General features: G+C 36.5%; 2 protein-coding genes across 3 annotated transcripts; both read left to right on the top strand.

The window, feature by feature from the left end:
- The first annotated feature begins 6,008 nt into the window (after positions 1–6,008).
- On the top strand, positions 6,009–9,348 carry LOC129872904 (delta(24)-sterol reductase). The gene is made up of 3 exons (XM_055947854.1): positions 6,009–6,074; positions 7,259–8,530; positions 8,726–9,348. Exons 2-3 carry the CDS (start codon positions 7,283–7,285, stop codon positions 9,179–9,181), a joined length of 1,704 nt encoding a protein of 567 aa, XP_055803829.1. The 5' UTR covers positions 6,009–6,074; positions 7,259–7,282; the 3' UTR covers positions 9,182–9,348.
- Positions 9,349–17,684: 8,336 nt separating this feature from the next.
- LOC129872197 (subtilisin-like protease SBT2.2) lies at positions 17,685–48,158 on the top strand. Of its 2 annotated transcripts, none has more exons than XM_055947089.1 (10): positions 17,685–18,062; positions 18,627–18,780; positions 18,897–19,294; positions 32,671–32,766; positions 33,418–33,490; positions 34,254–34,536; positions 40,227–40,546; positions 40,750–41,020; positions 41,234–41,515; positions 47,613–48,158. In XM_055947089.1, exons 1-10 carry the CDS (start codon positions 17,845–17,847, stop codon positions 48,032–48,034), a joined length of 2,517 nt encoding a protein of 838 aa, XP_055803064.1. In that variant the 5' UTR covers positions 17,685–17,844; the 3' UTR covers positions 48,035–48,158. The 2 variants fall into 2 exon arrangements, with proteins under 2 accessions (XP_055803064.1, XP_055803063.1); XM_055947088.1 differs by having other exon boundaries at positions 18,876–19,294.
- Positions 48,159–72,089: the final 23,931 nt, after the last annotated feature.

Raw genomic sequence — 72,089 nt, 5'->3', positions numbered from 1 at the left:
GCGAGAAAGGAGGCGAAGTCAGCAGTTGCAACGGCAAAAATGGCAGCTTTTGAACGTCTTTATGCTGAACTGGAAGAAAAAGATGGGGACAGAAAATTATTCAGGCTAGCCAGGGCCCAGGAGAGAAGGGCAAGCGATGTGGATCAAGTGAAGTGCATTAAAGAAGAAGACGGAAAAGTATTGGTAGAGGAGACCCTTATCAAACAAAGATGGCAGTCATACTTCCATAAACTTTTGAATGACAAAGGGGACATAGAAATTGTGTTGGGAGATTTGGAACATACAGGAAGGAGTCACGATTTTGGGGGTTGTAGGAGTATTACGGTCGATGAGGTTAAGGATGCTGTTCGTAGGATGCGCTGGGGAAGAACGACCGGACCTGACGAGATCCCTGGAGAATTTTGGAAGAGTGCGGGCTCGGTAGGTTTGGAATGGCTGACTAGGTTATTTAATGTCATCTTTACGATGGCAATGATGCCCGTAGAATGGAGATCGAGCATCATGATCCCGCTTTACAAAAACAAAGGGGATAGCCAGAGCTGTGACAACTATAGAGGTATTAAGCTTCTAAGCCATACTATGAAAGTGTGGGAAAGAGTGGTAGAGATGAGGGTGAGGAGAGGCGTGTCTATTTCAGAGAACCAGTTCAGATTTATGCCGGGACGCTCAACTACAGACGCCATCCACCTAATGAGGAGACTAATGGAGCAATATAGGGAGAGGAAGAGAGACTTGCATATGGTATTCATCGACTTGGAAAAGGCTTACGATAAAGTCCCATGAGAGATACTATGGAGATGTTTGGAGGCTAAAGGTGTACCTATAGCGTACATAAGGGTGATCAAGGACATGTACGAGGGTGCCAAAACCAGGGTAAGGATAGTAGGAGGGGACTCAGAACACTTTCCAGTTATGATGGGGTTGCATCAAGGATCAGCTCTTAGCCCATTCCTATTTGCCTTGGTGATGGATGGATTGACGCGACAAATTCAAGGTGAGGTGCCATGGTGTATGTTTTTTGCGGATGACATAGTCCTCATCGATGAGACTCGTAGCGGAGTTAACGCTAAGCTAGAAGATTAGAGACGCACCTTGGAGTCTAAGGGGTTTAAGCTGAGTAGGACCAAGACAGAGTACCTAGAGTGCAAGTTCAGTGAGACACCTCAAGAGGTTGGCGCGGAAGTTAGGCTCGGGGACCAAGCCATCCAAAAGAGAAGTAGTTTTAAGTACCTTGGTTCTATCATGCAAGACAGCGGAGAGATCGACGAGGATGTCACACACCGTATTGGGGCAGGATGGATGAAATGGAGGCTCGCTTCCGGTATGTTATGTGACAAGAAGGTGCCACCACAACTTAAGGGCAAGTTCTACAAAGTGGTCGTTAGACCAGCTATGTTGTATGGGGCGGAGTGTTGGCCAGTTAAGGTCTCTCACGTGCAAAAGATGAAGGTTGCCGAGATGAGAATGTTGAGATGGATGTGTGGGCATACTAGGAGTGACAAGATTAGAAATGAGGCTATTCGAGAAAAGGTAGGAGTGGCCTCGGTGGAAGACAAGATACGGGAAACGCGACTGAGATGGTTTGGACATGTGAAGAGGAGAGTCCTAGATGCACCAGTACGGAGATGTGAGAGGTTGTCCATGGATGGTTTCAGAAGAGGTAGGGGTAGGCCGAAGAAATATTGGGGAGAGGTGATCAGACAGGACATGGCACATTTACGGCTTACCGAGGACATGACCCTAGATAGGAGGGTGTGGAGGACACACATTAGGATAGAAGGCTAGTTCATACTGGTTTTATTCTCCCTTATTCGTAGGCGTATTAACGCACTATGATTTCTTATACTCTGATGTATGTTATTTATGGTATTTATGTTATTATCTAATAATAATATCTACTGTTTTTTTGTGCTTTGATTATACTATTGTTTGGACCGTTTTCGTCATCTACTTATTTACTCTAATATTCTTGTCTGACCTTTTTCTATGCTTTTATTGAGCCGAGGGTCTTTCGGAAATAGCCGTCCTACATTAGTAGGAGTCAGGTATGTGTACACTCTACCCTCCCCAGACCCCACGATGTGGGATTTCACTGGGTTGTTGTTGTTGAATTATATTTTGAACTTCCAATTCACATTTATTTGTACGAGGATCTAAATAAGATAGTGATAATGGGCTTAAATGGTGCATTCAACAGGGCTTTCAGCACGTTATCCTAGAAGTCGACTCGGAGTTGATCACTAAATGGATCAATCATCAGACAAAACCTCCGTGGAGCCTTCACCGGGTAACTCATGACCTTGTTGTTATTTCCGAATTATTTCTTTTCTTTTCTTGCAGGCATGTATACAGGGAGGCAAACTTCATTGCGGATGCTCTCTCCAAGCACAGTCACACCTTACCACTCCAGGCCACTACACCACCCTCTAGCAGCTACCTCGGGGTACATGAGGATACTACATGCTAGATAGAGCCGGCCTACCTAGCTTTAGACGGAGGAAGACCAAAAGGATTAAGAAGCCTCCATGATCTACTACTTGTGTTGCAGCATTGGATTGAGCGCCCAATTGCAGTGTTTGTCTCCATGTTATATTTTTAGCCATGTTATTTGATGATCCTCGTTGACGCTAAAATTTTGTTGTATATAGCTTTTATGAGGATTCACCCCCAGTTTTATTTAGATTTTTCCTTTATTTTATGTAAAGGGTGAGTCTCCCTTATTTATGCTTTCCTAGTTTCTTTGTATCGAGAGGAGTCCTCTTCTTTAGATGCATAGTTTCTAGGTTTTCTTTTCGTGTGCTTGTATCGGGGATGAGTTGGCTGACCTTAGTAGGATGGCCGACTTATGAACCACCATAGGATTGGAGGTTAGGTTTATGTCCCCCTCCGTGTATTTTTCTGTTTTATGTATAATAAGGCTTGGGGGTGTGCGGCTCAACCCCTGGCTGTGCACGAGAGGTGGGAGCCTCGTGTAGGGTCTGTTCCCGAAAAAACAATGCTAGGTATACTGATTCATCAAAATGACAATCAATAAATCTTGCAGTAAATAAATTTCGAGTCATAGGTTCTAAATATTTTATGATAAAAGGAGATTCATACCCAACAAATATCTCCAATCTTCTTTAGGGTCCCATCTTTGTGCATTGTGGTGGAGCAATTGGAACATATATTGCACATCCAAATATTCTAAGATGAGAAATGTTCGACTCCTGACCAAAAGTCAATTGTAATGGAAAGACTTTATGATAACTTGTGGGTTTGATCCGCACAAGACTTGTTGCATGCAATATAGCATGACCCCAAAATGAAATGAGAAGTTTTTTTCTCATAAGTATTGGTCTAGCAATTAATTGTAAATATTTAATTAATAATTCCGCTCGACTATTTTGAGTATGAACATAAGCAACCGGATGCTCAACTATTATCCCAGTGGATAAAACAATAATCATTAAATGCCTGAGATATGAACTCATCAACATTATCAAGACAAATTGTCTTTATTGCATAGTCTAGAAACTGTACTCTTAACTTAATTATTTGAGCAAGTAATCTCGCAAATACCATATTACGAGTTCATAATAAGAACACATGTGATCATCTTGTAGATACATCTATTAAAACTATATAATATTTAAATGGTCCATATGATGGTTGAATGAGCCCACATATATCACTCTATATACGTTCTAAAAATGTTGGGGATTCAATTCTCACTTTGATTACTGATGGTCTAGTAATCAACTTGCCTTGAGAACATGCAACACAAGAAAATTCTTTAAATTGAAGAATCTTTTGGTTCTTCAAAGAGCGTCCATGTGAACTCTCAATTATTTTGCGCATCTTATTAGAACTGGGATGGCCCAACCGATCATGCCAAAAGATTTACTATGACATGTGTTTCAATCATGCTAATACTTGTGAAGTATAAGTCGAATGAAAGAGCGGGTAACTTTTCAAGTATAAATTTCTTATCCGACATCATTGTAATAATATAAAGATATTCATTATTTTCATCATTTGTAGTTTCAATATAATAACCATTTTGACGAATGTCTTTGAAACTTAATAAATTTCTTTGAGACTTACTATAATATAATACTTCATTAATTGTTAAATTTGTTCCTCCGATAAGTACAACTTTAACTTTTTTGGATCCTTCAATTAATCTTGTGCTACCAGATATTGTATTAACATTAGCTTCTTTCATAATCAAACAAGAGAAATATTTCTTATCTTTTAAAATAGTGTGTGTTATGGCGCTATCAATAAGACACATATCATCATAATTGATTTTGGATCCAACTGATGACTGGAGAATTTTCATTTTCTTCATAAACAAAAAGATACATTATAAGAACGTGAAAAACTAACATAAAAAACTTTAAGAAATTGCACTGCCTTAAGAAATATTTTTACGAAGGAGAACGTAATAGCAAACATAATAAGAAAATAATAACTATTTTTATAATATTTATCCCCTAGTTAGATGATCAATTCTTCAGTCAATATTCATAAAGTCTTCAATTTTTAAATGGGTAATATTTGAAAGATCTTCAAAATCATCATCTTTATAAGCAAGATTTGACTCAATATCTTCATATTTATTTGAGGGAGTTGCTTCATTATCATCATTCAAAAAATTCAAGTGCGCCTCCATATTATTATTTCTTTTTTTGAGAGAGGCTTGATAAAGTTCCACAAGATGATCGGGCGTACGACATTCACGTGCCCAATGACCCTTCATACCACACCGGTGGTAAATATTGAATTTACCTCTAGAGGGATTATTTTGAGGAACTTTATTGTTCTCATGTTTATTTTCATCATGATGACGATAATTGTTTTGTCCTTTACCACATCCTCACCCACGTCCACGTCCACGACCACGGTCAGGCCGAGGCCGCGATAATTATTTTATTTTGATTCAGACTGATAATGTGCTACTACAACATTCACTTCAGAGAATGGAGTAGACCCAGTGAGAGGACTTCATGATTTTTCATCAGTAAAGTATTATTTTGTTCGGCCACAAGTATGCATGTAATTAATTCAGAATATTTCTTAAACCCATTTTCACGATATTGTTGTTGTAGTAACACATTTGAAGCATGAAAAATGGAAAAAAAAATCTCAAGTAAGTCATCATCAAGGATAGTATCCATATAATTTTAACATGGAACTTACCTTGTGAATAGTAGAATTATACCCTGTCACAGTTTTAAAATCTTGAAATCGAAGGTGTATCCAGTCATATCAAGCTTTTGGTAACACCGTAAGTTTTAGGTAGTGATATTGATCATTCAAATTAGTCCATAATTCAATAGGGTCTTTCACAGTTAAATATTCAGTTTTTAATCCTTCATGAATATGATGACGAAGAAAAATCATGATCTTTGCTTTATTTTGGTTTGATGCTTTATTTTCTTGTTTAATTGTATCACCAAGACCTTTAGCATCTAGGTGAATTTCAGCATCAAGGATCCATGACAAATAATTTTTTTCGGTAATGTCAACTGCCACAAACTCAAATTTTGATAAATTTGACATGATAAAAACTGAGATAGAAATTAATTTAAAAATAATATCTAGAAAAAACTAGAGTTTCGTGCTGATAACGTATTATAAAAGTAATGATATTATAAGAAAAGTAAGCAAAAACAAAAAAAAAAGACAGAAAGAGAAATGGAGAATTATTCTTTTGATTTATGTGCCGAACTCTGCACATATTCATTGGCTATTTATAATCAAAATTAAGTATACCAAATTTAACTAAAAGAAATTTTTTAAAAAATGGGATAGGAGAAAAAAAAAGTAAAGAAACGAACATCCATTTTAGTAACAAAAAAATATTTTGAACTTGTCAATAATAGTTGTTCCTGCGATATAAGTCCGATTGAGCAAAAATGGTAAAAAAAAACAAAGAAAGATATTTTGGGCGTGATAGTCGAAAGCTTTTCCCTAAAATGCCCCTAGCAATAGGCAGGCTCTTATATAAAGCACACCACACTGTCACTCCAATTACATACAATAATTATTCTTGCATCCTGGGTTCGTCATATACTCCACTTATCAAGGTATTTTCTCCTTCACCACGCTCCACTCTCTTCAACTTTTTTTTACTTTTAACTTTTCTTTGCTGAATGAATGTAAGCAATCGATTGTTGAGTTCTTTTGGGAGTTGAAATGATAGTCTGATTCTTGAACGGAAACACTTTTTCTTTTTTGGGTAGAAAATAAAATTTATGTTGGAAAGCTGTAGGAGTTTGTGCGACATGCATGTCGTTTTTTATTTTGGTTTCTCTGGCTTTCTTTCTCTTCTTTTGCTGTGTATGTAGATCTACAAAAAGTCATCGCTGAATGTGTTTGCCTTTTTTTCCCCTGTAGTATGACATAGATCTGCCTAATGTACTTTTTAATACAAGCTTTATGGTGTTAAAAAATAATTTTAAGCTATTTCGTTTCTTAATTCTGTTCATTTGGGTTTTTTCTTTTATGTTTTGTGATTCGGCTTAGAATTTTGTAAACAAGCTGCTTTTTGTTACATTTTTTTGTGCTATGCTGTTCATCTATACTACTGAGTAATGCTTGCTTGTTGAAGATGACGTTTACCTACTACCTGAAGCACGTGGACCTAAAATTTGAGAATACAAGATGGGGGAGGTTAGTTGAGTTTGGACCACAATGTCTAAAGATCTAAATGATTCGGACAAACTTTTGTTTAGTTGAAAAAGGCTGGAATAGATCTAATTACAAAAGCACATTTTAATGATTACCTCATGCCTGGTCCCTCATAAAAAGGTGCACATCTTAAGTAGTAATGTCAAGTGGGCGTGAGTTTTTTCTTTTGTGGAGTATCATTTGAATTGTGGGTAATTGGATTCCATCTAAGTGTTTCCTTTTTGTGTCCCTGCCTGCAATTTTGCTCTGTTCTACAACTGTCTGGGGTCTATAGAGCAGAGATGAGACTATTTGTTTAGTGCAAGTTTTCTTCTGATTCAGATTTACGTCAAATCATTTCTGGTTAAAAGACATATTTCCTTTTCACAAGATATTCATAATCACTTTTTATGGACAAATCCTAATGCAAAACAGTGCTTGATGTGATTTATTACAAGATTCTTGAATATGGAATAATGGCAGATGTGATTAATGATTTGCTATCCTTTTGTTCTCCAGTGTCATACTTAAAAGCTTTAATCTTTATAAGTGGACTTGCATTCTTGTATATAGTCCATAACATGTTTCATCCTTGTGGCAGCTCTGTTTGGCCTCTAGTTTCAAAATGTCAGATCTTGAGGCTCCCCTTCGCCCTAAGAGGAAGAAAAACATTATGGACCTTCTTGTCCAGTTCAGATGGATCATCGTTATCTTCATCGTCCTTCCTCTGTCGTTCCTGTATTATTTCTCCATATACATTGGGGATGTTAGATCTGAGTGCAAATCATTCAAGCAGCGCCAGAAGGAGCATGATGAAAATGTTAAAAAGGTTGTGAAGCGTCTTAAGGATAGGAATGCATCTAAGGATGGTCTTGTCTGCACAGCTAGAAAGCCCTGGGTTGCTGTTGGAATGAGAAATGTGGACTACAAGCGTGCTCGTCATTTTGAAGTTGATCTTTCTCCATTTAGAAATGTTCTTGAAATTGACAAGGAGCGAATGATTGCTAGAGTCGAGCCTCTAGTCAATATGGGTCAAATCTCTAGAGTTACCGTCCCTATGAATCTTTCCCTCGCAGTTGTTGCTGAGCTTGATGATCTAACCGTTGGTGGTCTGATCAACGGCTATGGGATTGAAGGAAGTTCTCACATTTATGGACTGTTCTCAGACACTGTTGTGTCATATGAAGTTATTCTAGCAGACGGGCAGGTAGTTAGAGCTACAAAGGACAATGAATATTCCGATCTTTTCTATGCTATACCATGGTCTCAAGGGACTCTGGGGCTTCTGGTTTCAGCTGAGATCAAGCTCATTCCGATCCAGGAATACATGAAACTTACTTACAAACCTGTAGTTGGTAATCTGAAAGAGATTGCTCAGGCTTATATTGATTCTTTTTCACCTAGAGATGGGGATCAGGATAACCCTGATAAAGTTCCAGACTTTGTAGAAACCATGGTGTACACTCCCACAGAAGCTGTTTGCATGACTGGTAGATACGCTTCAAAAGAAGAGGCCAAGCAGAAGGGCAATGTGATCAACAATGTTGGTTGGTGGTTCAAAACCTGGTTTTACCAGCACGCTCAAACTGCACTCAAGAGGGGGGAATTCGTAGAGTACATTCCAACTAGGGAATACTACCACAGGCACACAAGATGCTTGTATTGGGAAGGGAAACTTATCCTTCCATTTGGTGATCAGTGGTGGTTTAGGTTTTTCTTTGGATGGGCCATGCCACCCAAGGTTTCTCTACTTAAAGCCACTCAAGGTGAGTACATTAGGAACTATTACCATGAAAACCATGTCATTCAGGATTTGCTTGTTCCACTTTACAAGGTTGGAGATGCACTTGAGTGGGTCCACCGTGAGATGGAGGTAAGGTTTACATTGTTTTCCATCCAGAATATGGCGAATTGGCCTTATTCTCCTTACTCTACTTTTTTCCTTAAAGAAGAGAAATGAACTATGAGAAGAAATACTTTTCTGTACCCTCTGTGTTCCATCTTTCAGTGCTTCTGCGATATTTTCTCATTGTACAAGTGCCTCTTTAACAATTTTATTTTTGTTTAGGTGTATCCCATCTGGCTCTGCCCTCACCGACTCTACAGGCTGCCTCTTAAAACTATGGTGTATCCTGAGCCAGGGTTTGAGCTGCACCGCAGGCAGGGCGACACACCATATGCTCAAATGTACACCGATGTTGGTGTCTACTATGCTCCTGGACCTATTTTGAGGGGTGAGGTCTTTGATGGTATAGAAGCAGTCCGTAAGTTGGAGAATTGGCTGATTGAAAATCATGGATTCCAGCCGCAATATGCCGTCTCTGAGCTGACGGAGAAGAACTTCTGGAGGATGTTTGACGGAGGGCTGTACGAGCACTGCAGAAGAAAGTACAGAGCCATCGGAACCTTCATGAGTGTGTACTATAAGTCTAAGAAAGGAAAGAAGACTGAGAAGGAGGTGCAGGACGCTGAGCAGGAGACAGCTGAACTTGAAACCCCAGAAGTTGATGAGCCTGCAGATTGATCATAGATTGGTGTTCATGGCTTTTCTGTCTTTCTCATTTATGTAGTTGTGATTGTCTGAATTCTGTTAGTTTCCTTGGTCTGTTTGTCATTGCACCTTTGAACATTTTCCGGCCTTGAGCTAGTTTATTTCCTTTTGACCAGCTGGACTAGACTGGATTAGTTCAATATTTTTCTGCTTCACCCCCCACCTTTCCAAAATCATATCAAACGTCAGCCTGGTAGACTTGAATTTGTACTTCAAAATCTTGTTACTTTGGGAAAAGGAAGTCCTCTTCACTTTGGTGTATTCGGAGGGAAACTATAAGGGGGGGGGGGGGGTGTTGTACTAATTAAGAAGAGTGAAGCTAGAGTTTTGAGTTGAAACTTCATGGATAGCAACCGTTTGTATATGCAATTTTTCCTGTAGGGTCCATCTTAAAATGTGGTAAACAGCTTGATCTTGATGCTTCATTTTCCATTCTTGGTTAGGTCAGCTGCATTCAATTGAAGTCAAATTTTTGTTTACAAAATTTTAAAAATTAATAAGAAGCTTCCTTTTCCTCCTAACTAGGTTAAAGAAAATAAAATCAATGATAAATCTCTTTTTTTGCAATTTTATAGTCCTCAAGTTTTTGGTGTATCAACTCCAACTCCTTGCACCAACTTGTTCTGCTTCTCCTCCTCCTACCCATTTCAAGAGCGACAAATCTTCCAATGCTTATGCCATTATCTTCTTGAATCAGCTTGAAGGACTTTCTTCCTTTATTTGTTTCTGATGGAGTTATTGTGCTGAGGTGAAATATAATGATCATCTGTGTATTTTATCTCTGATATGACGGGTGTAATAACAAATTTCGTGCTTGAAAATATTATAACAAGTGCAGTATTTTATTTCCATTTGTGAATGTTATAATATAATTTTCTTCTTCATATAAAATTTAATGACCTACGAGTTTGATCTTAAGTTTGATAGATTTAAGTGAAAATAATAGTTTTAATCCTTGAGTTATTGGCTTATTCCAATTTTTATTCTTATTTTAATGGACTAAGGGTATCGAACCCTCAGCTAAATAAATTGTGCTCTTTTGGCCATTCAACCTAATTGAAGCTAACAGTGTTAATTTTTTGTTCTTATTTTTTCTATTTTCTTTCACGTATAAGAATCACATTGTAATTAAGATCAACAACTTTCTTTATCAGAATCACATTCATGAATCTGCAAATAATGGACTCTTCAACAGTTCTTCTTTTGGATCCTTCTTTAATTTGTTGGCTTTGCATCCACATAGGAAGTATTGTTGGTAGAGACAAAGCTAGCATAATATATATGGATTCAGATGAATTCAATAATATTATTGTATATTACCTTAAAATTTATGTAGAAATTCATGAACTTTAAATTTTAAATTCGTTTACAAATTTGTTGGACAAGATCTCTTTGTTGGTAGTCCACCCATGTAACCATCCTCAGAGGCGCTTCGGCTCCTTCTACTCTCGATCCATGATATTTTGTGGAAATTCATGTCAAAGTTTGAAGCATTAAGAGAGTTGGGAGAATTTTCCCTCGTTTTTGGTGGGTAGGGGATTCCTTTTTGCAATACAAAAAGATGCGACTCTAATGCAATTAGTTTCTATTTTGGTTTAGGGGCTAAAATTACACAAGTCCTCTTTAAAGACATAATATTGAGAATGCTCTTGAAATTGAAATAAATTTCGCAATGGATTGCGAAATCTTGGTGATATTTTCTATTTAATGAATGGAGAGTCTGCTTTAAAATCGTCCGCCTTGCACCCACCCCTGAATATATGCTTCAACAAGAATCACACAAGAGTAGATTAGAAATTTCTGATATTATACTCTCCGTAACCCAACAAATAAAGTATACTACATAGTCTAGGGATTGATGATGTAGTCACTGGACATTCCCAAAATGGGAACTATCGGATAAATTCAATATAATAAACACTTGTTGACATTCCAACCTTCATTCTCCTTTGAGGACCTATCTGAAAGAGAATCTAGTATTTCTTGATCGTAAATATATGAACTAGTTGTTTGATGTCCAAGAATTCTTGTTTAATGTGCTTGGTCTAATAACACACGGATCAAAGCCAATATAAGCCAATAATGTAAGGACTAAAACTACTATTTCCATTGGATTAAATCTTCATAGATTTAACTTCAAGGGCTCGAAATTTGCTCTTAAATCTTCATCTTGATCTTTTAAACTTATAAAGAAATGTTAGAGTGTTTGCAGTTTGTAGAGAAATCTAGAGTATTTGATGTAACACCCCAAAATATTCTAACTTAGATAAGTCAGAAAAGCCCAAAGAAAAATTTGAGTTTTGAATCAGGTGACTTCCTACGGATCCTACCTACTGCCTGTAGAAGCTTCTACAGACTGTAGGAGGGCTCGTAGGATTGAACCTTGGCTGCTGTTTCAGAGGTTGAAGTCTACGGTTCGTAAGGACCCCTACAGACTATATACCTGACCCATAAACCAAGTCCTAAGACTTGGTAAATCAAGTGTGCATGACGAGGGACTTCTATGATCCATAGAAGGGTCTACGGACTGTAGAAGTCCCGTAGACCCAAAGTCCATAAACCCTCTCTAGAACTCTTTTCAAGAGTAGAGTTTACGACCCATAGGAGGGTCTGTAGACCTAAACCTCGGGGACCTAGGTACCTTCCTATGATCAGGGTCTACTACTCTTAAAAGGGTTTGTAGACCCAATACTTCAGTCAGTTTCCACAACTAATCTTCTACAGCCCATAGAAGGTTCTACGGTCCGTAGGATGACCCATAGACAGTCCAGAAGCTTTTAATAAAAGGTATTTTTGTCTTTTTTCATCATTTTCAAGTCCAAGCATTGCCGTTGTGGGACCAAAATAAGTCTCTTATCAGTATCATTCAACCCTTTCCTCCTCATAATTACTTTCAAGACTTAGAGCGAGGTTTCAAGAGGAGAAAAACTAGGGTGTCATATGCGTTCATCGAGTTCTTCAAGTTTCGCCAAGAATATTGTACTTCCAAGTGTGTAAGGGTACTCAGAGTGTTGGACTAAGTCCGTCCACATGCCCTACATCCAAATTAAGTGAATAGAAGATTAACTTAGGGTTCTAACCCAAGCTTCCTTAAATTCTTGAATCAAAATTTTATTCGTTCTATTGAATTTCGAGTATTCTTATTGAGTATAAGTTTCTTTATGTGGAAATTCTGACTTTTCCTTGGATTTTAGTTCTTGATTATTGTCACATGAACCCTACATATTTGAGAAGTTAAAGTTGTTGCATTATTATTCATTGTGCACTGTTTTCAGAATTTGAGTAAGTAAAGTAATTTATATTACTAATTCATAATGCACGAATTCAGAACTTCAGTAAAGTCTAGTATTTCACATATTTTTCAGTAAGAAGTTTTAAGGAAACTAAAGGGGTTCCAAATGCATTATTAGTACTGAGGAAAGCACATGTATTTTTAAGAAGATCATAAAATAGTTTCAAAACCAGCTCCAGTCAATTAAAAGAAAAGTTTAGTATAGATTCAAGAAGCATTTTGAGCATTTGCTCATCACAAACTGTATTTCTAATGGAGCATAATGTATATTTTGGGAGTAGCATTGACCACCAATTTGGGTACGGGCTTAGATAATCCAATCCAATAACCTGCACCTTCGGTGTAGATAGGATCGTACTGTTAATTCGGGCTACTCCTCACTCATTACCAAAAGAGAACTTTTTAGATGGATCCATAAGTTAAGTTATTGTCCTATACTCTAGCAAGGTATAGGATAACTCTCACAATGTGACAGAACATTGTATCATCATGAGGATCATGGTGATGATTGTTGGTTATGAAAACTCTCAAAAAAACTCTACTTTTATTTGAGTTGCATTTATTACAATAGTTATCTATTCAACCATTTTACATACCGTACTTTTTATGTATTGACGTCTTGTGATGCTGCATTATTTTATAATGTAGATACATGTGTTATAGATCACAACAGGTACTTCGTTGGAGATTACACTTCTCTAGCTTTTGGTGAGAACTTGTGATGGATGTTAAGGTAAAGCAGAATGATGATCCAAACTTAGTTGAGTTGAAGAAAGTTTTTCTCGAAAAGGCTGTTGAGGATTTCTCCCTAGGAGGAGATGACGTGCTTTGTTACTAACAGTTGTGTGTGTTAATGTTGATGGTTTGAGGTAGTAGATTTTATCGAAAGTTCACAGTTCTAGGTATTATATTTACCTGGGAGCCATCAAGATGTATTATGTTTTTCCAGAGGTCTATTGGTGAATGGAAGGAAGAATAATATAGAGAAATTTGTGGCTAAGTGTCCAAACTGTCAACAAGTTAAGGTTGAGCATAAAAAATCAGGAAGTATGACTCAGTCAATATTCCTACTTGAAAGTGGAAAGATTTGAATATGGACTTTATCAAAGATTTGCCTTGCACACTTTGATAGTGTGATTCTAAATGGGTGGTTCTAGACTTAATGACTAAGGCATCACATTTCCCCCAGTTAAGATGTCCTATTCGCTTGAGGATTATGCTAGACTTTACATTCATGAGTTGGTTAGATTGCATGGAGTTCCATTGTCTATTATCTTAAATAGGGGTACCCAGTTCACCTCTCAGGTTTGGAGATCATTTCAAAAAGGTCTTGGTACTCAAGTTAAGCTTAACACAGCTTGTCATCCGCAGACAGATGACCAAGCCAAACGGACTATTCAGACTTTGAAAGATATGTTGAGAGTTTGTGTGATTGAATTTAGAGGTAACTGGGAAGAGCATTTGCCTTTGATTGAGTTTGCTTATAATGACAGTTACCACTCTAGTATTCATATGGCTCCATTGACGCTCTATGGTAGGAGGTGTAGGTCTCCTATGGGGTGGTTTGAGGTTAGAGAAGTTGCTTTGATGGGGTCCGAGTCAGTTTTTGAGGCTATAAAGAAGGTTAGACTTATTAGAGCTAGGTTGAAGACGACTCAAAGTAGGCAAAAATCTTATGTATATGTGAGAAGAAGAGAGATCGAGTTTAATATTGATAATTGGATTTACCTAATAATCTCACTTATAAAGGGGCTGATGAGATTTGATAAGAAAGGAAAGCCCAGTCCCCGTTATTTTGATCCTTACAAGATTCTGAGGCATTTTGGTAAAGTGACCTATGAATTAGATTTACCCGCGGAGTTAGAATTAGTGTACCCAATGTTTCATGTGTCCTTGTTGAAGAAGTGCATTGGTGATCCGACTTTAGTTGTGCCTTTAGAGACCGTTGGTGTAAAGAAAAGTCTCTTTTACGAAGAGGTCCTAGTTGAAAGTCTTGACAATCAAATTTGTAAGTTAAGGAACAAGAAAGTCACATGAGTGAAAGTCCTTTGGAGGAATCAACTAGTTGAAGGAGCTCATTCGGAAGCCGAAGAAGATATGATGACCAAGTACCCCCACCTCTTTCCTTCCAGTTCAGTTCCAGCATGAGGTAATAGTTCCCATAGTATTCTTTTAGATTCATGTCTCTCAGTTTTCTCATATCTAAGTATGCATGCATGTTCATGAAATCAATTCAGTCTTCATGTTTTAGTTCAGAGTCAGTCACTCTATTAGTTTCAGTGCTTAACTTTCATTTCTAGGATTGCAGATCTTTTTCTACTCTTTTCATTCTTATTAGACTCTTTTAGAGGACTAATATTCCCAAGAGAGAGATATTGTAGCACCCTACAAATTCCAAGCTCAAATCATATCAGAAGAAATTTAAAAATCTAAAGTGTGCAAATTTTTGGAAATTAAGGGCAGAGATTATGGGTCGAAAATGGACGGCTCATGGAATGGGTCCCTAGATGAGACTTCAAAAATTAGGAAAATGAGTCCAAAGTTTATGACTCAAGTTTACCGTCCGTATAAAGTATTATGAGAGATGGACTTGGTCATAGATCGAGGTTCAGAAACTTGAAAAACTGGACTTGAACATGACGAGTGGAAAGTAGAATCATGGATGATTTTACGATTGTAGAATGGGTTCGTAAATCAAAGGCCTGACCTCAGAAATGTTCAGGCCCGACATTGTCTTTTAGACATTAGCTTAGTGGATCCACATTAGCTCAGATTCATGTCCTTTATCTTGGCAAGTATTGGAGACCCTCTTTTTGGTGTGGGGATAGTACACTGAAATCCATGTAGTAGCTCACTTGATTTATGTCAATTTTAGTATTTTCCAGAGTCAGACTTTTCAGTATTGCATGATCAATTACTCAGTTATTTCAGTTCAGTTTATCAGTCATCATGTTATTTATTTGAGATTCAATATATTTAGATATCATGTTTATTATGCATATTCCTCATACTCAGTACATTCAAAATATCAACCACATACTTTCTGCCTATGTTTTTTGATATTATAGGATCGGACATTTAACATTCAAGTCGTGGTTAGTACTACTTCCGATCAACATTATAGCTAGTTTAGTGAGTCCTTATTCTCTGAGGACGATTTTATTTCTTTTCAATATTTCTATTTTAGTTTAAGATATTTGAAGTTAGCTAGGGTTTGTCCTAGCAACCCATTTAGTAGAGGATTTTTTGATAGTCATACTAGATTTTCGCTTATGTTGTTCAGATATTTTCTATAGATCTCAAATAGAATATTCAGTTTTAGTTTCCGCATTGTGTTATCAAATTTTTCTTCAAATATTGCTTGATATGTTGAATCTTAGTGTCATGCCATATCATGAAGTTAGCTTAGAGTTGTGGCTCTAAGCACCATATCGCGATTAAGGGGTAGTCTCGAGATGGTGACACGTAGTTTGGATTATGACCTGTCCCGATAATCCATAAAATAGGCTGAATAGAGGGTCTCTGAAGATTGATCTAGACCCATCTATGGTTCGAAGATCAATCCACGCTCCGTAAAAAATAGCTCCTAGAGATCAGGAAAATTTTGAGGTTTGGTTTATGAGTCCAAATTATGGTCCGTTGAACCATTCACGATTTGTAAATTCCACTCGTCCTATTCAAGGCAAATTTCAAATTTCTGAAGTTGAATCCACGACTTGTAAAAGGATTTACGAGCCGTAGACCTAGCTCGTAGATCTCACACTTAAATTTCTATTGCACAAGTCTCATCTACGGATTCATATCTACGATTCATAGTTCCATTTACGATCCGTAGATGAAGTTCGTAAAAACTCAAATTTTGCAGACTTTAATTTTCTGAACTGTTTGAGGCCTAATTTGTACTTGGAGACTTTTGAGGTGTTACATAGTATAATTAAGTTAACTCCACACACAAAATTAGCGAGGACAAAAATATTTACAATAACATTCTTGACAAACGTTTTTTGGTCAAACATACTAGTCTTTTTTTTTTTTGAAGTGCCAGCAATTTATAGTAACAATGAGAAATCGAAATAATTTATTCATAAATACTTAGCTTATGTTTGGACATGTGATACGAAGGCATAATTTTAAATTAATATTTGGACATGTGATTTGGAATCATGATTTAAATTTCAAATTTTTCATAAAGCATGATTTGAGATTTCAAATCGTGATTTTTTTTTCTAAATGTAAAACTTGACCAATAAATTTATATTTTGTAAAAAAAAAAGACTCATCATTTTAAAATTTAATTAAAAAAAGACTCATACTCGACGTGAAGAGATTGTTTGTATCACGTGAAAGACTTATAATAGAAAATAGCTAGTTATTACTATTGTTGATTAGTTGATTTTTATAAAATTATGTATTTTTAAAAAATTATAATCGTAAAATTTATTTATAAAAAGAACATGAAATATGCGGTTTATTAATGCGGCGTTAAGACTATTTCAATAAACTATGATTTACTCATTTGGTAATATTGTATCACGAAAATTTTGATAGTTTTTATAAATTATGGAATTTTCCTATTTATGAGAGAAAGTAGAACTTAAAAAATCTAAATTACACGTCAAAATAATTAATGAATTGTTTAAAGTTCAAGAAAGTTGCTGGTAATTTCTTTCATTTTTGTCCTTCATTTATATTTTCTAGATAATGATTTCAAGAAGAGTTAATTGTTTATATTTATGATTTTACTTTAAATTATTTATATTTTCAAGATCAGTTTAAATATAACTAAAAGAACAAAAATAAAAAGTGGTGTTTAATTTATATCCTATTTTTTTTAATATATGTATATTATCTCATAAATTTAATTAATATGGAATAGTGAAAGTATTTTATTACATACAGGCCACAGAGGCCAAAATTAATGTTGTTCATTTAATTTGAAAAATCCCCAAACTTCCATCATAAGGTAGTGTGTTCAGCATGAGAAAGGAGACAGAAAATTATTGATGGATAAATATAACCGTTATAACAAATGAAGACCTGTGAGTAAATCCGACAGCAAAAAAACGAAAAAAAATAAAATACAAAAAGAAAAAGTTTGATTTTTCGACAATGCACTCTTTTGTTCAAAAAGTATAGGAAATTTTACTTATGAATAATAAAACAAAACGTTCATATGCACACAAACCAAGAAAGTTGCTTATTAAATGCAGGTCTCTCTCTTCAGCGCAAAGAAGCTCACAAACGCTCATTTGCTTTGTACCCTTTAGCTTAGCTTACACAATTCTTGTTTATTTATTATTGGGTACTTGAAGAAGCAAATGAGTGAACTTTTGGCCTGCTGAAAATGGAGGGGTCTGTCAGGTTCAGATTCTTGGTGGGGGCAATTTGTTTCGGGATTTTTGTGGGTTGCGGCTGCTCTCTGGAGAATGCTGCTGGTTCACCTACTGCGGTGTATATTGTGACCCTGAAAAAATCACATTTTTATGAAGAACTCTACTTGAAGAATCAATACAACTCCAGAAATGGTGGTTCAGAGAGAGTTAATAGATTTGACAAACCAAGGTATTATTTCTTAACTGGCAGGCATATTCAGAAAGAGAGGGTGAGAGAGCGAGAGAGCGAGAGAGATGAATGGAGTAAGCTTTTTTTTGTGGTTAGCGCACTTTCGTTGGTTTAATTAGCGCATTTTAGTTGTAACTTGGGCATTTTGTAATTGAAGTCTTTTAGTGGCTTTGACGTAACGCCACTTGTCTTCTAGCATAATTATTCAATTGTTTGGAGTTCTAGATTGTAGTATGTTAAAAGGAGGGAAATTATCTGATTGTCTTCGTGTATTTTAGTGAGGACTCTCATGGAATGAAGCTTATTGATTACATGAGAACTTCACCCTTTTAGTGGCTAGATTCTTAGAGCTGTGTATCCCACTATCTTAGAGCTGTGTAATAAGAAAGTTTCAGATTAATCTAATTATCACACTCTGGTCTATTCCTATTGCATTCTCATATCAGATTCTTGCATTAGATTATTAGAGTTTATGTTCCTCTTTGTCTTGCTTTTAGTGTTTCTCTTTGAAAGTTAGAAGCTAACTTCTTCAGCCATATTACTAATAACTGTTTGCTGAATCAGCAATATTTCACATTTAGATCGCATGAATGGTTCCTACGTTTCTCAAATGCATGATTCCTTATTGAGGAGGGTGTTAAGAGGAGAAAAGTATCTAAAAGTATATAGCTACCACTACTTGATCAATGGATTTTCTGTGCTTGTAACACCCCAGCAGGTATGTGAAATTTGAATTTTCTTTAACGTGCCATACATAGTTAAGTCATTACATAGTATTTTGTGATTTTTGATCATGGTCGTACCTTATGTAAGCATGTATTGATCAATTCGAAGGCATTCAAGCTTGCAAGGAGGAGAGAGGTGTCGAATATTGTTTTGGATTTCTCAGTTAGGACTGCTACCACACATACACCACAGTTCCTAGGTCTACCTCGTGGGGCATGGGCTCAAGAAGGTGGATATGAAACTGCTGGGGTAGGCATTGTAATTGGTTTCATTGACACTGGAATTGATCCTACACACCCCAGCTTCAATGATAATTCACCTGAGGAAACATATCCTGTTCCTGAGCACTTTTCTGGCATTTGTGAGGTCACTCTGGATTTTCCATCCGGATCTTGCAACAGGAAACTTGTTGGTGCCCGTCATTTTGCAGCATCTGCTATAACCAGGGGGATATTTAATGCAACTAAGGACTATGCTTCTCCTTTTGATGGTGATGGTCATGGAACGTAAGTGTTCTCTATTATATGTGCATTTCCACTGCAGCTTTTTTGTAGGCTTATTTGGTATTTTTGTATTCACAATGTGCACACTGAATGTAACAACTCTTGATCATAATGGAGAAACATTTCTTCTGAAGCTTAATGCTTGGCAATCCACCTCCTTTATAGATGAATTTCGTTCATCGAACATTCTTTGTAAGAGTAAGGCTTGAAATAGTGAAGGAGAGTTCCAAACAAGTTGGGGTTGGCTATAAGAATCCTCACTGACCATGTTTCTCCATTTAAATTCATCTCAGGCCTAATTTATCAGTAAATAAAGGAGGAAACTTTATATGCCTACCCCATACTAACACTTCTTGATCAAGGCCTCTCTGATGCCTCTTTTAGGATATGTAATACTCTCATTTTGTTGGTTGTAATGGATCATTCATGGAACTATCAAGAGTTGAGCATCTCCATGAAACACTAAGAATGTGGTGTAGTCTGCACAATAGGGAAGATGCTATAGCCAACATCTCTTATGGAACTATCTAGAGATGAGCATCTCCATGAAACACTAAGAATGTGGTGTAGTCTGCACAATAGGGAAGATGCTATAGCCAACATATCTTATGGAACTATCCAGAGATGAGCATCTCCATGAAACTCTAAGAATGTGGTGCAATCTGCACATTAGGGAAGATGCTGATGCTATAGCTACATCGTATGTCTCACTTGATAAAACAGTCATCATTGTATCCAAGTGAGCATTCATTATGCCCAGTGATTCATCTATACTTTTATAGCTTTCTTCTATTTTGCTTGTTAATCCAAGTGTTAACTCTCTAAAGTTTCGGTTGTCCTCTTGAGGTGGTTGCCTCATGTCACTTTGATCCATAATTCGAGTATCCACTCCCTTCCGAATCATATTTGTAACCATATTAATCGCTGCCTCTAAGTACGAGAGAGATAGTAAGATTGTTCAGATGATGAACTATAGGAACATAAGTTACCTTTTTGGCCTTCATGAATGAGGTGATTCATGTCACTTTGATTCCAAACATAATTCGAGAATCCACTCCCTTCCAAATCGTAATTGTAACCGTTAGCGGAAATGTGAAAATATAAAGAACAAAAATGAAAAACAATATTTAACGTGGTTCAGATCAGAATGGTCTTACGTCCACCAAAGAACAACAACCTTTATATTAACAAAGATAAAGTGAGAGATCCCAAATACAGAAAGAGAGTTGCTCTCTCAATTCTCTACTTTTCTAACGTAATTTACAAATGTCTTAGAATATGAGAAAGCGAGTCAGAGGTGTGTTTCAAATGAATCAAGGTTTAATTCGTATTTATAGGAATGAATTCTTGTTCTTAATGTCATCCATGACATAACTATATGTCAAAAATGTCAAGGTTTAACTTGTGAAATCATTTTATGCTTTACCAAACTTTCACCTACTAAGAATACTACCTTGACTTTTTGTACCAAAAGATTATCATCCTACCAAATCTTCACTTAATTTATCTAGAATCTTGTCAAATTTAACAAATCTCCACCTTGATTTGCATTTCGAGCATGCGTATGAACAATTTTGCCCAAAACTTCTAAGTTTACTGGGCAATCCCTTTGTAAGAAACAAGAAAAATCAAACCTTTGTTGAGCACACTAGCTCCATCTAACAGTTGTTCTCCAGAGTTGCATCAGTTGGTGCATACTCCCGCCAAGTCCTTGCAGTGTGCAAACTTGGCAAGCGGGACTATCTTGGCTAACATGTCTGCAGCGTTATTGTCTGTGATAACCTTCTGGACCTTGATAGCTCCCTCTTCAACGACATCAATTTGATTGGTGCGCTCATGAAGTCTTTGATTTTTAATCAAATGAATAACACTTTGACTATCACATCTTAGAGTTGATTCTACCTAAACCAAACCCAATTCTGCCACGTAATCTTTCAACCAGATAGCTTCTTTCACTGCATCTGTTGCTGTCATATATTCTGCCTCTGTTGTAGACAAAGCGACAATCGATTGTAAAAGTCGATTTCCAACTAATGGCATTGCCAACGAGAGTAAAGATGTATTCAATTGTCGACCTCCTTCTATCAAGATCCCCTGTATAGTCAGAATCCACATAACCAAGAACTATAATACCTTTATTTTTTCGAAAGGTTAGGCCAACATTAGAAGCTTCTTTGAGATATCTCAATATCCACTTGACAACTTCCCAATGCCCTTTTCTTGGATTTGCCATGTATCTGCTTACCACACTTACAGATTGAGCAATATCCGGACGTGTACACACCATAGCATACATAATGCTACCAACTACGCTAGCATAAGAAACCTTTGACATATGCTCCACCTCATCCTCAGACTGAGGCATTTGTAGCTCTGAAAGTTTAAAATGAGAAGCTAACGGTGTACTTACAGGCTTGCTCATATGCATATTGAATCTCTCAGGAACCTTTTCAATGTACCTCTTCCGAGAAAGATGTACAACACCGTCTTCTCTTAAAATCTCTATTCCAAGAATTTTCTTTGCAGCTCCCAAATCCTTCGTGTCAAATTCCTTGTTCAACAATTTCTTCAAAATATTTATCTGTATGATGTTGTTAGCAGCAATAAGCATATCATTAACATACAACAATAAATAAATCATAGAGTTACCGGACATCTTCTTGTAATACACACAACTATCAAATGCACTCCTCGAGAATCTATGTATAGTCATGAATGCATCAAACCTCTTGTACCACTGTCGAGGGAATTACTTCAAACGATACAAAGACTTCTTTAGTTGGCATATATGATATTCTTTTCCCTCAGCTAGGAAACCTTTAGGCTGATCCATATGGATTGTCTCTTCTAGATCAGCATGTAAGAAAGCAGTTTTGACATCAAACTGTTGAAGCTCCAAATCAAATTGTGCAACCAATGCCAGTAGCATGCGAATTGAGCTATGTTTCATGATTGGAGAGAATATCTCATTATAGTCAATTCCCTCCTTTTGATTGAAACTCTTTGCAACCAATCTCGCCTTGAACCTAGCATCTTCCACTTCTGGAATACCTTCTTTCTTTCTGTAGACCCATTTGCATCTAACTGTTCTCTTCCACTTTGGCCTTTTAACTAAGACCCATGTCTCATTTTATGTGGAGAGATTCCATCATGGTTAACCACCATTGTGCAACATCCTTGCAAGAAGTTGCTTCAACATATGAGGAGGGCTTGAGGTCTTTAATCTCTTCTTCTGTAGCTACGAATGCATATGCAATTATATTTGATTCCTCTATAAGATGTTCTGGTATTTGTATCTGCCTTTTGATCCTTCCCTTCGCAATTGTGTATGGTTCATTGACAATAAGTTTTTCAAGATCTACATCTTTTGACTCATCAACTTGAGTCTCTTTATCCTTTTCCTTGGTAAGCTCCACCTGCTCGTTGTTCTGGTTTCTTGATAACTCCACAAAAACTTTACGAGGATCAAGTACAGAGAATTCATCAAAGGTAACATCTCTACTAACTACAAATTTAAGTAAAGACAAACACTTAAGCTCGTACTCTTTTACTCCATCTACATACCCTATGAATATGGCCATCCTTAGCTCTTGGTTCAAGCTTTTCTTCATTAACATGATAATAAGCTGGACACCCAAATATCCGCAAGTATGAATAGTTAGAGGGTTCACCTGACTATATCTCATTCGGAGTCTTAAATTCAATTGCTGATGCTGGAGACCGATTGACAACATGAGAAGCAGCTTCAGCCCAAAACACTTTTTTGGCTTGTAAAAGCATACAACGAGCCTTCTCAAGAAGAGTTCCGTTCATTCTCTTGGCAACTCTATTCTGCTGTGGTGTGTGCTTGACAGTCTTATGTCTTGCGATCACATGAACCTTGTAGAAATCATTAAACTCTTCACTGCAAAACTCCAAGCCATTGTCCATGCGAAGATACTTGATTTTTCTCTCCATTTGATTTTCAACCAAAATCTTTCATTCTTTAAATGCTTCAAAAGCATCACCTTTTGCCTTCAAGAAACACACCCAAACCTTTCGTGAAAAATCATCAATGAATGTTAGATACCCTTTTCCTCCCTCGATGGAAGCTTAGAGGGACCCCATTAGTTTAGCACCCCTCCCCTCTTGTGCTTGCCAGTGCTGAAGCTAACCTTCTTCTGCTTCCTCAGGAGACAATGCTCACAAAATTCACGTGTGTTGATCTTCTCACCATTCAAAAGGTTGCGTTTACTCAACATCTCCAATCCTCGTGCGCTCATATGGTCCAGTCTCATGTGCCATAATCTTGCCTTGTCATCATCAAATAACTGCACTGTAGATGTATTAATGGAGCCAAATATTGTTCTTCCTGCTAGTTTGTAGAAGCCATCCTCCAGCTTGGCCTTCAGCATGACTAAAGACCCTTTAGTCACTTTCGTAGTACCTCCTTCACTCATGTGCTTATAGCCTTGTTTATCTAGAGTACCCAGGGAGATCAAATTCTTCTTCAAATTAGGAACATGACGGACTTCTGTAATAGTCCTCACGATTCTATCATGGCAGAGAACCGGAACTGAACCAATGCCAACTATTTTACAAGTTGCATTATTGCCCATTACTACGGTTCCTCCACTTGTCTCATAGTTGCCGAACCAATCTTTTCAAAATGTCATATGCAGAGTACAACCAGAGTCTTAACACCCACTTGTTGTCATAGACTCACTATTGCATGATGTTGTTAGTACATATTCATCATTATAATTATGTACCTGCTCAACAATATATGCACTCGCCTTTTCTTTGGACTTTGACATAGGACAATCTCGTTCAAAGTGTCCCTTCCTGTGACAATCCCAACAGTCCGCATTCTTCTTGTTCAAACGAGACTTTGATTTGTGCTTTGATTTGCTCCTTCCTTGTTGGCTAGTACGACCTCTCACAAAGAGCCCATTAGCTTCGTCATCTTTGTCTCATTCAAAATGCCTCCACACATCACAAGAGTTAAGTGTTTGCCGCACTTGCTCAAGAGTGATAAGCTCCTTGCTATACATCATTGAATTCTCAATATCAAGATATTTTGAAGTCAATGAAAATAACAAAGCACATGCAAGCGTCTTCTCATACTTTTTAATTTCGGCAGTTTGTAAGTCCATCACAAGTTTATTGAACGCATCTAGATGGTCTTGCAACAAAGTACCTGACTCCATCTCAAATGTGTGAAGACGCCGTTGTAACAACATCCTTGTTGTCATCGATCGGTCCTGGTAAAGCCCTTCTAGACAAACCATAACTGTTTGGTCGTCTCCTCGGTACTTGTACTCATTTCACAAAGCACGTTAGGTGCAAGGGACAGTTGGATTACTCAATGCATCTCCTTTAATCTTCTCTTTGTCAGAATCCGATATGGTATCGAGGTACTTTCCATCAATGGCATAGATTGAACTTTCCCTCCGTAGTAACATCATCATCTGGATTTTTTAGATATTGAAGTTGTTGCGCCCACTAAATCTATCAATTTCAAAATTCATGGAACTCATTGCTACTTGTTCTTACTCTTTTCTACTACAAAGTATTTGGAAATGCAGGAAACCAAAATAATTCTTTTTCGATATGGAAGTTCAGACTATGCTGCAACCGCAGAGCATACTCAGACAGAACCTTGGTTCTGATACTAATTGTTAGCGGAAACGTGAAAATATAAAGAACAATGAAGAACAATATTTAACGTGGTTCAGATCAGAATGATCCTACGTCCACCAGAGAACAACTGCCTTTATATTAACAAAGAAAAAAGGAGAGATCCCAAATACATCGAAGAGAATTGCTCTCTCAATTCTCTACTCTTCTAATGTATTTTACAAATGCTTAGAATATGAAAAGGCAAGTAAAAGGTTTCAAATGAATCAAGAACTACCTATTTATGAGAATGAATTCTTGTTCTTGATGTCATCCATGACATCATTATATGTCAAAAATGTCAAGGTTCAACTTGTGAAATCATTTTATGGTTTGCTAAACTTTCACTTACAAAGATACTACCTTGACTTTTTGTACCAATAAATTATCTTCCTACCAAATCTTCACTTAATTCATCTAGAATCTTGTCAAATTTAACAGTAACCATATTAATCATCCTGCTTGTAAGTACGAGAGATATAGTAAGATTGTTCAGATGATGAACTATAGGAATAGTAACCACAATAGTCACATGGTTTTATCCTTTGAAAATGCTATCAGCTCCACATTTGTTTTTTCGGATTTGCTGTAATTCATCTTTGAAGCACTTGGGAGTTGGGTTGAATTCAAATTCAAAGATATTTTCTTCAAGTCTTTCTCTCTAATATTTGTTTAGTACGAAGGAAGAAATCTCAAAAATGTGATTAAAAAAATTATATACAATTCTCAAAATAGCAACAACAATTAACAAATAGATGTTGCCCAATCCCCGATAATGACGCCACAATTTGACGGGAGCAATATCGATGTATAAATACTAAAGCTTGTGCTAACCTTCGGGGTGGCCCAGTGGTTGGGCTTGGGGCTTCTATGTTGGGAGGTCTCAAGTTCGAAACCCCTGGCCAGCGAAAGCAAGGGGTTTGCCTTCTGGGTCGAGCTCGTCTTATTGGGGTTTGTGCATGTTACCTCTCCTGTGTGGTTTGCGAGCTATTACATAGGAGCAGAGTTTTTACCCTGTGCGCACCCAAATGATAATGGCTGCGGGTTTTCCTTGTCATAAAAAAAAACTAAAGCTCGTGCTTGTCAAAGATAGTATAGATAATGACGATCTCACGAGGGTTGAGGTTTTATAAATATGCTAATTAGTCTTGCTTGATTACTATTTGAGAAATACAATAATTTTCAAAATAATATAATGACGGGAGAAAGAAATAACCAACTCAATTAAAACATACGCTTATAAATTAGGGAAATAACCAAATGATAGTGACTGCGGGTTTTCCTTGTCATAAAAAAAAACTAAAGCTCGTGCTTGTTAAAGATAGTATAGATAATGGCGATCCCACGAGGGTTGAGTCTTTATAAATATGCTAATTAGTCTTGCTTGATTACTATTTGAGAAATACGATAATTTTCAAAATAATATAATGACGTGAGAAAGAAATAACCAACTCAATTAAAACATACGCTTATAAATTAGGGAAATAAATGAGTTGAGTCAAGAAACCATATATGGATCAACTAACAATTTTCATTACCTTTCATCAACCCTTATTTAAGTATGAACGTTTCTCGCAAATATATTCAATTCCTCTAATCCTTTGTAAAGATGTGAGAGTTGTGTTTAATGATTCCCTATAGATAGAAAAATATACACTTCTTTCGAATATCTCTGTGACAAGGTTAAAATACTAATCCCTTCTTGCAGATAGAATCAATATCAACAAAAGTTTATCCTAAACCCAATCAAAGCAATTGAGAAATTATATTTCTTGTGCTTAATAAATCAATAAATTCCTCAAGGAATCAATTAAACACATGAGGTGAAAGGTAAATTAATCACTAATAAAAACATAGGTTTCATCAAAACTCAACTACGATAAAGTCACTCCATTAATGGTGTAAAAACTATCATTGAAAAGTTGAGAGTCATCATGTTCATAACACAAGGTTAAGAGAAGAAGAAGGTTTAGAAGAAACTCTAAATCTCTTGAATCCTCCTTGAAAATCTTGAGTTCTCTTCTTTTCTCTTCCAACAGCCGCGTCTGTCTTTGTTGTCGCCTCCCTTTTTCTCGTAGCCTCCAAAGTCCCTAATTATTATTTCCATCTCAACCCTAACAATTAAAAAAACTGAAAATTTGCACTCAGGGTCGTGCTGTGGCAGCAACCAAAACTCCACCGCTGCGACGGTCGGGACTAAATTAACGAATTTCGAAGGAGCATTGCAACTACCAAAAATGCTGCGACGGTCGGGGCTATTTTGTGCCCAATTATTCTTCATTTGTTGCATCTCTTTTGCTTGAGTCTTGTGTATTTCCTCCTTATCCTCCTCCATTGCATATCTATCATCAAACCACCACAAATATGTGAGGAATCACATCATATATTACTTGAAACTCAATAAATTTAAACATGAGAAAAGACATAAATACACATAAGTATGACTTATCAATCTGCCCCACACTTGAATCATTGCTTGTCCTCAAGCAAAAAGGACTCCACCATAAAACAGCAGCGGAAGGACATCAAAATCAGTTTAGAGCTTTCTTATTCAGCAAAACTGACTTAGATCAACCAAGAGAATTAAACACCATTTTTTCTTGCTCATACTCACGTATTGACAAAATGAAACCCTTGTGTCACTTGAATCCCAATATTCCTCACCGAACGGATTACCGCAAATTCACAAAAGAAAGAAGGGGTATGTTCAAGAACAAGGCACTCACTGATCAAAGAAATTCTTGTGCCACATAGAAGAGTACCATAAGCTTGCTTATTTTGTTGCTATCCACTAATATAGGAGTTCTTAAGTAAAGATCAGGCAGGACTTTTTCTTTGGTTGTAATGTAGGCTAAGGGATGGGTACAAGAGTGACTGTTTGGTGCAACAATTACTCGGCACTTAAGCACACTTCCTATTTTTTTTTCAAATGTCTTCTTTCTATATTCTCCAGATGGACTTCCTCCTTTTCTTGCCAATTTTTCCTTGTCTTCTTCTTTCTTTTTCTTTTTCTTTTTTTTTTTGCAAACCTTTCTTCCTTCTAAACCATTTCTCACTTTTTTTTCTTTTTTAGCTGACAACAATATGTTTTTTTCTTTTCATACTAAATCCCATAGTTGAAACTCTATACTCATTTTGCTCAAGTAAGGTGTGCCCAAGGGAATAAGGTGAACAACACTAGGAATGCACAAAAACAGGATAAAGGTTATCATTGGCTACCAGAAAAGCACAGGATTATTCATTAAGGCACAAAGGGGCTGACAACGGATAATTAAAATTAAGGGCCGATCTATTTAGGCTAAACATAGATAAACAAGGAAGGCCGACAATCCTTTCCTAACTTGAGAACATCCCAGGATTTCGCCTCAAACAACCTAAGTTGCACGGACTCTTCATTTTTGCTGCCGCACCCATGTCGACACAAGACAAATGCGGGATACATGTGGGATTCGGTCAACCCACATTAGATACTTTGACCAAGAGTCCATGGACAACCCATATCAGATACATCAGACGGATGCGGCATGGACAACCCACATCAGATACATCAGACGGATGCGGCATGGACAACCCACATCAGATACATCAGACGGATGCGGGATATGTGTGGGATTTGGTCAACCCACATCAAATACTTTGACCAAGATACTTTTCCTCTTGGTCACTATCTGTTGCTTCATGTTTCTATTCAAACAGAGAGATGTCAGATACATCAGACGGATGCGGCATGGACAACCCACATCAGATACATCAGACGGATGCGGGATATGTGTGGGATTTGGTCAACCCACATCAAATACTTTGACCAAGATACTTTTCCTCTTGGTCACTATTTGTTGCTTCATGTTTCTATTCAAACAGAGAGATGCTAAATATTCAAGCGGTTGTGTTCCGCTTATGATAGATAATAGGAATGATCTGTAACGAGAGTTGGTGGAAGGTCTTGAATGACATTTTTTTTCTTTTCTGAGGGAAATAATATCTTTATCTTTATAACTATTTTTTTATAATATTGAATATTTTTAGCCGAATCCCTACACCCGTATCCATACTTGGATTCGTCTCCCCGAATCTTAAAATTTAGATTGTGCCGACCCGCACCCGAGTCCGAGTAACTTAGCAAACAACAAACAAGGCAAGTTAAAGACTAACATGTGAACACAAGAAAATAGCAACATTTTCACCACATAATTGTCATATGGAATTCAAAGATCAATTTTAATTTCACTTCCCCAATGTCGGTTTGTCTTTCAAAAAACTCAACTCTTATGTTTTTTGTCAAAGAAAAATTAACCTACTTTCTAATCTAACAAACACTCGGTTCAAAAGAAATTACGAGCATGTCAAAGAATCCAAGCTTGAAAGAGATCCACGAAGGGCATAGGACCAAGAAGTTATACTAATAAAATAAATAAATAATAACAAAATGCAAAATAAAGAAAATATATGACTACATAGTTTCCATACCCTTTCCCCACACTTAAATATAGCATTGTCTCCAATGCATCAAGCTGTCAACAACGAGGAATAAATAGGAAGGGTAACAGTAACTTCCCTGAAGTGGTGAGACAATCACATTTTTGCCGTTGTAGGAGACACACTTATGTGCCTTTTCTTCCTCTTAGAGCTTATGAACTCAACCTCCAATTCTGAACATAGTTGTCCTCGTTGGTCCTTGAAGTTTTTCATGGAGCTCATTTGACCACGTGCATTATAAAACATATTCTTCCTATGCGCATTGCTCTCTTTTTCTTAATTTTTGGTCTTTTCATGAGGATCCAGGTATTCATGCATGGTAATCCTGAACTCCAATTTGTTTTTTTCCCTCAGAATCACTACTGCAGACCTTTTCTTGAAAATCCACAAGATCATTTTGAACATATGAAAATGAAGAATAGTGATCAGAATGTTAATTCTCCTTTTCATTGATATTCGTGACCACTTCCCCCTCACTTAAGTTAAGAGATTCATACGGATAAGAAAAGTTGGGTATGCCTTCATCATCTGTAGAAGTAGAATTAACCCAATCTTTTTCATCTCCACCACAATTTGATAAAGCTCCTCCAGTTGGGTGATAGCTTCGATCATCTTATCTTGTATGGACGTTTCTTCTTCATTACTCCACTCATTCTCACGTGACACTAAATCCTCTATATTTTCTCCACCTACTGAAGATGTGGTCTTAGTTTGAATGTCTGAGATCTCAGGAGAACTATTGGTTGCTACATCGTATGTTTCACTTGATAAAACAGTCATCATTGTGTCCAAGTGAGCATTCATGTTGCCCAATGATTCATCTATACTTTTATAACTTTCTTCTGTTTTGCTTGCTGATCCAAGTATTAACTCTCTAAAGTTTCGGTTCTCCTCTTGAGGTGGTTGCCTCATGTCGCTTTGATTCCAGCCATAATTTGAGTATCCATTCCATTCCGAATCATAATTGTAACCATATTATGAATCATCCTGCCTGTTAGTATGAGAGACATAGTAAGATTGTTCAGATAAACTATAGGAACATAAGTTACCTTCTTGGCATTCACGAATGAGGTGATTTCCACCACAATAGTCACGTGTTCTCATCCTTTGAAAATGTTCTGCTATCAGCTCTGGAATTGTTTTTCTGGATTTGCTGTAGGTCATCTTTAAAGCATTTGGGTGAGTTCAAATTTAGGGATTTTTTCTTCAAGTCTTCCTCTCTAGCACTCGTCAGGTATTAAAGAAGAAATCTCCATTCTGTGATTAAATTTTTTCTTATACAGCCCTCAAAGTTGCAAAAACAACAATTAGCAAAATAGATGTCACCTAATTCCCAACAACGGCGCCAAAATTTTGACGAGTGCAAGATCGATGTATAAAAATGAAAGCTCGTGCTTGTCAAAGATAGTATAGATAATGTTGATCCAACGAGGATGATTTCTAATATGCTAATTAGTATTTCTTGATTACTATTTAAGAAATCCGATAATTTTGGAAATATTTTTTTAAAAATTAATAATGACTGGAGAAAGAAATAACTCAGGTAGATAAATAAGCTTCACCTATGGGATAACTAGCAATTTTCAATAAATTTCATCAACCCTCGTTAAAGTATGAACGTTTCTAGCAAATACATTCAATCCCTCTAATCCTTTCTAATAATTGTACTCCTTTCGGTGTTCTACAATTAATAGAAAGAAAAAGATGTATAAAGATGTGAAAGTTGTGTTTAATGATTCCCTATAGATAGAAAAATATAAACTTCTTTCAAATATCTATGTGACCATTAAGAAGTTAAAATACTAGTTCCCTTCTCACGAATAGAATGAATATTCAACAAAAGACTATCCTAATTTACACATGAGATGAAAGGTAAATTAATCACTAATAATATCATAGGTTTCATCAAAACTCAACTACGAGAAAGTAACTATATAAATGGAGTAAAAAAAATCTTTGAAAAGTTAAGAGTCAATCATGTTCATAACACAAGATTAAGAGAAGAAGGTGGTTTAGAAGAAACTCTAAATTTCTTGAATCTTCCTTGAAAATCTTGAGTTTCTCTTCTTTTCCCTCCCAACATCTGCGTCTGTCTTTGTGTGTCGCCTCCCCCTTTTTTCCTAGCCTCCAAAGTCCCTATTTGTTTCCCTCTCAACCCTAATAATTGGAAAAAAACTTAAAATTTGCACTCAGGGTCGTGTCGTTGCAGGGACCAAAAGTCCACCACTGCAACGGTTGGGAGTGGACTCAGGGTCGTGTTGTTGCAGGGACTAAAACTCCACCACTGCAATGGTCGGGAGTGGTTAACAAATTTTGAAGGAGCGTTGCAGTGACCAAAACTTGACTATTGCGATGGCCGGGCTGTTTTGAGCCCAATTATTCTTCAACCAATTTTTCTTCATTTCTTGCATCTCTTTTGCTTGAGTCTTGTGTATTTCCTCCTTATCTCCTTCGTTGCATATCTATCATCAAAACAACACAAATATATGGGGAATTACATCATATAATACTTAAAACTCAATAATTCAAACATGAGAAAAGGCATAAATACACATATAAGAATGACTTATCAGATTCTATAGGTCACATCTCTTATGGAAATCTGTTGAAATTTACTCTTAGTTATTGCAGTAATTTGTAGCATAATTATGAGGTTTAAGATGAATTTGAATTTTTAATTTTTTTATTTGGTTGTTTTAGTTGTTGAGTTATTTTAGCTTTTTTTGAATTGCAGATTTTCTGGTATTATGTGTTCGAATTGGCTATCTAAAGCTCGCTTATAGTTAATAAAAATATTGAGAGACATTTTCAGTCAATACTTTTGTTGACACTTTTTGCTGCGCCATCTTTTAAAAAACCAACAGAATCCACTTGCTGGGGGGTTTATTTCAAATGCTAAATGAAACACCTTTCCATCAGTCAAGTCAGAAAGAATTCAATTCAACAGATACAAGAAGATGCCAATGACTAATTTGATGACAGCCACCTGATTTGAAACCATGCTGATATCAACTTATTTTGTCGAACTAATAATTGGTTGTTGAATGTCCATGGTTTGATTTTCAAGGTTCCAAAAACACACACAAAAGAAAAAGCAACGGAAAGAAAAGAAAAGACCTTGCTTGATTTGAACCTTCTTGATATCATCAATTTGTTATGTTGAGAATTCAATTGTCTTTACCGCAAACTTAAGATACTGAAAATGGCATCTACAACCAAGTGGCTTGAATTTCTTAATTAAACAGGCATACCGCTTCTGTTGCGGCAGGGAACCATGGGATCCCCGTTATTGTAGCTGGACATAACTTTGGAAATGCTAGTGGAATGGCTCCTCATTCACAGTAAGAAATCTTTAGTTAATATTTTTGTTCATATTTGATTTACCGATATCAACCTGAGAGATTCGAACGATATAACTATCATAACTAGTAATTTAGTGTATTAGTTCTTGCTCATCTCTTCTTTAGGCCCTTTGTCTTGTGTATCTTGGAATAATTCTAACCAAGCGCTTTCTTAATGCACGAGATTTTGACAATTTAACTTTACAAAAAGGCTCTTTTGTAACAAAATGATCCCGATCACTTCTTCAGGAGTTAACCAAACATTACAATTAGCCCACCTGTTCTCTGATAAGTAAAGTTATGAAAGTCTGAATCTATTGTTGAGGGGAATCCTGGAACACTAGGAAGTGCTTGAGTTCTGAGCACTTGCCTGTTCTCTGATAAGTAAAGTTATGAAAGTCTGAATCTATTGTTGAGGGGAATCCTGGAACACTAGGAAGTGCTTGAGTTCTGAGCACTTGGGGAAATTACCATAAATCTACTTTAATGATCAATCTTCTCAACTTCCCCAAGTGCTCAGAACTCAAGCCTCCATTGTTTTCTTTTTTCAAAATACAGAGATTGATCCGAGGATTTAATTTCCTTACCTTATATCTTTCTCGCTAAAAGTTAGTATTAGAGAAGATACTGATTACATGCCGATATTTCTAGCATTGCAGTTTACAAGGCATTATACAAGAGTTTTGGTGGCTTTGCTGCAGATGTCGTTGCTGCAATAGACCAGGTAGGTTTTCATTTTTGGCTAGAGAGTGGAGAACTTTTAAGGAAAAGAACAAAGAGAAAAGGATGCATGTCGTGGTTTTGACTATTGGATAAAGAGGAAAGGAGAGAGATATATTGCAGATGTAGGGAGAACCTCACATCAAGTTTCAGTAGCATAATAGTAATATACTAGCTTAGATTTGATTTTGTTGGAAGGTTTTAAAATGTTTCATCTCTCAGTTATGAAAGAAAAAGTTTCATCTCTCAGTTATAAAAGAAAAAGTTCCATCTACCAAAATAGGTCTAATTTTTGGGACAGATTAGAATGGGATAAAGAGGAAAGGAGAAAGATATATTGCAGATGTAGGGAGAACCTCACATCAAGTTTCAGTAGCATAATAGTAGTATACTAGCTTCGATTTGATTTTGTTGGAAGGTTTTAAAATGTTTCATCTCTCAGTTATGAAAGAAAAAGTTTCATCTCTCAGTTATAAAAGAAAAAGTTCCATCTACCAAAATAGGTCTAATTTTTGGGACAGATTAGAATGGGAAGCAGGTCAAGTTTTTATGGATGAATGGGAAGCAGGTCAAGTTTTTATGGATGGGGGAGGGCATATTCATTTGTCCTTCATGCTTAAGAATCATTTACTGCTAACACAGAAGCAAAAGAGAAAAAGAATAAATATAATTCCTCAGTGCTGATACTTGTCTGCTAACACAGAAGCAAAAGAGAAAAAGAATAAATATAATTCCTCAGTGCTGATACTTGTCTGTTACAATTATAGGCAGCCCAGGATGGCGTGGATATAATCAATTTATCAATCTCTCCAAACAGGCGTCCTCCTGGTTTGGCGACTTTCTTTAATCCGATAGACATGGCCTTGCTTTCAGCAATAAAAGCTGGCATTTTTGTGGTACAAGCAGCTGGCAATACTGGACCATCGCCTAAGAGTGTTGCTTCCTTCAGCCCATGGATCTTCAGTGTTGGTGCTTCAACCCATGACAGGGTTTACAGCAACTCTATATTGCTGGGCAACAATATCACCATATCTGGAGTTGGACTAGCACGTAAGTCTTCCTTGGTGATTGATGCATTTAATTCTACTAGTTCTGAAACACGTGCAATGCACGCGTATGTTATGCTAATTAGTATAAACGTTTTAAAGTGGTAGTTTTTTTTTTTCAACTTTCAGAGGAGTTTTTTTTTCTTTCAACTTTAAAATGGTAGTTCATTGTACATATATATACACCTTCTGTTTGATTCTAAATTATGAGTATATATATGGGATAATGCATAACTACCTCGAACTATGACCGAAATCCAAGCGACACATTTTACTTAGCTAGGGTTCTATTACCTCCTAACCTATTTTAAAATAAAAAAAATACACCCTAAAAGGTGACGTGCACACTCTCTTAAAGGCAAGTGGTGAGTGAAAAAATTGGACACATGTCCTTTTTTTTAATTGCAATTCTTATAATTAGTTAGTACACATAATTATTGATATTAAAATGTATATATATATTTAATAATTTTCATTTCTTTCTATGTAAAATATTTATTTAAAATTTCTTTCTCACTTTAAACTTTTTATTTTTCTTCTTTCATTAATTTCTTATCTTTTCACTTTTAATTATCTTGAAAAAATTATGTGTATTTTTTTAAAAAGTAATTAAAAAGTGCCCTTTAATTTTAACGTTTTAATTTTTTTTGTGTTTTATTTGATTTTCTTCACTTATCCCTTCGAAATTAACTTTATTTGAAATACAAGATATTCAGAATTAAATTTGAAATCAAATCAAAAGAAAAGAAAAAAAATAAAAAGAGTAAATAAAATCAATAGAAAAATTAAAGAGAAAAGACAATAAATGAAGGTAGAATTTTTTTTTAAAATTTTTAAATGCAAGGAAACATTTTAATTTTTTTTACGTGTTTTTTAACTTAATTTAAATACATGATTAAGAAATAAGAAGATTCAAAAACAATTAAAAACTTGAATTTTTTTTAAAAATATTAATTTTTTAAAAAAATTTAAAAAATTATACATGTGCTGACGTGGTAAGCGTGTGTGTGTACAAACACAATCAACTTACTTGGTTTAAGGTGTCACATCAACAAGATGCACGAAAATGCAAAAAATGAGTTCGGGGGGAGGGAGAGGGGTAATAGGATCCTAGTTAAATTAAGGCGTGTCGCTGAGATTTCGGTCATAGTTCAAGGGATACTTATGCATTATTCCTATATATATAACTTCTTGGTGCTTTAATTGCATGATTTAAACTATCGGCCAAATATTTTAATTCAATATGAGAATCAAGAGAATGAAAAGATCCCATCTGCTCAATTAGAAATATTAGAATAATAACAAGTGAGGCTTGTTCAAGTGGTTGAGCACTTCCACCATCAATCGATAGGTTTTGAGAGTTCAAGTCACGTTAAAAGATAAGTGGGACACTATTAATCTTCCTAGGAGAAAAAAAGTAGAAATATTAAAATAATGACTACACACGTGAAATTGTTATCCTTGTCAATTGTAGTTTGCCAATGGAACAACATGTTCTATGTGTTCCTCAAAACATTTTTTTTGGCTATAATATTAAGTGCTAAGGGCCTGTTTGGATTAGCTTTTGGCTTATGACTTATAAGCCAAAAGCCTTAAGTTAGGATTTTTAACTTATGACTTTTGACTTGTTTTTATTATTTCGGCTTCAAAATAAGTGCTTATAAGCATTTTTTATTTTTACCCAAACAATTCGAAACTACTTAAAAGTTGTTTTGACTTAAAAACACCTAAAATAAGTCAATCCAAACGGCCAATAAGAGTTCTATTTTAATTATATTTAGTGTAGCAATTTAATTAGTTTTGCAATTAAGAAAATAAATGAAAGAAAAACTTATGCTCAACTTCTTAAGAACGCTCAATAATCGATGATAATGATTCATGTCAATACCCTATTAAAAAAAATTATAAAAGGGAGATAATTGTACATAATAGATAAAATAAATACGATAATATATTAACAAATATGAACAAAAATTTCATGTTCTTGTTCATATTACATATTACATAGAATTAGATAAAAACAATAACTTTGACCCTTACAAATAGTGAAATTAAAATATAATAAGCATAATTTTTTTCTTAAAATTTTATCTACAATAGGAAAATAGGAATATATAATTCTAAAATGAATTTAACACCTTTCTTTTTTTGTCTCCTGCCAACTCCCCTCGAAGAAATTGGGAATGACAAATGATATCAAATGACTTTGAAGTGGACTCTATTTATAAGTGAAAATTTTACATTACAAATTCATTTAAAACATATATAGGAGAATGAAAGCCAAAGATCAAAAAACGTAAAATAAAATAGAGTAATAGACTCTAATGAATTAAAAGTCTGTTGGTCATGGACACTTAAGATTAGAAGGGAAAAAGACTTGAGTTGTGATTAATTGACACGTGCACCAAAGGCTTCAGCCATAATTTACCATTTAATATAGGATCTTAATTAAAATTAAGAAGACATCAAATTTAGTTCTTATTTAATTAATAAAAACAATTTACTTTACTAACTTTACATATTCTTAATAAAATAATTAAGAGCTGCTATTATCAATTCTAATGTATGTCCCGTTATTCTATGAGTTTTTTATGTTCATTATTTCACATTAGTACATTGTATTTAATTTATGTGTTCATAAATTTTATGTTAGTATAAAAGACTTAATTTAATATATAGTATTATATGGTCAACATTGACCTAACATCACCTTTCACTTTTAGTATTTAGTATAATAGGATATGATTTTATTTTATTTTCATTTTTAAAAAATATATATTTTATTAATTAGATGTTTTATTATATTTGTATTTAGTATAGGGGGTAAAAAAGTAATCCAACTTTACACTATGGAGCTTCTTACTTTTAATAATATATGAATATGAATGAATGAATGAATGAATATGGATGATGATTTTGAGAATATATAATGGAGAATGATTCTTCCCACAAATATCTGATTATTTTACTCCTTTCCTCTCATTTAATTAGTCTTAAGTTGTCTGTTAGAAGAAGTTAACGAGCAGAATTAAAATTATGTAATTCTTTGAAGGGAAATGGCCAATGATCAGATACCATAACCAAACCACTTCACTAGTGGTCATAGACAACCTAATTATTAAGAGGCACTAATTTAAGTAATTTTCTATTGGAACTTCTAATGATAGTTTATGCAACTTCTAGTTCAGTTGTTGCTCTCTCTCTCTCTCTCTCTCTCTCTGTGTGTGTGTGTGTGTGTTACCTCAATTGCAGGAATCAACTAACATTCGAGGATTGAGAGAAGTAAACTGCTGAAGAACAGTTTAAGAACAATAGAAAATAGAGAATAATAATAATAGAGATTTAAGAGAGAAATGACTTGTATTGTATATTGATATGGAACCCTTACAATTGAGAGACTTTATAGCTTATACAATGAACCAATTTAAACTGAAATGCATGTAACTAATCCGTAACTAACTGCTCTTCCAATGTAGCATTATTCTAACTGTTTGACAGCTAAGCCAGCTAACTCATTGAAATGCTGACTGGACTAATTGGTTTCTGGAATTTAGCTATCATTTACAAATGTGTGTAACACACATAGAGCCCGTTTGGATAGGCTTTAAGTTGGTCAAAGCCAACTTAAAGCCCATTTTTAGCTTTTGGACGTGTTTGCCTAATGCTAACTTTAAGCCATAAAGTTCTTAAAGTCAGTCAAAATGAAAAGTTAGAATTCCTAACTTTTTTTTTCTAAGTGCTTAAAGTCATTTTCTTTGATCATGAAAATTACTTTTATATCCCTTTTATTTTAACTAAATTCCCAAACTATCCTTTTTATTCTTTTAACCCTAAAATTCACATCATTTTCCTCATTTAAGCACTTTTATCCAAACACTCAACTGCTTATTTATAAAAATAACTTTCATCACTTCAAAATTCTAAAAGCACTTCATACATAAAAGTTACTTTTTTTAAGCCCATCCAAACGGGCTCATACACACACTCTCTCTCTCTCTCTCTCTCAATTGGAGTTCCTTACGAGTTAGAAAAGAATGAGTAATAGATCCTCAAATAGAGTGTCGCTCCTCTTGGATATGGTAGGAGCAGTTATAGGTAAGTTAGTACCGATCCAGAGAACTAAGTTGATAGAGGTGTTAGAAGGAAGGTATATGTCGACCCTTCCTTACTAGTATTCAAACTAGCCCTTTAATATTTGGTGTCGATCTATATGTTTGGATATCTTATACGTTAAAGAATGCATCTGAGGTATGAGGACAGGCGCCAATCAACAGATTTTTTCAAGTGAAAATATATATTTTTTGTGACTGAGAAAACAACCCTTTGACCTAAGACACAAGTCCCTCAACCTTTGGCAGTTTGGGGCTTTCTCAAGTGAATGTTAACGTGTTTCTAAATATGCATGACCCGTTAGGCTTAGATGTACTTAAAGTATGTACAGGTCATGTGCCAGATTAGATAAATTACTGTATACATGGTAAAGTGTGTAACAAGCATTCAGGCATATGTTCTTCATGCTTTCTCTAATCTTTTCTCTCACATGGTATCAAAGCATGCAAAACTCTTGAATTCAAGCCTCATCACCACTTATCAACCAAATATTCATGTACTTAGCCCAAGAAAAAAAATTAGACCCACACGTCAGGGTGGCCAAACTAAAATAAGTATACGAAAGTGTCATTTATAACAATTCAAGCTAGATAAGGTTGTTTACATAATCTAATAAGATGCTTCTCCCAGACGTTGCTATAGTGAATAGTGATTGCATCGCCAGGAACTAGAGTTATTTTTCAACAAAGATCCAATGCCATGCTATATTACGTGAACCACCTTGAATAAAAGTTGAATTGTTAAAGATGATACATGTTTATTATAGACCCAAAAATGCTCCAATACCACATTAAATGGTGTGAGCCATCCATCTAAAAGTTTAAATTGTTTGAAAGGAAAAACGTTTCTTCATTTGCGTGAAACAGATGCCATTTTTGGACTACCTAAAAAGAAAAGGATAGCTATCTTTTCCTGACAAATGAAGTTTACTCTCTCTTCATGTATTGGTTATTAAAGATTATCAAAATCAGTGGAGAATGCAAGATGATATTACAGGATTGCCTTTAAAGTTGAGGAAGCAGATGCGAAGTTGTTATAGAAAGTGAAGCCTAGAACTTTACTCTTGGAGATGGTCTTCTTGATAATTTCAGCAACATAAATTCCATGCTGTTATTCTTCTTCAATACTATAGTTTGTTTGTCTGTTTTTTTTTCCAGATTTCAGAAGCTGAGAAGCATCCTGTAATATCTCCTGAAAAATGTTTGCCTAAGCTAGATTCCTGAGAGTTTCTGTGACCACGTCCACAAATGCATACCTTAGCTAGATGCCTGAGATTTTCCATGGCATGTCCATAAAAAATGTACCTAAAATCAGGCATGTACTTTGTGGTAAATTTATGCACTAAGATTTTTGAATTGTAAAAGCCTTCTTTTTTGAGGTGGGGGGGTTATTTGAGCTTAAGTCCATTAGTATTCAGTCGATACAATCACTGAAATACTGCAACCTTATTTCCAGTTTCTCTTTGGATGCAACGAAACGACACTTTAGTTGTTGGTGCTGTACTGTACCCTTGACCCACTAAACTTCTTTACCTTTTCAGGAGTTCCCTGTAATGTTGTTAGCTTAATTTGTTTTTGTTTACAGCTGGAACAGATGGCATGTACACACTGGTTTCTGCAATTCATGCTTTGAATGACACAGCTGCTAAAGATATGTATGTTAGTGAATGCCAAGATGCCAGTAAGTTCAATCATATGCTCGTTCAAGGGAATCTCTTGATTTGTAGCTACTCCATCCGGTTTGTGCTTGGGCTTTCCACCATCAAACAGGCCTCAGAAACAGCTAAGAATCTTAGTGCAGCTGGAGTGGTATTTGCCATGGATCCTTTTGTTATCAGCTTTCAACTTAATCCGGTTGCAATGAGATTGCCTGGAATTATAATTCCTAGTCCAGATGATTCAAAGGTGAGTTTAGATGTACAAATGCTTTTAGCATCTGTGCAGATCAACGTTCTGTTGTGCTTTTATATAAACAGGAAGCGAGATAAGAATCGTAAAAACATGTAAATTTCTTTTGTTACAAATTTAATCATTCTGTGAGTGCTGGTATGTATGCACAACAGTTCTCATGTTTGATTTTAATTTGGGGATCTTAATTATTTTGGCAGATTTTACTTCAGTACTACAATTCTTCTCTTGAGAAAGATGAAACTACAACGAAAATTGTCAAGTTCGGGGCTGTTGCCTGCATTTTGGGGGGAATTAAAGCAAATTTCAGCTTATCTGCTCCTAAGGTTATGTATTATTCTGCAAGGGGACCAGATCCAGAAGATAGTTCTGTTGATAATGCAGACATATTGAAACCCAACCTAGTTGCTCCAGGAAATTCTATATGGGCTGCTTGGAGTTCTCGCGGAGCTGAATTGATTGAATTTCAAGGTAGATGGTCACAAGAACTAAAAAGGCTTCCTTACTCGAGAATTGTCTCTAGAAGTATGGGGTGGGGGTCACAAGAACTAAAAAGGCTTCCTTACTCGAGAATTGTCTCTAGAAGTATGGGGTGGGGGTGGGGTGGGGTGGGGGGGGTACTCATAAAGCAATATAAATGCCATTAAAAATTATTTACTGACCCAAGTACTTCCTATTATTTAGGTGAACACTTTGCAATGATGTCTGGTACAAGCATGGCTGCCCCTCATATTGCTGGTATAGCAGCCTTGATCAAGCAGAAATTTCCTGCCTTTAGTCCTGCTGCAATTGGATCTGCACTTTCTACAACAGTCTCTCTCCATAATAAATATGGGGGCCCAATACTAGCCCAGCGTGCATATGCTAACCCAGATTCGAACCAGTCTCCTGCAACACCTTTTGACATGGGAAGCGGATTCGTGAATGCTACTGCAGCGCTGGATCCAGGTCTTATTTTTGATACAAGTAAGCTACTCTTTGCTTTTTGATATCTTTGCCCTAGGATGTGTAGGAGAAACTATTGTTCATTGGCATTTTAGCCCGTTATTGAACTCTATTAATTTCAAAATGATAGATGTCGTAATCTCAGGGATGAGGGTAGTTCCTAGAATTGAGGAATGATAAGAATTGAGTAGACAAATTAAGCTTGAATTATAGATACAAAAGTTTTCCAAACAAGGTTTGCCTAGTGTAGCCCTCCAATGACTTTCCTAGCCAACAATTTGCCTGGCCTAGTCTTTATCCCACAACTTTGATCTAAAGTAAATACGTCTATTGTGATTCTTGACAAGTTACACTCATATTAAGGATCAACATCTCATACCTTGACGAAGGAAATAAGAGAGTTTAAATGGGAGATGATTTTTATCATTGCACAAAGGATATCTTAAAAAAGACTCTAATCTGAACTTCACTAACTAAGAACACTTTCTTGTATAGAGATCCGAAAACCCTTAGGTATACGATAATTGATATTCCTTAGGTACATGATAAGCATAAAAAATACAAGCGTAAGAAGCCCTTTTGGGTGTGTCTTTCGGCCCTTATGGGCGTGAGTCTTAGCCCATTGTGTGCATTAATTTCACCCCCTTTCTTGGGAATTTTTTGCTCCTTTCCTTGGCTTCATGTGCGCCCCTCCTCTTGGGATCTATGTGGCTCCAATCTTCCTTCTCTTGGACTTGGACCATGAAATACGTATAGCACTTGTCCACTCTTTGCCATAATTCTTGGATACTTCTTCCACGATAAACACATTCTTGATCTCTCATTGAACCTCACCAACCTTATTTTGATCTCCTTAGCTTCCAAAGCTTCATTTAATTCCTTTAATAAAGGTATGCTACCATAGATGCTATCACATAGACTCATCTAAGTCCTTTAATAAAGGTTTACTTTCATGGATTCTATCACATAGTAACTTCTAACCTCTTTGTAAGAGGAAGCCTTCTTAGTCCGTGAAGTTTAGAATCAAGTCTTGTATCAATAACATTTCTGTAATTATAAGAACGTTCTCTAGTTGATTGATTATAAGTCTCTCTAGTTGATTGGTTATAAGTCTACATACCATACTGCAGAGAAAAGAATGCATATCCGGACATTGAGAGAAGGTCAAACCTAATCCAATGTCAACGATTGATTGACTGAAGCATCTAACTAGTTCAACCGAGTTTTGGTTGGGTAGGAAGCATTTCTTTTTCTCTTCTATGTCTATTAAGTGTTTTGATCTTTCTACAAGTGTAGGGTGTTAAGAATTGTAGACGTGTTTAATATAGTTTGAAGTTTCTTGGTACAACTAGCTTAGGTAATCTATTGGGAAGGAGTGCCATTGAGAGCTAGTAGGTTAGGCCAACCTTCTTTGGAAAGCTCTTGCATCTGTAGTTCAAACTATAATTAGCTTTTTTTTGTTTATTAGTTCTCATCATACTGCAATTCTCATCCCACATTAGTTCAAATTTGATGTTCTCTAAGCATAAGATTTTTGAAAAATAAAGGGAGGATATTTTTTATTTACAAAAATGCATCAAATCTTCTGTCGGGTACTTTTATAGCAACAACTTCCCCATTTTCTATTGCTTTCTTCTTTGCGCTTTCAAACTCTCACTCTTCAATTTCTCTACGCTTGCTGCCGCTCATGTTGTGCGCAACCAATAACACCACGAGGTGCGGAACACTCAGGCGAGCAAACCCCAGTTAGCTCCTCTGAGATCTGCTCAGTCACGCGCTCTCACGCGCCGCCAGAAGTCGCAGATCTGCGTCTCCACGATCTTCACGCGTCGGCACGTGTGGCAGTTTCCGGCCAGTTTTCGACTTCATTTTTTTTCTAGTGTGGTCGCCTCTGCATTCCGAGGCTGGCCATATGTATGTATTTTGATTCCGACCAGATTATGACATCAGATCTGTCTTTTCTAGATTCTGGCAGTCAGATCTTCTAAAAGAAATCAAATTCCGCATCAAGGACATCTCCCTTTTCCGGCATATTTTTTTTTGGAGAAGATAGGTTGTTTCTTCACTGTTGGTCCATAGCTGTTCACTATATTGGCAGTCATCAGGTGCTCTCGTTCCCATACCATTCTGGATTTACTGATTGGCCTATTGTTCTTTATTTTTGTGTGTGCATTGTTCTTAGTTACTGAGCACTTGACATACTGTTTCAGATCAGTATATAGAGTTTATCTTCCCTACTGTTCATACTACTCTTAGCAGTTGGCTTACTGCTCTAGTATCCTCCCATTATAGTTTTAGATTTTGTTCTTCATTTTCTATCAACGTGTAGTTATTAGTCTACATTGTTTTGCCTATTAGTTAGTGTGTAGAGTCTCTAGTATACACCCTATACTGTCTATTACTATCTCGTTGGCTGTTTGTATTCTTTGGATTTAGTTGTTCCCAGTTTATCGCCTTTGTAGTTCATATCTTTTTAGTGGATTCAGTAACTAATGGTGGACTAGGGTCATGTCCTCGATTGGGGCTGAAGGCGAGGGGAAGTAGTGGTAAGAGGGGGACGGGCTCTCTTAAATTGAGAGTAGGATCATGGAACATAAGGTCGCTGTCAGAAAAGTTCATAGAACTAGTGAAGAGCCTTAGGAGGAGAAAGATTAATATAGCTTGTGTTCAGGAGACTAGATGGGTAGGCACCAAAGCTCGGGATGTGGACGGGTTTAAATTATGGTACTTAGGAAGCTCTAGAGATAGGAATGGAGTAGGTATCCTAGTCGACGCGAATCTTAGGGAGTGTGTGGTGGAGGTAAAGGGGATCAACGATAAGATAATGTTGATCAAGCTAGTTATAGGCAGGCTTATTGTAAATGTTGTTAGTGCGTATGCGCCTCATGTTGGCCTGGATGAAGAAGTCAAAAGACTCTTTTGGGAGGGTTTGGATGAGGTAGTGAGAAGTATACCCAGTACCGAAAAGATTCTCATTGGTGGAGATTTCAATGGTCATATCGGCACAACTTCAAATGATTTCGATGATGTCCGAGGCCTTGGTTTTGGAGTGAGAAATCGCGGCAGAGTATCTCTTCTGGAGTTTGCTAAAGCCTTTGAGTTGGTTATCGCTAACTCGTGTTTTTTGAAGAGGGCAAATCAATTGGTTACCTTTAGTAGCACGGTAACTAGAACTCAGATTGACTACTTACTCCTCTGGAAGGGTGATAGAGGCATTTGTAAGAATTGCAAGGTTATTCTGAGTGAAAATATTACTACCCAACATAAGCTTTTGGTGATGGGCTTGGAGATTAAAAGGGATAGGAGAAAGAAGACCCTCCCCTCTATGACCAGCCGAGGATTAGATGGGGGGCCTAACTCCCGTTCTTTCTCGGGAGATAGGGGAGAAGTTGACGGGCTCAGGGGCCTGGAGCAATAGTGGTGATGCGAACGACATGTGGGACATGACAGCTGGTTGCATTAGAAAAGCAGCTATCGAGGTTCTAGGGGTATTGAGAGGTATATTCGGTGGTTGCCAAGGAGATTGGTGGTGGAATGGAGAAGTACAAAGCAAAGTGAAAGCCAAGAAGGTTGCTTATACGAAGTGGATGGAGTGCGTGGATGAGGAGGAGAAGAGTAGGCTTAAAGATATCTATAAAAAGGCAAAGAGGAAGCGAAGTCAGCGGTCACCAGTGCTAAGACGACAACTTTTGAACACTTATATGTTGAGTTAGAGGAAAAAGGTGGGGATAAGAGATTGTATAGGCTCGCTAAAGTGAGAGAGAAAATCCCGCAACCTAGATCTAGTAAAGTGCATTAAGGATGAGGATAGTAAAGTGCATTAAGGATGAGGAAGGTGAAGTGTTAGTGGATGACGCCTCCATCAAGCAAAGGTGGCAGACTTATTTCCATAGTCTCTTAAATGAAAAAGGAGACAGTGACATTGTACTGGGTGATTTAGCGCACTTTCATAGTCTTCAAGACTTTGGGTACTGCAGGTGTTTTAGGGTTGAAGAGGTTAGACGGGCTATTAGCAGGATGAGGAGGGAGAGAGCTACCGGGCCCAATGAGATTTCGATGGACTTTTGGAAGAGCACTAACAAGGTAGGTGTGGAGATGGAGCACTGTGGTTCCACTGTACAAGAATAAGGATGATATCCAAAACTGTAATAATTACAGGGGGATCAAATTGCCAAAATTGCCAAGATGCCCAATGAATGGAGATGGAGCACTATGGTTCCACTGTACAAGAATAAGGGTGATATCCAAAACTGTAATAATTATAGGGGGATCAAATTGCTATGCCACACTATGAAGATTTGAGAGAGAGTGGTGGAGATGAGGGTGAGGAGAGGAATGTTTATCTCAGAGAATCAATTTGAATTCATGTCGGGACGGTCGACTACTGAAGCAATCCATCTTATGCGGAGACTGGTGGAGAAATTTAGAGAAAGAAAAAGGGATCTTCATATGGTATTCATTGATATTGAAAAGGCTTACAACAAAGTTCCGAGGGATGTTCTCTGGAGGTGCCTGGAGGCTAAAGGTGTTCTGGTGGTGTATATTAGAGCGATAAAGGACATGTATGATGGATCCAAGACTCGAGTTAGGACAGTGGGAGGTGACTCAGAGCATTTTCCTGTTGAGATGGGACTACATCAGGGATCTGTATTGAGTCCTTTCCTTTTTGCCTTGATGATGGATAAGCTGACACGGTCTATTCAGGAGGAGGTTCCATGGTGTATGCTATTTGCGGACGACATAGTTTTGATTGATGAGACTCGGGAGAGAGTTAATGATAGGTTGGAGGTTTGGAGACATACTCTGGAGTCCAAAGGATTCAGATTGAGCAGGATCAAAACTGAATACTTGGAGTGTAAATTCAGTGGTGCGATGGATGAAGAGGGCATAAAAGTGAGACTTGCCACTCAGCCTATCCCCAAGACTAAAAGCTTTAAATACGTTCGATCCATCAACCAGAGCAGTGGGGACATTGATGAGGATGTCACACATCGCATTGGGGTAGTGTGGTTGAAATGGAGGCTTGCCTCTGAAGTCTTGTGTGATAAGAAAGTACCATATAAACTTAAAGGTAAGTTTTACAGAATGGTGGTTAGGACGGTGGGAGGTGACTCAGAGCATTTTCCTATTGAGATGGGACTACATCAGGGATTTGTACTGAGTCCTTTCCTTTTTGCCTTGGTGATGGATAAGCTGACCGGCGTTGTTATACGGAGTGGAGTGCTGGACGGTAAAGAAATCTTATGTCTAGAAGATCCATGTTGCGGAGATGAGGATGCTGAGATGGATGTGTGGATACACTAGGAGTGATAAAATTAGAAATGAGGTCATTCAGGAGAAGGTGGAAGTGGCCTCTGTGGCAAACAAACAAGATGAGAGAAGCAAAAATGAGATGGTTTGGACGTGTGCAGAGGAGGGGTATCGATGCCCCAGTTAGGAGGTGCGAGCGATTGGATTTGGGGGCTATGAGGAGAGGTAGGGGTAAACCAAAAATATATTGGGGAGAGGTGATTAGACAAGATATGACAGTACTCTATATCACCGAGGACATGACCTTAGATAGAAAAGAGTGGAGGTCGCGAATTAGGGTAGAAGGCTAGTAGAGGTAGAATGGTATCTTGTCATTTGTCGATTTAGGGTGGTTGTAGGTCTAGGCGTGCCATTAGAGTTGCGGTGTTTTGTTTTGTTTTGATTACCATATTACATTTTTATCGTTATTGTCCTTGTCTTGTAAAACTTGCATCGTTTTTTTATCACTATGCTCTCTCTATCTCTCCCTGTATATATATATGTGTTTATTTTTACTTATATCTGGGAATGTGTCTTTTGAGCTGAGAGTCTTTCGGAAACAGCCTCACTATCTTTATGAGGTAGTGGTAAGGTCTCCGTACACCCTACCCTCCCCAGACCCCACTTATGGGATCCCACTGGGTATGTTGTTGTTGTTAAAAGACTACGTGAGTGATTTGTTTGAAATGAGAATTGAGAATAGTTCAACGTAGAGTTAATCACTAAAATTATTTCGAAAACAATGACTAATGATGTTTGGGTGGCTAGAATACATCCATTGTGGCACATCATTTTCTGTTAGATGTGGACCTTAAAATCTGATTTGTAGGTTATAACGACTACATTGCGTTCCTCTGTGGCATAAATGGATCAGCTTCTGTTCTTCTGAATTACACTGGTGAGAGCTGCGGAGTATCTACTTTGAATGGAGCTGACCTGAACATGCCTTCAATCACAATATCAAAGCTGAACCAATCAAGAAAAGTTCAAAGAACATTGACCAACATAGCGGGCAATGAAACATATATTGTCGGTTGGAGTGCACCTAATGGGGTTTCCGTTAAGGTTACCCCAAAGCGATTTTTTGTTGCAGGTGGACAGCAGCAGATCTTGAATGTGTTCCTCAATGCTACCATTAACAGTACAACACCAAGCTTTGGAAGAATAGGACTTGTAGGAAACCAAGGTCACGTTGTAAACATTCCTTTATCAGTCATAGTAAGAATCTCAGACCACTCAACTAACAGCTGATGATATTTCTGATCTTGTAATTTTGTTAGGTATCCAAATTTTTGATTTGCGTCAGGCTCTGTAAATGTGTTTGTAATGCAGGTATCTTATTGAGTGATGATAAATAACCTTAATTTTCATTTCCTCTATCACAATCTCTCCTTTATATTTTTAATATGTACTATGCCGAGGGTCGCTTGCATTAATTTTGTGTAATACTAATATCTTGTTTAATATATTTTTTTAACTTACGTATAACTAATGTAAATATTAATTATACATTCTATTTGGTATTAGTGTGTATAACTATTACATGTATCACGCTCCGAGAGTGTACTCTAGGAGTGACCGGCACTTAGAAATCATCTCTGGCCTTCGAGAGAATCAGTTGGTCTCATCACTCATTCGTTCATCAGCGAAAGATTTAAGTAAAAATAAGAATATTTATGTGGGCTCACCATCATCAACATCAAAGGAAAGAAATAATTCTTAGAAAAATTTAAGTGAATAAGAATACTTATGTGGGCTTGCCATCATCAACATTAAATGAAAGAAATAATCCAGAAGTAGTTTCAAAGGAGAACTACTCTAATTACATCATCAAATTCTGTCTATGAAGTTTCTAACACTATCAGACGGTGCCATGAAACATAATACTCAACAATAATATAAGGATACAAAGTTCCTTCGAATACAAGAAAGACTCACCAAATAATTGGAAAGTAATGATCTTTAATGATGCGCCTGTTGATGATCTCTAAAATCTGTATCTGCATCATAAAATGATGCAGGTCGAATGACGTCAGTACATGAAATGTACGAGTATGTAAAATGACATGAAAGTAAGGATAGATATCAAGAAACTCCTCTCAGGAAGACTCAGCTCAGAACTCAATATCAACATATAATGCAAGTTTAAAAATAATATAAACAATGCTTACTCAGTTGGGAGTTTCTCTAACCGACAACCATCACTTATGAGCTAGTGATGATACAACGAAGAGATGTTGTTGCCACATCCATCCAATACCTTTCTAGGGTAAAGGACATCACTATCTTGGATCCAATCATCAAAGTCCTTTTTTTGGGACTTAAGAGGCATAACCTCCATCCTACGCTGGTTACGTAGTTCTGAGGTTTGAGTTAATTAAACTCTTATCCAATTCGATGCTCAATACTACTCCCAAAATATGTGCTCATATTAACCTTATCGCCTAGTCTTATTGGACTTTTATTTAAAACATCAAACTCATCCCATTACTTCTTCATCAATCATTAAACTTCAAAACATCATTTACATCTCATCAAAACATCTTATTCAAAACATCATTTAATCCAAAGAATCAAATTCATTTAAACTCAATTCTTTTGCTCATTCAAAACTCAATAAAATACATATATAATATTAATTCAAATCACTCTTTTTGTCAATGAATATTAAAAGTCAACATCTTACTCAAAACACGCATAAAAATATTAATGAACATCAAATCAATTACGGTTCATGGGAAAGTAGCCACGAATAATAATTCCAATAATATGAGAGATAAAAAAATAATACTCTCAATGCATAAATATAGCTAACTCAATAGAAGAAGAATTAACTCATTTAGAATTCAAGAATTAAGGTAAAACTCAACTACAACTCAATTACGATGAATTTAAATATTGAGCGCATGGACGAACTCAATCCAATGCTATGAATAGCCTTACCTACTTGGAATTCGAAGCTTTACTCCGAATTGAAGAACTCAATGAACACTTTTGAACCCTCCTCGTCGGAGCGTTTTGTGTACTATCCGGAGTATAAAAATCACCGGAATAGTATTTCTACACTACTAAAAATTAAAACTATATTTGTGAGTAAAGAAGTGTATAGAGAGAAGAATTGCTTGAGAAAACTTGATGAATAAAATGAGGAAATAATGTGGGTATTTATAGGTGTGGAGGAGGGATCTAACAATAAATAAAATTAATTACAAAGGATGATCTTAAAAATTCAATGAAAGATTGTGATTTCATGGATGATGTCAAATGGAGGACTATTGATGTCATGGGTGATGTCAAATGAATCTAGATCTTTCCATGATTGGCGAGATGAACCTTCTTTTAACGGAATACTCTTTTTCGGAGCTTCTTTGAACAAGATAACTTCCTCATTGTATCTCTAGAAATCTAATTTCAGGTCGTTCAAGAATCAACCGATTTGGAGTATCCTATAGTGAGTTATGATTTTTCTTCTACAAACACTCCATTACGTCACAACACCATATCTTGCAAAAATTAATTTATTTGCCCTACTTAGTCTCCGAATCTTAAGATATGGTCTTCACGAAAGTTGTAGGTAATGATGTTGGAGTTATTCAAAAATTTCAATCACCTAATTTGGACCATCTTATGAAAAATTATGCTAAAAATACAGAAGCAATATCATTTTCGTCGAAAATTAAAACACCACATACAACGTTTTAGGGGGTGTTACAACATGTCATGGTATTAATAATGTAAAGAATTTTAATGCATACATTAGTATGATTAAAGACATATTTGCCCATCACAACCTTTTCTACATCTATAAACAAAGTCATTTTAGAAATCATGCAATGCATGTTATTTTTAATACATTAATGTCACGACCTGAGACTATCCCTAGTCACGACACGATGCTTAGAATGTAATGACATTGAAGGTCATTTTTGAAAACTTTTGAGAAATTATCACTTTACCCCTTTCAATAGTTGTCCTGAGTCATATTTGATTAGTAAATGAGGTTAGAATTGAAACCAAATAAAAAAGTTGAGATTTTGGAAGTTTTATAATTTTGGAGGTTTTTGAGTTGAAATAAGTGATTTTAGTCGTCATCCGAAGCTACGAGTTTCGGAATAGAATTCCATCAATTCCACCAGCTTCGAAATGCGAAATTTGGTCTAGGAATGGGGTTGTTTTAAGTTCTAATGTTTTTATGGTGATTTGGAACCTTGAGTTGTGATTTTAGTGGAAGTTAAGACCAAAGTTGTAAAGCCCCGGAAGTTGGAAGGCCAAACAATGAAAGTGTTATAGAACAAGTTGTAGAAAAGATCTGGTGCAAGCTTCTACTAGCCAACCGACGGACCTTAGGAAGTTCTACGGGCCATAGGAAGACATTTTTAGGGAGCCCAACACTTGAAAAAAATTTGAGTTCTGAGACGAGTCAAGTTGACGACTCGTAGGAATATTGACGACCTGTAGAAAAGACCCATAGGAAGTGTCTTGAGGAATGAAAATTTCACCAAGTATGAACCCACCCTCTGAGGTGTTCCTACAGACAGTAAGAGTTCCTACGGCCCATACGATGAATGTCACGCCCCGAGAGGGTACCCTAGGCGAGGCCCGCACTCGGAGACCATTGCTGGACCCAAGCGAACCACTTGGTCTTGCCACTCATTCAATCACTCAGCGGAAGACTCAGATATACCAAGTAAGATAAGACACTCAAAGTGGGACAACAACTCAACAACTCAATAAATGATTAGTTTAAATAACCAGTATTAAAAGTCAACTCAATCCTCATATCTCAATACCAAAAATATAATTTAAAGCAGATTCTGATTTTGTCCATAAAACCTCTATCAACTAACAAGAAGGTGTCGAGACAAGCCCACGACTACCTGAAAAAGAAACTACTCAATAGTAATAACTGAAATAAATACGATTTCTCCGGAAGCAAGGAGGTCTCATCACTGACTTAGAGAAGAAATAGATCTTCAAGGAGCCTCTGTTGATAATCTCTAGTACCTGTATCTGCATCATGAAATAATGTAGGTGAAATGACGTCAATATATTGAATGTACGAGTATGTACAATAGCTGGAAAGGAACGCAGCCAACAATACTCAACCTTATACAACTCGACTCAAGGGGGCCGCGCTGAAATGACTCAGCTCAAAAAAACATGAAGTAAATAATACAATGCTTTGAGTAATATGCAGTAAGAGATGCAACTCAGTATATAAAACTATATATAATATTATTCTCTTGAGGAGTTCTCTTATACAACGCTTAAGAGCTGTCGTTGCCGCAACTTATACCTTGCCAGGATAAAGGACGCTCAAACTCATTGGATCCAAAATTTACTCAAAGTCCATCATTTTGGGACTTAGAGGGGCATAGCCTCTATCCTACGTTGACTATGTAGTTTATGGGGTTTGAGTTACCTCTACTCTTATCCAAATCGGTGCTTAATACTACTCTCAAAATATTTTATTATGCTCATATAATGAATAAAATATTTAATTAACTCGTTTAGTCTCTTTTGGACTTAGCTCAAAACTCAAGTCATGTCAACTCAAAGAATGCAATTAAAGCATAATTTAATCGCCTCAACTCAACCTCAAAATAAATATTTTAATGTAAAAATACTTAACTCGTTTATACTCAAGATACTCATGCTCAAAATATTAATTGAAAGGTTTCTCAAACTCAACTCATGATGAACTCTTTCTCCTTGAAAGTTGAAAATAGTCAATCTTTCAGCTCAATAGAATGCATAAATTAATTAATGCAAAATGTTCGCAAACCACTTTTTAAAAAATTCATCGATGCATAAAATACAAATAAAATCTCACTTAGGGTTCATGTGAATGCAAACACGAATACATACTCTCAAGGAGACTCAACTCAAGAAACTCATCAAGAACTATTGTAGTATATACAAGAACATAATGAAATTTATATGCAAAACTCAATGGAGATTATAAGTGATTCAAGAACTCAAGAAACTAGGGCTAAAAATCAACTCAACTATTTAACGATAGAATTTAGATGTAGGGCGCGTGGATGAACTCAATCCAACACTATTATTAGCCTTACGTACCTCAAAATCGAAGGGACGATCGAGGCTCAAAGGAATGACTTGAAAACCTTGAACCCTAACTTTCTTTCTTCTCTCCAATTCTCCTCTTTTAATGTTCTAAGTGTTAAATGAGAGAAAATACCCTTAGGGTACTGATAAGGGATGAATTTTAGTCCCAAAATGGTTTGGGTTAAATTTGAGAAAGGTGGAGAAAAGTCTGGAATGCCCTTCATTAAAAAAATATCTGAAAAATGGCTCCGGGTGCATTATTGGCGCGCCGTGTCAGGGCCCAAACTATTGAAGTCAGTTTCGGGCACACTGCTAGCGCACTGTTCCAGGGCCCAAACTACTGAAGTCAATTTTGGGCACACTACTGGCGCGCCGTGCCAAGCCCCAAACTGCTACAGCGACAGTCTCTGATAAAACGGTCATAACTTTTTACTCCGAGCTTGAAATGAGGCAAACTTGGTGGCGTTGGAAAGAGGAATCAAATACCTTTGATTTGATAGGTTATGTGACACCTAAATCCTAATATTGTGAGAGATATGGTTGTTTGAAGTTGACCCTTATATGATCTTATACAAAAACTCAATCGGTAAAGGATCTTTGGACTCGACTTAGTACTAGAGGTTCCTTATGATCCTAATTCACCTCTAATACACTTTAAATACTTACGAATTGAGTCTAAAATATATATACAATTAGAAGTCATCGGGCTCAAGCCTGTACGCATAAGAAAAATGCCTCGGATCTTAGCTCAAAATTTTTGGAGTACATCATTTTAAAAACTTGAGCTCCTTGGGAGTGCCCCTTAGCATTCATGATCATCTATTCCAATTGTTGTTCCCAGCTAGAAGTTGGAGAATTTTGCTTCTCTGTCCACTTTTCCATCTTGCCCCATGCCTGCTTAGCATAGTCGCAATGCACAACTATAGTAATTATCAATTCCACAAAATCAGCATATATACCAAAAAAAGGAATCGTAAATAAAATATATAAATAAATTCTGAAAATATATTAATAAATTTCGAAAAAATTAATTTTTGATTATGTTTGTAATTAAAAAACTAGTTTTGTAAATAAAAAGGAGTGTGTATGTATATATATATATATATACTACTTTAAAAGTGAAAACTTCAAAACTAAAAAGTTAAATTATTAAAATGTCCTTTTTATTAAACTAAACATCCTATTTAATCATTTTGAAAAAAGTCAAGCCTGAAGAGAAGCCACCGCTTCAATTCATCCGTCTTTTCTTTTAAAAAATAAATAATAAACCTCTGCCAATCCTTTATCTCTGTGGTATCGCCGGTGCAGCGGCAGTTCAAAAGAAAACCAACGGTAGACACCAAAATTTCTCATCGATTCTCTATCGCCAGTGTTTGGGCATTTAGTAGTAACACAATTGATATCCTTGCATTTTTAGATGCCCAAGTGGAATTGCTGACCATATTCGTATTAGTTGAAGTTATACTGCTAATGTATTTTATTTTTTATACTTATAAATATATGATGCTAATTTGGTCATCTTAATAAATACTTTTCACTCATGAATCATGACTAAAACAAATACAATATTATAAATTGATAAATTAAAAATATTTTTCATTGGTAATCCCATGTAATGAAAAAAATAATAGTATTTTGTAAAGTAATATATCTGTATGTTTACTATTTGTGATATTCAAATTAATATTAGGTTTTTGCAGTTTTTGGACTGAGTACGAAGTAAGAGGAGACTCCAAGCATTTTTCAATTGGTAATGGACTGTATCAAGGATCAACTCTTAGCCCATTTTTCACTTGTCTTGGTGATATATGAATTAATGCGGAGAATCGAAGGTAAGTTGTTATGATGTATGTTATTAATGGATGCCCTAATTTTGATTAATAATACTCGCAGTGGAATTAATGCTAAGATAGAGAGTTGGAGACAGAGCCTGGTGGCCAAAGGGTTCGGGTTCAGTAAGACCAACACATAATACTTGGAGTGCAAGTTCAGTGACGTAATGCCTGAGACTAGCGTAGAAGTGAGGCTTGATGAACATGTGATCCAAAAGAAAGAAAACTTCAAGTATATATCTTGGGTCTATTTTCTAAAGAATTGGAGAGATTGATGATGATGTGACACATCGTATTGATATAGAGTGGATGAAATAGAGGATCACATCTAACGTATTGTGCAACAAGAATGTTCGACTAAAACTTAATGACAAGTTCTACAAAGTGGTAGTTAGACCAACCGTGTTGTATGGGAGGAATGTTAGCTACTCAAGAACCCTTAGATTCAGAAGATGAAAGTTGAAGAAATGAGGATGCTATGATATATGTGTGGAAGGAGAAATATGATTAGAAATGAAGATATCTGGGACAAGGCGAGAGTGGACAAGATGCGGGAAGTGAGACTAAGATGGTTCAAGCATGTGAAGCGAAGATGGGTGGATATCTTAGTGCATACGCGTGAGAGGTTGGATATAAACGATTTAAGGAGAGGTAGAGATAAACCGAAGAAGTATATGATAGAGATGATTAGATAAGACATGTGCAATTGTAGCTTATTGATGACAAAGGTTGGGGAGGACACAAATTAGAATAGAAGATTAGTAAATGAATGTTGTCAAGTTGCATACACGTGCAATGCACGTGCCGAAGAACTAGTATATATATATATATATATATATATATTGTTAATAAAGGTCTTAAATAACATATTCTTATAATTTTTCCTTTGCTAGATGATGTTAGTTTGCACTCTTCAATAGTATCAAACTATTATTAATACATTCTTCTTTGACAAAAAAAATTTCCAAAATTTTAAATAAAAAATTGAAAGAAGCACAATAATCAAAATTGGAAAGGAAAGCAAAAGTCGTACTTGTCGACTCTGTATTACCCCAGATTTCTTGGAGGAAGAAGGGTCCTTGTTGTGATCTTCTTCTGGTATATATATATATGATGGATCTCTATATGTGAATACTGGAATCAGTTTTGACTATTAATATTTTGACTATTGGGGTTTGTAGGCATCCCCTTTCGAAGAAAAAAAAATTAATAGAAAAAAATCTATAATACTTGCCTCGCTCCCTTCACTTTTGCATAGATCGACAGACACAATCGAATCTCCCAACAAATATGAGTCAGAAATGCATGACATAAGATATCCATTACTAATACTTTTCAAAGAATATACAATGAAAATCTAATAATCAAGCTTCAGTTAATAAGGTTTATGAGAATATGCAACTTTCACATATCACATGGTATTTGAGAACTTATCGACTTAGTACGATATGAAGTACTTGTGTATGGCATATTATATTATAAGAGAAGAGAAGAATAACTCGCAAAATAACTCTTGCAAAAACAAAAATAACGATTCTTTTTTAAAAAGGTTATGATTGCGACTATCATGATAAAACACTTAAAAAAATAATTTTAAGAAGTTATTTATTTTTTTGGCAAAAGAACACATTCATTCAATTTAAATAGGATAATTAAATTTTTAAGAAGGGTATTTTAGTAACTTAACTTTTTAGTTTAGGGGTTCATGCTTTTAAAGTAATAGAAATATAGATAGATAATATTGATATTCTTTTATAAAATCATACATGACATGACCTGATATACATATGTAACACATGTTGTTACATATGTCGAGAAATTAGTATGTGTGTGTTTACTGACACCAACAAAAAATTAAATATACTTATGCTTCCTAGAACAAGTTAGTATTAAATAAAACGCACATATATTGCTACTTAAAAATTTGAACCTCTCAAATGATTTGCGGAAACTACACAAGGATAATTTGTAGAGGATTTGTTTTAATTATATAAATTTCATTTTATAAAATTATAGATTACATGACATCAATATGCATGTGACGATACATTAAAGAATAAAAGGCAAATGTTTGTTTAAAGGATCCAGAACAGAGAGTTCAAATATCTTCAGAGGTTGAGGAAAGTGGATGGGAGTAAGTCTAGACTCAACCTTTATTTACCCAACATACATACCCGCCGATTATCTTCATTTAACTGTGTTTGGTAGGGAGGAAAATGTTTTCCTAAAAAATTATTTTCTTGCAAAATAAGTGAATTTCTTATCATATTTTAGTTTTTTGTAAGTAAGTAAAAATAATAATATTTCAAGTGCATTTATATGTGAACTAGCAAAAAACATTATGAGGATGGGATGAGGTGGGGAAGTGGGAGTTAGGGGATGGAAGGGATAAAATGATCAAGAGATGGGGGTTGAGGACGTTGGGTGGACGGAAAGGAGACAATAAACTTGAAAGTTATTTATGTAGATTGTTATCTATATTTTCATCAGGGAAGTCATATTCCTTATTTTTAAAGAACTTGTTTTCTAGAAAAAAAATATTTTTTAAAATAATTTGATCAACCAAACATGAAAAAATTGGATGACTTTTTACCTCCATACCAAACACACCAGAGTCGTACATGACCATGTCCCCACAATCATTGGAAGTTTAGCCATTTGTAACTCAATAAAAAATCGATTTTTGGAAAAAAAGAAACTCTTCTAGTCATTCTATCGACTACATTATTAGTTACTCGTCATTTAGATTGAGTCATTGCAAAGTGAAACTCACTTTCCAATAACAAATTTTCAGATGGATAGGACTTACTTTGTGATGAAGATTTGATATATTCTCACTGTCACGTACGGCATGTGCTGAAAGAGATTTACTAGCAATGCGACTTTGATTACTACGGGAAAACTTCAACCATGCAAAGAGTGAATGAATGACATCTCTTTACTGGCACTGTATCTCAACTGTTAGACTTTTAAACTTTTAAGAACAGATAAGATTCAGCAGAATGTTTATTTCATTCATATAGCATATTACAAAAGACTTACACATACATCTATATAAGCTTTTTAAAAAATAGTAGATACCATACCTATCCAACCACTTACAAAACATATTCTATAAAACAAGAATTACCTTTTCTTTACAAACCAAACATAATATTTAAAAGAGAACACTATTAGACTAAAGACTATCTAGAAAATCTCATTTTCTAACACTCCTCCTTGAAATTTTTTTTGGATACTCTCAGCTTAGCCCTTAGAACTTCAAATTTCCCCTTAGGAAGAGCCTTGGTCATGATGTCTGCAATCTACTGATCTGAGCCGCAATAAACAAGTTTAACTTCGCCATCCTTCTCTGCTTGCCTGATAGCGTGAAACTTCACATTTATATGCTTGCTACGACTATGTTGTACTAGATTTTTGGCCATAGATATTACTGACTTGTTGTCAACCTTAATGACAGTAGCTTCAATGTTATTTTGCTCCAGATCACATAGAATCTTTCTTAACCATAGAGCTTGATTAGTTGCGCCAGTAGCGGCAATGTATACAGCTTCTGCAGAAGATTGAGCTACCACCTCTTGCTTCTTTGAATTCCATGAGAACATGCCTGAACCAAGTGTAAAAGCATATTCAGAAGTGCTTTTAATATCATCAACGCTTCTTGCCCAATCACTATCTGAATAACCTATCAATTTCCCTTGCTCTTCCTTTTTAAACCAAATACCAAAATCAGCAGTTCCCTTGATATGCCTCAACGTTTGCTTAGCGACACCAAGATGAACTTGACTTGGAGCATACATAAATCTCGACAGAAGACTTGCTGTGAACATGAGATCAGGTTTTGTTGCTATCAAATACAGCAAACTACCTATTAGACTTCTATAAACTGCAGGATCAGCCCTATCACCTCCTTCAAACTTTGAAATCTTTTCATTGTGAACTAGTGGGGTCGATACAGGCTTGTATCTCTCCATCTTAAATCTCTTAAGAATATCCCATGCATATTTTCTCTGTGAAATGAAGATTCCATCTGTAGCTTGATGAATCTCCATTCCTAGAAAGTAATTCATTTCACCCAAAACTGAAATTTCAAACTTGGTCTCCATTTCTTGCTTGAATTGATTCATTATAGCTTCATTGCTTCCTGTTAACAGAAGATCATCAACATAGAGTGACACCACAAGCACATCTCTTCCTTTAGCCTTCTTCACATATAAAGTGGCTACATTTTCACTTCTCTTGAAGCCACAATAAATAAGATGAGAATCAATCTTACTGTACCAGGCTCGATGATCCTGCTTTAATCCATACAATGTCTTATGTAGCTTGTAGATTTTATCTTACATTCCTGCAACTTGAAATCCTTCTGGTTGGTCAATATAAATCTCCTCCTACAGCTGTCCATTTAAGAATGTTGATTTCACATCCAAATGATACAACTTTCAATTTAATTGAGTTGCCAAAGCAGATAGAAGCCTTATTGTATCATGTCGTGCAACTGGTGCAAATATGTCTCCATAATCTAGACTTGCAACTTACACATAACCTTTCATAACAAGTCTTGCCTTGTATTTATAAAGTGAACTATCTGGATTAAGTTTGATTTGATAAATCCATTTCACCCCTATTACATTTCTGTCTTTGGGTTTATCAACCAGCTTCCAAGTGTCATTCTTCTCTATCATACCAATATCCTCTTTCATAGCTTCAATCCAAACTTCATATCTTGATGCTTCTTGATAGCTATTTGGTTCTGAGATTACAACAATATATCTTTCATATATCTCAAAAAGGGACTTTGTTTTCAAAATGGGCAAATCAAGTGAGGATTCCCCATCTGATTCTTCATATTTTTCCAGATTTTCAGAGCTAAATGATTGGATTTCAGGCAATAGATGCAAGTTCTAAAAATCTACATTATTTTTCTCAATTTTCTCCTTATCCCAGTTCCAATACGCATGCTCATCTACTACAACATCTCTTCTGATGGAAATAATTTTTGTTTTGCAAGTTGAAAACTCTATAACCTTTGGCTTGCGATGAATAACCAATAAAGATCCTCAATTCACCTTTCGATTCAAGTTTGCTTCTTTTGACTGAAGGAACATGAGAATAGCAAATCGAACCAAAGATTTTTAAGTGCTTGGCAGATGGTTTTATTCCATTCCAAGCCTCAATAGGAGTTTTTTCATCCACAACTTTAGTTGGCGGCCTATTTAACAGATATACTGAAGTATAAACAGCTTCTTCCCAAAAACATTGCAGTAGTTTCTTTTCAAGCAACAAACATCTAGCCATTTCAACAACAGTCCTGTTCTTCCTCTCCGAGACTCTATTTTATTCGGATGAATAACTTACTATCAACTTGTGATCAATCCCCATATCTTCACAATACTTATTGAACTCGTTTGTAGTGTATTCACCATCATTGTCTGATCTCAAAGACTTCAACTTACAACCACTTTGTCTTTCAACAAAAGCTGTAAATTTCTTAAAAACTGAAAATACTTGAGACTTATTACTCAAAAAATACACCCAAGTCATCCTTGTTAAGTCATCAATAAAGAGAATAAAATATTTATTTTTTCCTAAAGATGATGTCTGCATAGGTCCACACACATCAGTGTGAACTAGTTTAAGTTTTTCAGTTGCCCTCCAGGTAGCACTTTTAGGAAATTATTTCTTGTGTACCTTACCCATCTGACATGCCTCACAAACTTCTTTAGACAGTGAGATCTCGGGTAGCTCTTTAGTCAAGCCTTTCTTATACATAGACTTTAAAGTAGCATAGTTAAAATGCCCATATCCTTTGTTCCACAACCATGACTCATCCATACTTGCAAAATTTGCACTATCAAACTTCCCATCTAAAGGAAAAGATTTATACACCATTTCTACATTAACAATTAGACTATCTTTAGAGTAAAAAACCAAACAATGTTTGCCCTTAAAAAATAAGGAACAACCTTTCGACACCATTTGAGCCACACTTAACAAGTGACATGCTAAACAAGGAACATACAACACATCATGTATAAACTTTGTACCTTGAGTAGTTTGAAAGGAAACTGAACCATTTCCATGTGCATAGATTGTTTCACCATTTCCCATCCTAACTTTAGCTTTGAACGACTTGTCAAGTGTATGAAATAAAAGATCATTATGTGACATGTGACTCGTGCATCCACTGTCTATGAACCATGAGGATTTGTTGCTTGTGTTTTCTTCGTGAGAAGCCATAAACAAGCTTTCTTCTTCCTTTTCCGACTCTTCAATAAAATTTGCTTGCTTCGCATGATGTTGTTGTGGTTGATTCTGCTTGACCCTGCATTTTTTCTCAATATGACCCATCTTTCTACAGAATCTACACTAAATGGATGGATTTTCTTTGAACCAACAGTGTTTTCCTTGATGATTGGTTCTTTTACAGTGGCTGTAAGGTGGAAACTTCCCTTTCTTTGAAGATTCTTCCATGATTTTCCCTTTACTACTTTATCTCTTTCCATCCTTCTATTGTCTTTCACAGGTTTCTTGCCTTTATGTTGTGCCTGAAATGCCACTTTTGCTACTTCTTCATCTTTTATACTTGATCTTTGTTCTTGCACTTGCAACTTGTTGATCAATTCTGCAACCAATAAAGTCTTCAAATCACAAGATTCCTCTATTGTTGAAATCTTAGACTCGAACCTTGCTGGTAAGATTATCATCATCTTCTCCATCATCTTTGAATCTGGAAAGGTTTCACTAAACAGTCTTATTTTATTTACAATTTCCACAAATTTGACAAAATACTCTTTCACAGTATCTCCTTCTTCCATCCTTAACATCTCAAATTCTCTTTTGAGAGTTAAGAGTTTGACAGCCTTCACTTTGTCACTTCCATCGAACTCCTCTTTTAGCTTCTCCCATGCTTCTTTAGGTATTTCACAAGTCATTATTCTTGTGAAAATCTCATCTGAAAGTGCTGAATGAAGACATGTGAGAGCCTTTGATTTCTTTGACTTCGCATCTTCATAAATCTTCATTTGTGCAACTATTGAATTTGGTCTAAGTGGATGAGGATCATCTTCTCTTTCAAGTGTTTCTCATAGACTAAGAGCTTTGAAATAAGCCTTCATCTTTATCACTCATTTGTGATAATTTTCTCCTGTAAACATAGGAGGGCCTGCACCCAAGAAGCTGTTGGATGCTATGTTACTGCTGCTCAGCTCACCTTAGAAGAACTGGAGTAAACCTTAGCTTTCTTGCCTTCACAGATCCCTCAAGAAGGAGGGTTCTTGATACCATTGTTAGACTTTTAAACTTTTAAGAAAAGATTCAGTAGAATGTTTATTTCATTCATATAGCATATTACAAAAGACTTACACATACATCTATATAAGCTTTTCCAAAAATAGTAGATACCATACCTATCCAACCACTTACAAAATATATTCCATAAAACAAGGATTACCTTTTCTTTACAAACCAAACATAATATTTAAAAGAGAACACTATTAAACTAAAGACTATCTAAAAAATCTCATTTTCTAACATCAACAAGTGTGAGCAACCTCAAAACTAGGACGCAATGTTAAAAACATAGCAGATTTAGGGAGGATATTCTTTCAACAAATAAATTTGATCTTGAGCGAACACAATTGGTCCATGTCAGATTCATGAATCAAAGAAAAGATTAACTTTAAAAAGACTGATTTAGCAGGGTGAAGCATTGAAATATTTTGATATTAAGACTTATAAAGTGAGTATTTAAACCTATCAGGGCTATGGAAGGAACTTTATAGTCATATTGACAGAGGGTGTTTTAAATAGCAAATAAATTGCAATTTATCTTGTCCGTAGTAAGATGTAATGATCTTGAGGGTCATTTTCAGAAATTCTTGAGAAATTATCATTTTACCCCTTTCATTCGTGTCCCGAGTATTATTTGATCAGTTTGTGTAGTTGATTGTGTTAAAATCTTAATAGTTTGTGAATTGGAAAAGTTTTTGAATTTTAAAGAGTAAAGTTGCTAGAAAATGATTTTCGGTACCAATCGGAGCTGCGGGCCTCGGAACGGGATTCCATTAGTTCCATCGGTTCCTGAATGTGGAAATTACTCAAGGAGTGTCTTCGTTTTTGAATTTGGAGTTGTATCATGAAATTGACATCCCAAGTTGGAAAGTTTGGTTTTAATGAACTAAGTTTAACTTTGATCAATAAATTGAGGTCGGAGGCTCGGATTAGATTTTTGATGATTCCAATAGATCAGGGCGGTGATTCTAACGCTAGAAATGGATCCATTATAATTTTTAGAGGTTCTGAGGGTATTTAGGGTATTTGGAGTAATGAAACTAGTTTAATTGCGACTTATCGGGTGTAGGATTAAGGATACCTCAAATTCGAATTCCGATGGTCCATTAGGTTTGGAAGGTAGAATTTAGTAGGAGTTCATAAATGATTTGTGTTCACGGAATTTCAAATGAATTATGAGGGTCTAGTAGGAGATTGTGAATTTGGGACTTCGGCAATTGATGTAGGTTTGACTATCCTTCTTAGGACTGAGTTGGTGTAATTAGTCAAATTCTATGTTGTAGACTTTGGGATGGGGTTGTAGTGTAGTTTGAGACTGTTAATTTATATTGTGATGCCCGTGGGGGGGGGGGGGCTTATATGTGTTGTGTTGCCCGTGTGGGGGCCTTATTTGATATCATATTTGTGTTGAGATTGTGTAATCTATGAAATAACTGAATTAGGGATGTGGAGCGGTTGTTTGACTTGTAACGCCTATTTGAGGGTTGAGTTGGGTGTTTTGAGCATAATTGAGTATTAAAAAATTGTCAAAAATGGGTGAACACTTAATTTGAGGTACTTCTTTCCCATTACTGTCTATTGAGCGTGAATATCATGCTTAGGTTACGTTTTGAGGACTTTAAACCTTGTATCACATATTGAGTTGAATATTACCTCCATGCCTTACATGTTGTGAATGAATTCATCCTCATTCATACTATTATTGGTCATTGGGAAGTTGAGAACTATGAAAATTCCTTTTTGAGAAAGAAAATGTGACACATTTCCTATATCCTTAACCACGAGTAGGTGGAAAACGGAAGAGATATTAGTATCATGAGCCCTTGGCCACAAACTAAGTGGTGAGGTAGTTGATACATTGAGATTGTGATGAGGTATATGGTTTATTAGACTCTCATGGATCTTGCTTGGTAGCGCAACTCAGTAGGTGTATACGACAGGTTGTGAGACAGTCTTAATTCTACTGTACTATCATATCATTGTATCATCATATTGCATTACGTTGCATTTATTGATATTGAATTGTACATATGTGTTTATTTTATTCGTGTCGTTCAATATAAATTGGCGGTAACGTAGCTTGAGTAGGACTTTTTTGTGTGCAGGTGGAAGCATTTCTTAGTTTATTTCATAATTTTGATTAATTCCTTATACTCAGTCGGGTAAACCTACTGAGTACATATGATTGTACTCATCTCTACTTCTGTGTCCCTTTTTGATACAAATCCTAGTCAAGGTATTTTCCATGGTAGCTTATCTCTCTCTTACAGATATTTTACTATTCAGATTAGTGGTGAGGTCTTGAGATTCAGATCGCCATTAGTTCTAGCTTTTATTTTTATTCTTTACTATTATTCGAAGACTTATGATGTATATCAAATTTGATTATTTTGTTAGATGCTCTTTAAACTCATAACACGAGGTTTAGGATAATTTTATTGTTGTCCTTTTATTGCGTTTATTTGTGGCCTGACTTCCCTTTGGGAGTCTCATATGGTTTTACTGTTAGACTTTCACATCAGAATTATGTTTGGGATGTGTGCTATCATGACCTCAATATTTGAGTTGTGACAAATTGGTATCAGAGCGCTAGGTTCACCGATCTCATAAGTTAAAGAGCAAAGTGTCTAGTAGAGTCTTGTGGATTGGTATGTAAACGTCCGTACTCATTTTCAAGAGGCTACAAGATACTTGTTAGTATAAATTCCTTCTTCTGATTCCTTTTGTGTGAATTATTTATACCAAGTGTTGTATACTTCTAATGTATTCCTTCTGGGCATATGGTGAGGACTAGAGCCATAGTTACCAAGGGTGAGGCTACACCTGCTGCCCAGTATGCGGGCGAGGCAAAGGACACAGTAGAGTCAAAGGACGAGGCTGAGCGAAGGGAGCGGGACCTGCGCTAGGACAAGCTAGAGAATCATCGCCTAAGTTAGTGCATGAGCACGAGGATGATTATGAGCAGCAGACTGAGGTGCAGAGGCCAGCACAGCCTCTTGCGGTCCCTCATAGTGCTCCGATGCTTCAGGATTATTGGTTAGACTATTAGTTAGGTTGGATGGTGCTCCGACTCCTGGTGTTCTCCCAAGTACATCAGGCTTTCCTAGCGCATTTGGTACTACACCACCAATTTAGAGGCCTAGTGTTGGATTTCAGACTCCGAATTCTTCTTCTATGCCTTCTATCATACCTCCAAGATTCACAGCTCCGCTAGTTTCTGCTAGTGCTGCCATGTTGGTAGCTGAGCAGAAAAGCTTTGAGAGATTTTTTTGGTTGGCACCTCCCAGATTTGATGGTATGGCAGAAAAGAAGGCCTATGACTTTTTGACTGAGTGCAAGGATAGGTTATTCAACCTGGGCATTCTTGAGGAATATGGAGTAGCTTACACTTCATATTAGTTTATAGGGGTGGACAAGGAGTAGTGGAGATCGGTTATTGCTCGTAGTCTTGTTGGTTCCCCTATGATGAGTTGGGAGCAGTTTTCAAAGATGTTTCTTGAGAGATTTGTGACTTATAGCCTTCGTGATCAATGCAGGGATGAGTTTGACATATTTGAGCAGGGCTCTCTATCCGTATCTTAGTACAAGGATCGCTTCCATGAGTTGTCTCGCTATGCCGTGTCAAGCATTCCTATTGAGTTTGAGCGGATTCGCAAGCTGGTGAAGGAATTCGCAGGTTATCTTTAGGAGGCTAACACCTCTCTTATGCTATCTGGTGGTACCTTTCAGAGTGTGATTGACCACTCCAAGATGATAGAGAGTATCAGACATGCTAGAAAGGGCAGGGCCAAGAGGTTTCGTCGATAGGATTAGTTTGGTGGTCATTCCTCCAGAGGCAGGAAGTACTCAGGTTCAAGTACCCATGGTTATTAGGGTAGAACGGTCCAGGAAGTTATTCAAGGCTTAGATGGTACAATTAGATCTAGATCGGGTTAGACTAGTTATAGTGGTTCTTTGGGCTCCGAAAGATGTATTGACACTTTTGGTTATCCTCCACCAGGTTTAGAACCTCGAGGATGCTTTTTGTGTGATGAGTTTGGGCATAGGCGCAAGATTGCCCTAGACGTGCTCCTTCTACTGGACGGCCCGGGACGCCGATTGTTCATTTTACTCCCACTTCAGCTGTGCGAGGTACTTCACAAGGTACTAGAAGTGGCACTAAGGGTGCCAAAGGTGGAGCTAGAGGTGGCGCTCTTGGTGGTTCGCAGGCTAGAAGTGACCGTCAGCTATGTTATGATATGCGATACCAGGTAGATCTGAGGCGGAGGCCTCTGATGCAGTTATTCCAGGTATTGTTCTGGTTTTCCAGCATCCTACTTTAGTATTATTTGATCCAGGGTCTACCTATTCTTATGTGTCGACCTATTTTAATGTGGGTAGTGATTATGTGTGTGAGTCTCTTACTATGCCTATTATTGTTTCTACCCCGATAGGTGAGTCCTTAATGGTGGATCGGGTATATCGGGAGTGTTTGGTGATATTTTTAGGTAGAAAGACCCGTGTAGACTTGATTTTATTAGACATGCTTGATTTTGATGTGATATTGGATATGGACTGGCTATCTCCCTATCATGCTATATTAGATTGTTATGCAAAGACCCAATCTTATCTTCTTCCGATTTGCCTAGCTTGGTGTGGAAGGTAATCTGAGTTCGTATTCGAAGGGGGTGATATCTTATATTCGTGATCGTTGCTTGATGGATAAGGGGTATTTGTTTTATTTGGATCATGTACATGATATTACTATGGAGTAATCTCCTTTAGAGACTACAAGGGTGGTGAGAGAGTTTATGGATGTGTTTCCTACAGATTTGCCGGATGTTCCTATTGATGGTGATATCGATTTTGTGATTGATTTGGAACCGGGCACCAAGCCCATCTCCGTTTCTCCTTATCATATGGTTCTGGTATAATTGAAAGAGTTAAAGGAACAATTGAAAGATTCATTGAAGAAGGGGTTTATTCGACCTAGTGTATCGTTGTGGGGTGCACCGATCTTATTTGTGAAGAAGAAAGATGGTACTATAAGGATGTGTATTAACTATTGACAGTTGAACAAAGTCACCATCAAGAAAAAGTATCCTCTTTCTCACATTGATGATTTATTTGACCAGCTTCAGGGTACATCGGTGTTCTCAAAAATTGATTTGAGGTCGGGTTACCATCATTTGAGAGTTCAGGAATCTGATGTCTCGAAGATTGGATTCAGGACTCGTTATTGGCATTATGAGTTTGTGGTTATGTCCTTCGGGTTGACTAATGCCCCAGTTGTTTTTATGGAGTTGATGAACTGGGTATTTCGGCCTTATTTAGACTCATTTGTGATTGTATTTATTAATGATATCTTGTTTTATTCCAAGAATGAGGTGAACCATGTTAGCCACTTGAGGACAGTCCTTCAGAGATTGAGAGAGGAGATGTTGTATAAAACATTCTCCAAATATGAGTTTTGGCTCGAGTCTGTGACATTCTTGGGTCCTGTGGTGACCAAGGATGGTATTATGGTTAATCCATCCAAGGTTGCAGCGGTTCGTGATTGGGTTAGACTTACTTCAGCTATCGAGATTCGGAGCTTTATTAGGTTGGCAGGCTATTACCGTCGATTTTTTCAGGGCTTATCTTATATTGCAGCCCCATTGACTAGGCTAACTCAAAAGACCGTGGCATTTTAGTAGACTGATGAGTGGAGGCGACCTTTCAATAGCTCAAGGAGTTATTGACTTCAGCACCTATTCTAGCCTTACCCAAGGAGGGTGTGGCCTTTATTATGTTTTGTAATGCTTCGGGAGTCGGCTTGGGTGGTGTATTGATACAAAAAAGTAGAGTTATAGCTTATGCTTCTCGAAAGTTGAAGGTACATGAGAAGAACTATCCTACCTACGACTTGAAGTTGGCGACAATGGTGTTTGTTTTGAAATTGTGGAGGCACTATCTTTATGGTGTGCATTGTGAGGTCTTTATTACTAACCACCGTAGCCTTAAGTATATCTTTTCTCAACCGAATCTTGACATGAGGCAGCGTAGGTGGTTAGAGTTATTAAAAGACTATGACATCACCATTTTTTATCATCCGAGCAAAGCTAATGTGGTAGTGGATGACCTGAGTCGCAAAGCATCAAGTATGGATAGCTTGTCCTTCCTTAAGGAGGATGAGAGGCCTTTGGCTTTGGAGATTCATTAGATAGGCAGTTGGTCTGACGTGATATTTCTACGCATCACAGCATTCTGGACTTTGGGGAGACTAGGTCTACTTTGATGGACTAAATTCGTACACACCATTTTGAGGATGACAAGTTGAGGGTCATTCAAGATAAAGTGCTGAGTAGTGAAGCCAAATCAACCTCTCTTGATCCAAAGGGAGTTTTGAGGCTTAACGGTCACATTTGTGTGCCCACGGTTGGTGATTGGGTACGCATGATATTGGAGGAGGCTCATTGTTCCAAGTATTCTATTCACCCGGGAGTGGCAAAGATGTTTCATCACTTGAAACAATACTATTGATGGTGTGGCATGAACAAATACATTGTTGATTTTGTGGCTAAGTATCTAAATTGCCAACAAGTGAAGTCTGAACATCAGAAACCGGGTGGGCCTATGCAAAGGATACCCATTCCCGAGTGAAAGTGGGAGCGTATTACCATGGACTTTGTGTCTGGATTACCCATGGCATTGGGTAAGTATGACTCTATGTGGGTGATTGTGGACCGATTGACCAAATCAGCACATTTCCTTCCGGTGAAGACTAGCTAAAATGCAGAGCAGTTAGCTATGATCTACCTTTGTGAGATCTTTAGGTTGCATAGGTGCCTATCTTTATTGTGTCGGATCAGGGTTCAGCTTTCACCTCTCACTTTTGGGAGGAATTGCAGCGTGGTTTGGGGACGCAACTAGACATGAATTTAGCATTTCATCCCTACACCGATGGCCAGTCCAAGCAAACTATTCAGATGTCGGAGGATATACTTAGGGCATATATGATTGATTTTGGTGCCCGATTGGACCAACACTTTCCCTTAGCGAAGCTTCCCTATAATAACAGTTATCACTCCAGCATTCATATGGCACCATTTGAGGCATTGTATGGTCGTAGGTGTCGATCACCTATTAGGTGGTTTGATTCTGTTATGGTTGATGCATTGGATACTAACTTACTCAGGGATGCTATGGAGCGGGTACGATTTGATTCAGAATTGACTATTGACAGCCCAAAGTCATCAGAAGACCCATGAGGACGAGCCGGTAGCTATCCTAGATAGGCAGCTTCGCAAACTCTGGACCAAGAAGATCACTTCGGTCAAGGTGATGTGGTGGCATCGTCCTGTTGAAGAGTCAACTTGGGAGTTAAATCTGATATGCGGGTCCGATGCCCTCAGCTTTTTGAGACTCTAGGTACTTTTCTTTACCTTATGTTTAAGGATGAACATCATTTTTAGTGGTGGATGTTGTAATGACTTTGAGGGTCATTTTTGAAAATTCTCGAGAAGTTACCATTTTACCCTTCTCACTAGTATCCTGGGTGTTATTTGATCAGTTTGTGTAGTTGATTTTGTTAAAGTCTTAATAGTTTGTGAATTGGGCAAGTTTTTGAATTTTAAAGAGTTAAGTTGCTAAAAAGTGGTTTTTGGTATCAATCGAAGCTATGGGTCTCAGAATGGGATTTTGTCAATTTCATCAGCTCCGTTATATAGAAGTTGATCTCGGAGTGTCTTCGTTTTTGAATTTGAAGTTGCATCGTGAAATTGAGGTCCAAAGTTGAAAAGTTTGGTTTTAATGAGCTAAGTTTGACTTTGATCAACAAATCGAGTTCGGAGACTTGGATTGGATTTTTGATGATTCCAACGGATTCGGGGGGTGATTCTAATGCTAGAAATGGTTCCATTGTAATTTGTAGAGGTTCTGAGGGTATTTTGGGTATTTGGAGTGCCGAAACTAGTTTAATTGTGACTTATAGAGTTTTGGGTCAAAGATACCTCGAATTCGAATTCCGATGGTTTCATTAGGTTTGAAACGTCGAATTTAGAGGGAGTGCATATATGGTTTGTGTGCACGGAATTTCGAACGAACTCTGAGGGTCCCGGTCAGATATTGGGAATTTGGGACTTAAGTTGATTCTATGTTGCTAATGTAGGGTCCGCTTAGCGAGACCCATCGCTTAAGTGAATGGGCTCATTTAAGCGGTGTTCACAAAAGCAAATCAGGTTCGCAAAAGCGAACATCTGCTTTAGCGACCCTATGTCGCTTTTGCGACACATAAGAGGTCCAAAAATAGGATTTAGGTCTTTTCTTTCATATTTGATTTCAAAAGAGATTGGAGGGGCGATTTGTGAAGTCGATTTTCATAGAATATCATTTGGGTAAGTATTTATAACCTAAATCCTTCGAATTCCTTCCATTATCTTGGGATTTCACCTTGAAATTCATGGTTTTGAACTCAAACTTTGGAGGTTTTTCATGAAACTTTAAATCGTGATTTCTACATCAAATCTTACTCTATTTTGATGGGATTTTCAACCATGAATTCATTATTACTAGTAGAACATGTTTTTCAAAGAAAATTTTAGATTCGACCCTTTTCAAAATTTATTAATTTTTGGACTATTTTATCCTTGGTTCTGAAACCTATCAATATGGGTGTCGTTGGACTCCTTGTGATGTGTATGTTTCATTCTTGATAGTGCGTTTTCAATTCAAACATTAAATTCGAGGTTTGATTGTCTGGCAAAAGTGTTCGAGTGCGGTTTCGGCAATTGAGATAGGTTTGGCTATCCTTCTTAAGGCTGAGTTGGTGTAATTAGTCAAATTCTATGCTTTGGACTTTGGGATAGGGTTGTTGTGTAGTTTGGGACTGTTAATTTCTATTGTGATACCCGTGTGGGGCTTATATATGTTGTGTAGACCATGTGGGGGCCTTATTTGATGTCTTATCTGTGTTGAGATTGTGTAATCCATGACATAACTGAATTAGGGATGTGGAACGGTTATTTGACTTGTAACACCAGTCTGAGGGATTGAATTGGGGGTTTTGAGCATAACTGAGTATTGAAAAATTGTCGGAAATGGGTGAACACTTAATTTGAGGTACTTCTTTCCCATTACTGTCTATTGAGCATGAATATCATGCTTAGGTTAAGTTTTGAGGAATTTAAACCTTGTACTACATATTGAGTTAACTATTGCCTTCATGCCTTACGTGTTGTGAATGCATTCATCCTCATTCATACTATCATTGATCATTGGAAAGTTGAGAACTATAGAAATTCCTTCTTGAGAAAGAAAATGTGACACCTTTCCTATATTCTTTACCACGAGTAGGTGGCAAGCGGAAGATATATTAGTATCATGAATCCTTAGCCATAAGCTAAGTGGTGAGGTAGTTGATACATTGAGATTGTGACAAGGTATATGGTCTGCCAGACCCCCATGGGTCCTGCTTGGTAGCACAACTTAGCAGGTATATACGATAAGTTGTGCGACAGCCTTAATCCCACCGTACCATCATATCATTGCATCATCATATTGCATTACGTTGCATTGATACCTGTGATACTTGACCTATCTGTTTAACTATGATATTTAATTGTACCTATGTGTTTATTTTATTCGTACCGTTCAATATAAATTGGCGGCAGTGTAGCTAGAGTAGGACTATTCTACGTGCAGGTGAAAGCGTTCTTTAATTTATTTCATAATTTTGATTAATTCCTTATACTCAGTCAGTTAAACCTACTAAGTACATAAGAATTGTACTCACCCCTACTTCTGTATCCTTTTTTGATGCAAATCCTAGTCAGGATATTTCGTGCGGTAGCTGATCTCTCTCTTGCAAATGTCTTACTATTCAGATTAGTGATGAGGTCTTGAAATTTGGACTGCCATTAGTTCTAGCTTTTATTTTCAGTCTTTACTATTATTCGAAGACTTATGATGTATATCAAATTCAATCATTTTGTTAGATGCTCTTTAAACTTATGACATGAGGTTTGATATAATTTCTAACTTCCCTTTGAAGGTCTCGTATGGTTTTACTTTTAGGCTTACACATCGAGATGAAGTTTGAAATGTATGCCATCATGACCTTAATTTTTGAATCGTGACATAAGAGTAACCATACT

This window comes from Solanum dulcamara, chromosome 11 (genome assembly GCF_947179165.1).
Source record: "Solanum dulcamara chromosome 11, daSolDulc1.2, whole genome shotgun sequence".
NCBI lineage: Eukaryota > Viridiplantae > Streptophyta > Magnoliopsida > Solanales > Solanaceae > Solanum > Solanum dulcamara.
This window is presented reverse-complemented; position numbering and strand designations above follow the sequence as displayed.

What these genes read in the sequence shown, in the direction of transcription:
- LOC129872197 (XM_055947088.1), top strand. Translation starts at nt 17,845, where the DNA reads ATGGAGGGGTCTGTCAGGTTCAGATTCTTGGTGGGGGCAATTTGTTTC. An exon ending in GGAATGGCTCCTCATTCACA is followed by an intron (nt 32,767 to 33,417) that starts GTAAGAAATCTT and finishes CGATATTTCTAG; the next exon opens with CATTGCAGTTTACAAGGCAT. An exon ending in CTAGTCCAGATGATTCAAAG is followed by an intron (nt 40,547 to 40,749) that starts GTGAGTTTAGAT and finishes TTATTTTGGCAG; the next exon opens with ATTTTACTTCAGTACTACAA.
- LOC129872904 (XM_055947854.1), top strand. Translation starts at nt 7,283, where the DNA reads ATGTCAGATCTTGAGGCTCCCCTTCGCCCTAAGAGGAAGAAAAACATT. An exon ending in GGGTCCACCGTGAGATGGAG is followed by an intron (nt 8,531 to 8,725) that starts GTAAGGTTTACA and finishes ATTTTTGTTTAG; the next exon opens with GTGTATCCCATCTGGCTCTG.